The sequence below is a fragment of the Schistocerca piceifrons genome, chromosome 1 (assembly GCF_021461385.2).
Source record: "Schistocerca piceifrons isolate TAMUIC-IGC-003096 chromosome 1, iqSchPice1.1, whole genome shotgun sequence".
NCBI lineage: Eukaryota > Metazoa > Arthropoda > Insecta > Orthoptera > Acrididae > Schistocerca > Schistocerca piceifrons.
The window spans coordinates 313,378,268-313,450,356 of NC_060138.1; positions in this window are offsets into that span (position 1 = coordinate 313,378,268).

Genomic DNA, 72,089 nt, shown 5'->3' on the forward strand with positions numbered 1-72,089 from the left:
CCTTTTCAGCTAAACTTCACGGTGTCGCTCCAGCTACCGACACAACATTTATTGGCGACGAGGGAAAAGTGAACTTTTTCTGATTGCTTACATTTAATTGTGTCATGGCTTCGCCACATTCTCCAGATGTACTGTCCGAATTTTATCGCTTGCAGAATCAGCAGACGCAGGCGTTACTGGATGCCCTTGGACAGCTCGTCCAGGGTCAACGTGCGCTGCACACCGATGCGGCCGCAGCCGCTTCACCGCTACCGCAGCCACAACCTGCCGTTGCACCGCCTTTTAGGCACTACGACCCGAACCAAGAGACCTGGCAAGAGTGGTCCCGCCAGTTTGCCTTCCACCTCGCTGCCTACAGAATTCAAGGTAATGAGCGGCAGCCGTTTTTGCTTTCTTGTGTCGGTGTGTCCACATACCGTGTGATAGTGAAATTGTTTCCCCGACGCGACGTAGCAACTCTGTCCTACGAGGAAATTTTGTCTGCATTAGATGCCTATTTCAAAGAAACAGTTAATGTGGTTGCAAAACGGTATACGTTCTTTCGTACAAAACGTACGGCCGGTCAAACTAATAGGGAGTGGGTAGCAACATTGCAAGGACTTACTAGGGACTGTGCCTTTGAATGTGACTGTGGTCTTTCTTATTCAGATACAATGGTGCGTGATGCAATTGCACAGAACGCTTCTGATGTTCGCATACGGGAGCAAATTTTGAAACTAGTTAATCCCTCCCTTCAACAAGTGATAGACATATTGGATAGACAGGACACACTTGACTGTGCTCAGGAATCTTTTGAAACTTCGCCAGCTGTGTGTAACATTAACCGGCCCGCCGGGCGCGCTCGCGCAACGCGGCCCGGTCAACTGCCCTCGCGGCCGTCCGCACAGCTGACGCCGCGCGCTAAGCCAGGTGTGCCGCGCCAGCACACACATGTAGTGAAATCATGCCCGCGGTGTGCTACTAGACATTCGCGTGAACATTGCCCGTCACGCCAAGCTATTTGCTTTTTCTGCAATAAGAAAGGACATGTTCAAAGTGTTTGCCAGAAAAAGCTCAGATCAGACACTCACAATCATTCCAGGCCCTTTGCTTCGCGCCGGAATCGAACCAAGGACACTCAGGCTCGTGGCCCTTCGCCTATGGACATTCATGTCGTTAATTCCGCTTCGTCCAGTGACACTTTCTCAAACAGTAACTGTGATCGTCCCACAAAAACTGTGCGTCGACGTCGCCGGAAATCACGTCAATTAGCAAGTGATTCTGTACCAGTGTCTGTTCCAATTGCACAAAACAGTCGCTCTTGTCGTCAGCAGGACAATAAACTTTTTGTGGACTTAGACTTTGAAGGCAAAGTGATACCATTCCAGCTCGATACCGGAGCTGCAGTTTCATTGCTCAATCACGACACATACAAACAACTGGGCGCACCTCCGTTGCGTGCCGCAAATGTTAAGCTAACTACATATTCCGGACAGAAAATTCCTGTGTTAGGACAGTGCAGCCTTCTGGCAACATTCAAGGGACAAACAAAACTTGTGTCATTTTACGTTCTTCGTTCTTCTTCTGCAGTGAACTTATTTGGTCTCGATTTATTTAAGTTGTTTAACATGTCTATTGTAAATCAGGTCCTATCTGTGAATCAGACTGTGCCTCCAGACAGTGTTTCTCGGCTGTGTGACGAATTTGCAGACATTTTTGCACCGGGCTTAGGTTGCGCTAAAAACTATGAAGCACATTTAGAACTGAAGGTAAACGCGCAACCGAAATTTTTCAGGGCGCGCAATGTTCCCCACGCATTGCGTGATGAGGTCGCAAGAACGTTACACGATCTCGAATCACAGGGTGTAATTGAACGTGTGCAAGCTTCTCTCTGGGCCTCACCCTTAGTAATTTTGCCAAAACCTTCCGGAAAATTGAGACTTTGCGTGGACTTCAAGGCCACAGTGAATCCACAGCTAGTGACTGCTACTTTTCCTTTGCCCCGTCCGGAAGATCTTTTTGCTAAACTGTGCCCGGGAAAATATTTTTCAAAGTTGGACCTAGCCGATGCGTACTTGCAAATACCGGTGGACGACGAATCCCAGCGCGTATTGGTGGTTAACACGCATCTTGGATTGTACCGCTTCAAAAGACTGCCTTTCGGGTGTGCATCCGCCCCTGCCTTGTTTCAGCAATATTTACAAACTATTTGTGCGTCGGTCCCTACTGCAGCAAACTATCTGGACGATATAGTGATCTCCGGACAGACAGAAGAAGATCATCTTGCGAATTTACGAACATTATTTCAGGTCTTGCGGCAAAATGGTCTTCGCTTGAGGAAGGACAAATGTGTGTTTTTTGCTCGTGACTTACCATACCTGGGACATGTCATTAATGCCCAAGGCATACATCCAAGTCCAGAGCACCTCCGTGCCATACACGATTTGCCTTCCCCTCAAAATGTGAAACAGCTACAGAGTGTGTTGGGTAAAATTAATTATTACAATAAATATGTGCGCAATGCCTCTTCCATTTCAGCTCCGCTTCATCGCTTACGCCGTAAAGGTGTTCCGTTCGTCTGGACGCCGGAATGTGAACGCGCCTTTCGCCAGTTGAAATCGGCGTTGCTTTCTAATACTTGCCTTACGCCATTCGATCCCCAGAAACCCCTTTTGTTGATGGTAGATGCATCGGATTTCGGGATCGGTGCTGTGCTTGCGCACAAAGTTGGCTCCCATGATCGCCCTATTGCCTTTGCGTCCAAATTGCTCTCGTCTGCGCAAAGAAATTATTCACAGATAGAGAAAGAAGCTTTGGCTCTCGTGTTTGGTGTTACTAAGTTCCATGATTTCTTGTATGGTCGTCACTTCACCATCATCACAGACCACAAACCTTTGACGTCGCTTTTTCATCCGAACAAGCCTGTACCTCCACGTACAGCGCAGAAATTCATTCGCTGGTCTATTTTCCTCTCGCAGTACCGCTACGATATCTTGTATCGGTCCACTGCTACGCACGGAAACGCCGATGCGTTGTCCCGTTTGCCTGTTGCTGAGGATAAAGCATTCGATTCTTCCGAACTTGCTTGCATGTTCATTGATTCGGAAACCGATGAAGTGGTCGAATCGTTTCCGATTGATTTTCGTCGTGTCGCTACAGCCACAGCTGCTGACCCTGTCCTTGCTACTGTTTTACGTTTTGTTGCTACGCAATGGCCTTTGTCAAAGTCTCGGATCGAGGATCCGTTGGTTCGCCGATTTTTTGCTCACAAGGAGAGACTTTTTGTTCGACGTGGTGTTTTGTTGTTGCGTTCTGATAATGATCAGTCCAGAGTCGTGGTCCCACGTTCGTTACAGTCCTCTGTTTTACGGCTTCTTCACCAAGGACATTGGGGTATAGTGCGAACGAAACAACTTGCTCGTCAGCACTGTACTTGGTTCGGAATCGATGCTGCGATTACGAATATGTGTTCTTCGTGCCCGACGTGTGCCGAACAACAGTCCGCACCGCCGCGGAAAGTCTTTGCGTGGCCAAAAGCCACTTCCCCTTGGCAACGCTTGCACATTGATTTTGCTGGTCCATTCTGGAATGCTCGATGGTTGGTTCTGGTCGACGCCTTCAGTAATTTTCCTTTTGTTGTTCGGATGTCTTCCACGACGTCCTCCGCCACCATCCAAGCGTTGTCTGCTATCTTTTGCATTGAAGGTCTTCCGCAGACTATTGTTTCCGACAATGGCCCACAATTCATGTCCGCAGAATTTCAGTCATTCTGCCAGGCCAATGGTATTCAACATCTGACATCCGCGCCGTTTTCGCCTCAGTCCAACGGTGCCGCTGAACGATTGGTCCGGACTTTCAAGTCACAGATGTTGAAATTGAAAGAGTCGCATTATCGGGAGGACGCATTGTTGCTCTTTTTGTCTTCGTATCGCTCTCAGCCCCGAGATGGTCGCTCGCCGGCTGAGTTGCTCCACGGTCGTCCTTATCGCACCTTGATGTCTTTGCTGCATCCGCCGCATCAGGTTCCTGTGCAGCGGCAGACTCCTGCTTTTGCTCCAGGCGACGTTGTATTTTATCGCCACTATCGAGGTTCACGGCGTTGGCTCGCAGGGCGCATTCTTCGCTGCCTCGGCCGCGCGATGTATTTGGTTTTGGGGGCCTCTGGTGAGGTGCGTCGGCATCTCAATCAGCTGCGCCTCTGTCGTCGCTCGGGTTCTGCCGCTCCCCGTCTGCTTTCAGCGACGGTGCCGTCCGGTCAGCGCCCTGGGGACCCATCTACTGGCTCGCCTCATCCCCAGGTGTTACCGACGATGCCTTCCGTTTTGCCCCATGGCGACGCGCCGCCGCCGCTGCAGCAGCAGCAGCCGCCGCCGCCGCCGCCGCCGCCGCTTGTTCTCCCGCCGCCGGCGCCCGCATTCGACGCTTCGTTGCAGCCGCCAAGCGCCTCCCAGGGTCACGCGCCGCCGATCGCTTCCCGTGACCAGCTGTCCTCCGCCGTGGAACTCCCGACCGCTCCGGACCACATGACGTCATCGCGCGTCGGCTACCCCGACGCAATGGAGGTCGACACTTTGGCCCCTCCTGTTTCTTTACGGGCGCATACGCCGCATGTTGACGTGCACCCTGGACTAGTTTTGCAGGCGTTTCCTAGCTCCCCTCGGACCGGATGGCCGGGTGCGGGTGGCACAGCCTCGCCTGTTGTTAGGCTCCCCACCTCATCGCATACGTCAACATGTGGTCCTCCCCACGGCGGGCGGAAGCCTTATCTCACGACCGTTCGCCGATTTGCGGGGGAGGAATGTGGTGTCACCGCCAGACACCACACTTGCTAGGTGGTAGCTTAAATCGGCCGCGGTCCATGTAGTACATGTCGGACCCGCGTGTCGCCACTGTGATCGCAGACCTAGCGCCACCACCTAGGCAGGTCTCGTGATACGAGAGTGGACTCGCCCCAGTTGTACGCGAACCTAGCTATCGCCCAGTTGTACGAGAACCTAGCTACCGCCCAGTTGTACGCGAACCTAGCTACCGCCCAGTTGTACGAAGCCTTTCTCTCTCATTAGCCGAGAGACAGAATAGCCATCAGCTAAGTTAATGGCTACGAACTAGCAAGGCGCCATTTGTATCAGTGCCTATAGCTTACAAGTATTCAAGAGAGATGTATTCCAAGGCCTCAATAAAAGATAAGTACTAAGCATCTACATACTTTTCTTCTTATTCATTTATAAGTTCTCATGTTCCAGACTTCACGCCCGTCTGCTTTATGCCGTGCGTGCCCTATCGGCTACAGCGTTAGTCTAGCATTCCTTTTCAGCTAAACTTCACGGTGTCGGTCCAGCTACCGACACAACAGAAACCAAGAATCGTACTTTAAGAGTTATGAAATGTGTGTGTATATGCATGAATGTATCACAATGCCACTGAAAATTTTTTTGGACACTGTTATATTTATAGGGTTTTGTTTCTACAGATTTGCAACGCTAATTCTTGACCTGTGAAATATTTTTATATGAGACTACCACGGTAGCAGAATCTCCTGTCGTAAATATTTCCGTACGAAAGTTAAGTGACCACCTGCACGTAATGCGTCGCGGGCACCCAGCTGTGTCAGACGCCTGGAGAAAAAGCCATTATTGCGAGCCCTTTTCAGCGGCACAGGTAGCACAAAAAAAAAGGGGAGGCCATTATCCTTGGAAATATTCTTACATCTGCAAACCTGATAATGACAAGTGTCTTTCTACGAGAATTGAGAGCTACTGACTTACGAAATGCCACATAGCTATTGAATGATGTTTTTATGCTTTGGTTTGCGTAATTGCTTATTTCATTTGATATCTGGTTTCCAGCTGTGTTGCAGCATTGCTTTTATAAAATGAAATGCATTTGCTAATGTGAACACTTTCTGTCAACAGATCTATTAAATAATTATTTTATGATCCACATTCTTTAAAAAAGGAGCACTTGGACAGGAAAGAACAATAAGAAGGAACTAGTAACTGCATTCATAATTTTCTTTTCAGGTAATTGGTAACTTTTTGGTAGAATAACTTCTTGTGGTGCACCACTTTAATTACATAGACATTAAGATGTGAATATACATTTCCCTTATCTGCATTGTTGTTTAGTGTAATATTTTTTCTGCTTGCGCTATGTCATGTTTAGGTATAAGTTGCTGCTGTTTGCCAGGCATAGTGTTATTGAATTTGACTTTTGCTCATTTATGCTGCTAGCTTTGCCAATTTGCATTTTTTTGCATTGCTGTTTGTGTTGATTTGTTATGTGATGCTGCATTGCCTCGTCCCTTAGTTTAGCATCTGAGCTCAGTAGATTTAAGTTAGCTTAAGAGGGGGTAGACTATATAAGAGAATGAGTTGCGATGAATTGGAAGAAATGCATTGAGAATTAATACGAAAAAAGTACATAAAACAGGTTTAGGTAGGATTTTCTTGGAAATAAATGTTGAGGTAAGAAATGTGTGAACATATAAATACAGAAAGCATGCTTAGATAGAATTTTTTTGGTGGAAACAGAGGATGAAATAAGAGGAAAGATATATGAAGTTTTGGGTTGGACTGCAGTACCAAATGTTACACTGAAAACGAACCCTGTCCTTTCCTATTGGTGTTATCCCACTATGTGTTTGTGTACCCTTGAGTATTTGTTTTCTTCCTGTCTCTGTGTACTGTTTCATAGAATTTTTTTTCTCTTCTAATACTAAGCTATATTCACTATGAGGAGGAATACTGTTATCCTCAAATATAAGTTGCATTAATAATATGTTATTTTCTTTGTAAAGTTGTTTACAATTCTGTTCTGTTTCAATGTTCATGTGTGAAATTGATGTTTCGAAAACTATTCTCATTATTTTATGTATGTACTTATGTCACTATTTTTGTAACACTGATGTATATGTTTATTTCTATTCTTTTGTAAAGCCTGTACTACAAATGTTATCTGTATTGTTATGTTCTTTAATGATGTATTTTGTACCTTTGTTATTGTATTTTTATGTTATCAAATTATAATTGTTACCAGTTCTTCCAATTAAGTTACATTTCACTGCACACGTTTCTGTTGGTCATAGTATATGGACAATATGTGAGAAGTAGGGACTGTTAGTGTTTGCACGTGTGTTAATAATTCTGCAAGGGACTGGATAACAGCATTGCTGGTTCTAAGGACAATTTCAAAAACTTTGTGAGTGCACAAGTGGTGGTTTATGGACTTGCTATATTATCTGCAAGACTCTTCAATGGTGATTGTGCACCTGCACAGTCACAACAGATGGCTGCTGGCCATCTCTTCAAGGACTACAGTGGGTCTACATCTTTGATGATCCATCAATACCATTATTTCTACCAGGACTGCAGTGGGTCTGCACCTCTGGTGGCCCACCAATACCATACTCTCTACCAGGACTACAGTGGGTCCGCTCTGTGATGACTTACCTACCAATACTCTTCAAAACTTCGAATGACTCTGCTGTGGGTTTGCTCCATTGTGGCCCATTACCTGTCAGCATGTCAAGAGCCAGCATTGTCTTTCCGTTGGAAGGACAACACTACTTCTTCAAGACTGCATGGAAATCCACTACTTCTGTGTGCATTTTCTTTTACTGCTCAGACTTTGAGAAAAACACTGCTATTCTCCTGTTATGTACGATTAGGACTGTCTTTATGGACTGTGAGAAAATTTTAGCTTTTGACCAACATTGTATCAATAAGTGTGTGCATTTGACATGTTTGTTATTGTAATTATGAAAAATTTTATCAAATCATTATTGGCCACTGCCCATAAAATATTTTGTAAAATTTTTTGTGGGGAGCATGGGGGCTATGTAAGTAGGCTGTTTATGTTTTATTATTGGCAACGTTACGTAGCGCTCAATATGAAAATCACTGGCTGTGCTGTGTGCAGTCTGTGGCTAGTTTGCATTGTTGTCTGCCATTGTAGTGTTGGGCAGCGGCAGCTGGCTGTGAACAGCGCGTAGCGTTGCGCAGTTGGAGGTGAGCCGCCAGCAGTGGTGGATGTGGGGAGAGAGATGGCGGAGGTTTGCAATTTGTCATGAACTGATATATATATTATGACTTGTGATGATATTAAGGTAAATACATTGTTTGTTCTCTATTAATATCTTTCATTTGCTAACTATCCCTATCAGTAGTTAGTGCCTTTAGTAGTTTGAATCTTCTATTTAGCTGGCAGTAGTGGCGCTCGCTGTACTGCAGTAGCTTGAGCAGCGAAGATTTTTGTGAGGTAAGTGATTTGTGAAAGGTATAGTTTAATGTTTGTCAGGGCCATTCTTTAGTAGGGAATTTTGAAAGTCAGATTGCGTTGCGCTAACAAAATATTGTGTGTCAGTTTAAGCACAGTCGTGTATAAATTGTTCAAAGGGGACGTTTCAGTTGGCTTGTGGCTCATTTCAATAGTGTCATCTACCTCAAACGTACTTTAAAATCATGATCCCATACCAAATATCTCAAAGCTCTCATAGTATCACAATGAATCCAAAAAATATGAACATTTCACAAAGTACAGACAAAATACAGTTTCATAAGTGTGAAGTTATCCAACTGTAATTGCGTAAACATCTGTCACTGACGTAGTAAAAAGAATGTTTGTTTCTCTGTCAAATAATCAGATAGCTGTGTAATTCTGTGTTAGAGAAATATGATACCGACGTGTAAAGTTGTATAAGCAAATACCATATTAGCTAGGGTTCCTTGTGGTTGCCACACACATGGTACACAAAGTAAGCGTGTACCCCCCTGAGGATTAATGTAATTATACCCTCAGGTGTTACAGATTACAGCAATGGAATGAAATGTATCACGGAAAACTTTCTTTGTAATTCAAAAATCTTTAAAAATAAATGTGTTAAGTATAAAATTGATCACTCAAATACGTGTACTGTAGCGCTAAACTGTGCGTCTTGTAACATAATCTCTGTGGAAGTGTCGTAGTTATCGTCCTCCGAAAGCTAAGTTCTGCAGAAGTCAATGTACTTACCTCATGATAAACAAAAGTGAAATGCTTTGCGTATAGATATCGTAGTTATTACGCTTATTGTTGTGATGAAGAAAGTACTGTACTGTAACGTATTGTTGTGCTACAGAAAACCCTGTCTCATTGTAGCTATACCACTAAAGTTACTACTAAAACATGTTTTGCTTTCCAGAAGAAGTCAGAAAAACTGTGCGGATATAAAAAGTGACATTCAGAAAGTGCCTGTGGCCAGTCCAGGCAGCCATTCGTGTATGTGTGCAGTAGCGTTGGTGCCTTTCTTGTTTATGTTGACGGTAAGATATGGAAGCAGTAGAGAAAAAGTAAGCCACGTTCCTTCATAGACATTCACCAAGTAGCCTTGCCAGATAAGCCTGGATTCAGATGCGACGGTTCCATAGACTCTCTCTTGCTTGATAAATCACTGAAACTTTCAGTATCTTTCACGACCAACGTGCTTCGTTTGCATAAGTCGGCCCAATTAAATCTTTATAATGTGATCATTTTACCTGCCAGTTAGTTTTATGTTCTTCTCACTTGTCGTTTGTGGGTGACAGAGAAGTCGCGATAGCTCTGTAAATATTATTATATGTGAAAAACGGTACATGAACATTGCGATTCCTTTCTGCACTATCTGTACATTGACTTTCTGTGTACATTTGAAGGTCGCCATGTACACAATACACATTATTTCACTGCTTATTTCGTTTATGCTGTAGCCTCCGACGCAGATGCAAGACTATTTACTCTCTGCGACAGTCAGTGGGAACACACACGCGCAGTGGGCAGGGAGCTTACCGCAGTGGCCCAGAGGCCTACCCTCCTTCGCATGTCACGTTACTCTGCGTGATCACGTGGTCTCCGGAGCGGGATAATGCTTCCCACACAGCAACAGCAAACAAGTGTCGTATTCAGCCGACATACTTACAAAATACACTCCAGCTACTCTCTTGTTACGACTTAGGCTGTGAGCTTGGACTATGTTCTTATTTGCCTCTGACTGGATTTCTTATAGTAATATGGCGGACGTGGACTTTATTTACCGTCTAGGATTGAGGGTGCTACCGTGTGCTGGGTATAGGTTCGCTAATAATGGACCATCTGATAAGCTAGACTTGTCCTTTACTACGGGAAGACGGATCTTACGAGAGTAGTCATAGAGTTTTAATCGCCACCTCGAAAAAGGAGATAAGGAAATAATAGCACAAAATTGGAACCGTTCTAATAGTCACAGTTATTATTATTGCGGTATGAATGTACGATCATACCATTAGAATGTTCGAATCCACGGAGTTAGCTTTGATCAAGTTTAGATGTTACTATATCCTGTTCTGATCTATGCGAGCTGGGGAGCTGTGGTTATGCATGGAGGTAAACTGATTGTACTTTGGTGGAGTCTCTGAGATACGTACAGTGCGGAGTTAGCTTATGGGGTGACAGATAATATTTCATTAGTGTAGCTGGAGATGGACTGCAAGTTGGCGTATTTGTTTCCGGTCCCAGACAGCAATTGTTTTACTAATGTCTCCCTAGCTCAATGCAAAATGTTACTGACTAAATACTACGTATTATATATTTATACCAAGTGGATTTTTTTAATGATCGCAGCAATTTTACCAGTGTTCTGATTGTAGAAATCAACCCGTCTTGCCTTCAACGGACTATCATTGTTGTTCATATTCTTGCCCCTGTCTTCCAAGTCGCGCTTGGAAAGAATGAGACGAATCGGTGCTCGCCTTCTAGAGATGCGGCTAAGTCAGGTAAAGTTTCCACAAAGCTGAAGACTGTATGTATTCCTACGCTAAGACAGAATGGTTCTATGCACTCGTCAAGGCTGGGCGACAGGCACAAAAAATGGTTCAAATGGCTCTGAGCACTATGGGACTTAATTTCTAAGGTCATCAGTCCCCCAGAACTTACAACTACTTAAACCTAACTAACCTAAGGACATCACACACATCCGTGCCCGAGGCAGGATTCGAACCTGCGACCGTAGCAGTCACGCGATTCCAGACTGTATCGCTTAGAACAGCTCGGTCACCCCGGCCGGCCGACATGCACGATATTACCCTCAAAGTTCTCGCAACAATGTTAACTACAACGATTCGTGTCGTTTTTTCCGTTTTGGAGATCTATGAGGGACTCAGCACAAATATAGCTGAAACAGAGCCTAGTGAACTAAAAATGTACACAGAAAAATCTTTCACTGCATCACCACAGGACGTTAAGCACCCACCACGTGAAGCACTTGACGCCTCTCGAGAGAAGAAAACCTGAGTTATCCATTGGCAGTTGACTATTGTGTCGTGAGCTTCCATCAACTGTACCATGGTCTTGCCTTGCGCCAACACTGGTATTGACCAATGGGAGCGCTCGGTGCAATCCGTACTTGCTTCTTCGAGCCAATCAGGACTTTCCTAATAATCTTCCGCATTGTAATAACGTCGCCTTCTCCTTTCATGTTTTTCTTTCGTTCAATCAACAGCTGTGTCTTTGTTGTTGTTTTCCTCCAGGGTAGGTGTCTTTACATATGAAGCCCACCCACTGTTCACGACAGGACCACATGACCGGAGTTTTAACGAAAACTGCAGCGCAGAAGATTATTCCACTTGCCTTACAAATTCGCAGAGGTGAGGGATCAGACCACTGTCGTCTTAAATTGACTCCCTGTGGTGAGGGTTGGTTTGTTGTGCCTCGCTAATGTTTCTTTAAGTTGATTTCCATGTGGCGCTTCTTCGTCCGAATCTGAGCGACTGGTCCCGTTCACTTCAGTTCCACGTTGCTATAAAAATATACACATTTATCTGCATGCAAATTAGTAATGATATGTATGTGGTCATGGCCATTGCACTCCTCATTAAGAAAAGTAAGCTGTCAACTTAATAGTCCACAGTATGGCATGTGCTGTACTAATCGGCTTGTGGTGGAGAATCACACGTGAGGTGATAAAATACTGTGACACTTCACAGGCTTTAAGATATGCTTTGTCATTCGTGCACTGTCTTGTATAATGAAGCCATCTTCTACCATGAAACATGCCATATTTGAAAATGAACTGAGTTTCTTTAAGGTCTTAACAATTTTACCTGTCTTGAATATAGAAATTTGTGTTATTCTACAATAACTTCGGTTTCCAAAAAAATGGTTCAAATGGCTCTGAGCACTATGGGACTCAACTGCTGAGGTCATTAGTCCCCTAGAACTTAGAACTAGTTAAACCTAACTAACCTAAGGACATCACAAACATCCATGCCCGAGGCAGGATTCGAACCTGCGACCGTAGCGGTCTTGCGGTTCCAGACTGCAGCGCCTTTAACCGCACGGCCACTTCGGCCGGCTAACTTCTGTTTCCAAATGTATTTAAGCTATAACTGTTTTCGGATAATATTTCTGTGTAATCTGGTTTCACCTACTGATTGTTGGAATGTTGTAGAGTAATAGTGTAACACATAGCCTACTGAATAGTGTGTGGGCAATATTTCCTCGATTGCAACGCTTTTATGTTGTAATAGATTATTTGTTTGTAAATGAATGACCATGTTGTAGTGAAATACTTTTTCGCACTTGGGAAAGCCTTACTTTTTGGGAGTCATTTTTGTAATTTCATAAAAATACTGCAGCACATTAAAAGTGAATTCTGTCATTTAAAAATGGAATAAGAAAATTAATATTACAAATCTGACTGGAGGCGAAATTATGAACACCGTTCCAAGATACAGCACTATCCTCTATCCAAGCTCGGTCGGTGCCCTATGAGCGTATTTTTTCAAAGGAGGACAGGTAAGCACCGAGAAAAGAAACCAAACATTGGTAAAATTTCGTTTATATTCACAACTTCAATTAGTTTCTTCCTCTTGGACATGTGTATTGTTATGTCGATTGTAAACGATAAGTGCAGCTAATTTTAAATGGTAGGCTATTAATTTCAGTTGAATTGTTGGTTTTATGTTTTGTATACAATAAAATTATGAGGAAGTAAGAAGAATGAGTTTTACTTTGATTATTTCCTAGCTGATAAAACTATTCAGAATTTTGTTGCACTATTTCTACTTGTCACAAGCTCTATGTGCGAATTACTCGTAAAACAGTAACCCAGGGAGTATAGAATGAATTTCTTTTATTTTTGTTAATGATTACAAAACCTTTGGTCCTAAGACTACCTGTTCAGATGTGTTTTATAAAATGTCCTAATATAATAAAGCTATAGTGACGATGCCACTATGGCTTTATTCTATTAAGTCATGTGATGGAGCAGGTCTGAAGATGGTCATTCCTGACCGAAACTAAGGACCAAAAGTTTTGTGATTACTGATGGAAATAAAAGGAATTTATTTCTAATTTTTCCTGAAGACGAAATGGAGGACTTTTCCGAAATCTTGAGACTCCAAGGGACGTAACGGAAAATTATTAATCGACATTCTATGTTTTTTCAAAACAGGTTAAAACAGAATAAAAATACAGGTACAATGTTCTCGAGTTAAACAGTCGAGGGCCGCGTGGGGTAGCCGTGCGGTCAAAGGCGCCTTGTCACGGTCCGCGAGGCTCCTCCCGTCGGAAGTTCGAGTCCTCCCTCGACCATGGGTGTGTGTGTTGTCCTTAGTGTATGTTAGTTTAAGTAGTGCGTAAGTTTAAGGACCGATGACCTCGGCAGTTTGGTCCCATGAGACTTAACAAAAAATTTCTAAAATTTTCCATACAGTCATGGCGATGTACCTGCATTTGTTTTCGAAAGTGAACGCCGAATCATGAAAAAGAGTTGGTTTATTCCAGTGTGTGAACCGTTATGAACTTATCCCTGAAAAGAAGATTTTATCTGTTTACAACCGAAACTGGTAAACAGCAATATGACCGATTTGGACTAAAATGTTTCATTTATACTGAGTGAGAGCCAGACACTCCAGCATGATGGCACAAGTTCTAAGCTCCTATAAGTTGCACGGAAGGCACATCTGGAGCATTACTCGTGGTAAGTGGAGCAAGACCCGGCCCTCTGGGCCGGCCGCGGTGGCCGTGCGGTTCTGGCGGTGCAGTCCGGAACCGCAGGACTGCTACGGTCGCAGGTTCGAATCCTGCCTCGGGCATGGGTGTGTGTGATGTCCTTAGGTTAGTTAGGTTTAAGTAGTTCTAAGTTCTAGGGGACTTATGACCTAAGATGTTGAGTCCCATAGTGCTCAGAGCCATTTGAACCGGCCCTCTGGATGGGGCTTCCTTGCGCCCCATGGACTGGTCTCCGCGCAGCAATTAGCATCGTCAGCGTGGGCGGCTGTGGTCTGCAGCAGACGGCGGCTCTCCGCGGGGTTGGAGGCGACGGCCGCCTGCGCCTCGTGAAAGTTTAACGGCCGCCGGGGGAAGCAACTAGTGGCGGCGCGGCGAGGCACAAATCACATCTGGCGGCGGCAGCGCCGAGACAACAGCAACGCAGCGGCGCAGTGGCGCCTCTGCAGGGAGCGGCGGCAGCACCGGCAAGTTGCCACCTGCTGCTCACCCGCCGCTGTTCGCCCATCTTCTGGATCGCTGACAGCTCATAGTCCGAGATGGGCCACAGTTGCAGCATCTTTACCTGTGCTCCGGGGAAGAGGTGGTATTCTTACAGCGGAAAAGCTTAAAGCGTGAACGAAGCAACGAATTCAGGTTTCAGGCAACTTGTGGAACGCATCATATACATGGTGAATCAAGAAACGGTTAAGGGGACCACAGCATGGTTCAGGTCGAAAAAATCGAATTTCGGTTTTCATCATATTTCGATAGATTAAGGTTTCATTTAAGTACTTTGAAAAGGATTTTGCTGAAAAAAATTTTTTTCGAGCATTTAAAGAGCGTTATCCTACCACGTGTGATTATGTGCCACGCCCTCTTTCCTGTAACCCACTTTTCTGCATATACACTCCTGGAAATTGAAATAAGAACACCGTGAATTCATTGTCCCAGCAAGGGGAAACTTTATTGACACATTCCTGGGGTCAGATACATCACATGATCACACTGACAGAACCACAGGCACATAGACACAGGCAACAGAGCATGCACAATGTCGGCACTAGTACAGTGTATATCCACCTTTCGCAGCAATGCAGGCTGCTATTCTCCCATGGAGACGATCGTAGAGATGCTGGATGTAGTCCTGTGGAACGGCTTGCCATGCCATTTCCACCTGGCGCCTCAGTTGGACCAGCGTTCGTGCTGGACGTGCAGACCGCGTAAGACGACGCTTCATCCAGTCCCAAACATGCTCAATGGGGGACAGATCCGGAGATCTTGCTGGCCAGGGTAGTTGACTTACACCTTCTAGAGCACGTTTGGTGGCACGGGATACATGCGGACGTGCATTGTCCTGTTGGAACAGCAAGTTCCCTTGCCGGTCTAGGAATGGTAGAACGATGGGTTCGATGACGGTTTGGATGTACCGTGCACTATTCAGTGTCCCCTCGACGACCACCAGTGGTGTACGGCCAGTGTAGGAGATCGCTCCCCACACCATGATGCCGGGTGTTGGCCCTGTGTGCCTCGGTCGTATGCAGTCCTGATTGTGGCGCACACCTGCACGGCGCCAAACACGCATACGACCATCATAAGCACCAAGGCAGAAGCGACTCTCATCGCTGAAGACGACACGTCTCCATTCGTCCCTCCATTCACGCCTGTCGCGACACCACTGGAGGCGGGCTGCACGATGTTGGGGCGTGAGCGGAAGACGGCCTAACGGTGTGCGGGACCGTAGCCCAGCTTCATGGAGACGGTTGCGAATGGTCCTCGCCGATACCCCAGGAGCAACAGTGTCCCTAATTTGCTGGGAAGTGGCGGTGCGGTCCCCTACGGCACTGCGTAGGATCCTACGGTCTTGGCGTGCATCCGTGCATCGCTGCGGTCCGGTCCCAGGTCGACGGGCACGTGCACCTTCCGCCGACTACTGGCGACAACATCGATGTACTGTGGAGACCTCACGCCCCACGTGTTGAGCAATTCGGCGGTACGTCCACCCGGCCTCCCGCATGCCCACTATACGCCCTCGCTCAAAGTCCGTCAACTGCACATACGGTTCACGTCCACGCTGTCGCGGCATGCTACCAGTGTTAAAGACTGCGATGGAGCTCCGTATGCCACGGCAAACTGGCTGACACTGACGGCGGCGGTGCACAAATGCTGCGCAGCTATCGCCATTCGACGGCCAACACCGCGGTTCCTGGTGTGTCCGCTGTGCCGTGCGTGTGATCATTGCTTGTACAGCCCTCTCGCAGTGTCCGGAGCAAGTATGGTGGGTCTGACACACCGGTGTCAATGTGTTCTTTTTTCCATTTCCAGGAGTGTATTTTAGATCTTTATGTCCCCTATATTGCTCGTTATTGAATGTTTTTTTACTCCCGAGTGTGTTGGCTATCCTTGGAATGCAACTGACGGTATTCTTTTGTTTCTGCTGTTTGTAAACAACACACTTTCAAACACGCGGTTAGTTTTGTACAAGTGTAGCTGCGAGTAGTTGTTATAGAAAACTTGCAGGTATACTATGGGCAGGCAATTAGGAGAAATGAAGAAAATCTGGAGGCAATGAAGATAGATGTTTGTGCCATATTCTTCCATAAGTCCTCTACTGATGATAATCCATGTCATGGATTGTGTCCATCAGGATAAAATTCGTGGGGCAAATACAATAGGGCTCAGGTAACTGGAGAATCTTATTCTCACCAGCATTCTCTTCCTGCTGCTGTTAGTACAGCATTTAAACCTATTTTCAGAGACTTGGTTCGTTCTGACCTTCTAAGGAATTGTCTGCATGGGCAGACACAGAACACAAATGTATGTTTCAACAGCATAATTTGGAACCCCTTTCCTTAAACTGTACTTGTAGGCATGCATACAATGAAACTAGGAGTTCATAATGCTGTTATTACATTCAATTGTGGTAATGTTGGAATGTGTTGAGTACTGAAAAAGCTGGGAATTAATCCTGATGAAAATATGATCACTGGGCTGCAACATTGCGATAAAATGAGGATAGGCGATGCAGACAGGTCTGTATCTAATATGGCCAAGAAAGCAAGACAAACATACAGAAAGGTGAAAAAGAAGCTGAAAGACCTGCTAGAGGCCAAAGAAAGGCCATCATACGCAGCAGGACAGTTTTAATTAACTGTAAGTAACAAATTTCAAAAGTTTTTTCTTTAAAGTCAATTTCTCGCAAACTAAAATTTTCAGTACATACGCCCCATGTATAAGAAACTACCATAGATAAATGAATAAAATTTTCAGAGACTCTGCTTAACACAAAAAGCCACCTCTGGTACTACATTCATTAATATTCCCCCATTAGGAAGATCACAAAAAATATTTTTTGTAGAAAAAACTTAATATTTTTTGTTAATAAATTTAAAAAATGTATTTCTTAAAAACTATAAAATGGATAGACTAGGTTTTAGTACAGTTGACTCTCTTAGCATCATGTAACATACAGTAAAAGTATTACGGTCCTGCATCAAATAGTTTTTTCAGAAATGGGTCAAATACGTGCCTAAATTAACATGTGTTAGATACGCAGGGTGTGGTCCACTTAAAAATTGACATGACACATTGGACATACAACAAGGACCAGTAATCACACAGGAACCGAGGCTTGCAAAAGCCATCCAAGGCTACTAAATGATGTTGCAATCATTTAGTCACATGACATATGTGTATGCCCACTATAGGAGACGCTCACGGTAGACGCTCACGGTTTTGTCCAGATGCATCGAGAAACGCCCGACATCGACGCTGCATCGAACGACGCACCCTCTCAGAGATACCTGGTGCATGTTGAAGAAATCCTGCTGCGGCAGCAATCCTGCCCATTAGGTCCTCCTGCGATGTAACAAGTGTTTCATACACAAAACCCTTCAGATAGCCCACACGGAAAAATCGACTCGGGTGATCGTAGTGGCCACGCCACTGGCCCACTGCGACCAATCCAGTGGCTAGGAAAGGTTGCCTTGGAATGTGTCCTCACTTGTCTACTGAAATGTGTGTGTGGGTGTGTGTGTGTGTGTGTGGGGGGGGGGGGGGGGGAGGGTCCGTCGTTCTGAAATCGGATGCGGCAAGGGAACATCATTCTGCATGTCAAGCAGAACCTCTTGCTGACATATGAGATACGTGCGACCATTTAGTTGGCAAGGAAGAACGTACAGCCTAATTAAACAGTCTCTGACGATGCCAGCTCACACGTGACCGTAACGCCCTCTCGTAGCATTTGCGACCTCTGTTCCTATGTAGTTCCTGACCCTTGTTGTATGCCCAATATGCGACGTCAGTTTGTAAACGGTTTTTTGAATCACCCTGTCTAAAAAGGTTATGAAAAGAAATAAAGACAAAATTATAGAAATGGAAGACGAAGATGAGACTGGAGATGCGATACTGTATTGTGAGAAGAGAGTGACAGAGACGTGAGCCGAAACAAGGTTCCTCACAATACTGTAGAAAGGTAAGAAAAAGTGAATGAAGATGAAATGGGAGATATGACATTGCGAGAAGACACAGCACTGTGCAGCACTCTACACTTCGAAGCAAGTTCCTTCGAGTAGACGATATTCCCTCAGAATTATTATGATCCTTGGGTGAGTCGGCCACAGCAAAACTATTTCACATGTCGAGCAAGATATATGAATAGCCGAAATAAACTCAGACTTTAGCAAGAATGTAATAATTCCAGATACGAAGAAAAAGGGTACTGACAGATGTAAATACTACCAAGTTGTGAATCTGATAAGTCTGCTGACAGGAATTATTTACAGAAGAATGTAAAAACAGTTAGAAGGCGGTCTTGGGGAAGGTCAGTTTCCATTACAGAGAAATGAAGGTGAGACTGACCTTCGACATGTCCTACATGATATGTCACAGCTGTCAGTGGTTGTTTGAGGAGTGGAGGAACTGGGTAATGAGAACTTGAACATCAATCGTAGCAACACAGATTATTAGAATTCTCAGTGTTGCGTTAAATAGAAAACAAAGTAATAGCTTCACAGAATAATAACAAGTACACACTGCCTTGACAGAACACAATTTGACTTTCAGCCAGTGACGCGCAGGGAGAGAGGATTCAAACTCCGAGATCACCCACTAGTCTGGACGCTCCACAACACACACTGGGCGGGAACGCAAGAACTGGGCACCTCTAAAGCACATACGCAAGATACCTTAAAACACATATAACAAATGTGAACACACGGGCCAATTCACGCTGGTAACAAACCAAACAAGTAACAAACGTAAATGAGTTGCACTCAGACAAAATTGTAGCTCCTTTATATACCCAGTATTAAGGTGGTGACACAAAATAAAATCGAACTCTTCCCTGACATAACACTATTCAGTAGAATCCAAACAATAGGTGCCCTAGATTGCACGGTAGCGTTCCACTCCCATTGTTCAATGAGTGAACAATAACAGTTCTGTAATATTCGATAGAGTTCCAAATATACGATAATTTCTTGGCAGTATAATCTCTGGAACCAAGGAACAACGCGAGAGCTATCGATCCTCGCGGCACGGCTCACTACAAGATAGGCTGAAAAAAGACAAACCAATGCTTATAGCGTTTATAGATTATAGTTTAAAAGCTATTGACAATGTTGACTGGAATACAGGAATAGAAATTCTGAATATAACTCGGATAAAATGCAGGGAGTGAAAGGTTATTTATGACTTGTACCGAAAGCAGACTGTAATTATAAGGGTAGCAGAAACAGAGAGGGAAACAGTGCTTGATAAGGAAATGAGACAGGGTTGTAGCCTATCCCAGACGTTGTTAGATCTGTACATTGAGCTAGCAATAAAGGAAACCAAGGGGGACTTACATTTGTGGAGACGAAAAAAACTTCGACTTCTGTCAGTGACATGTTAATTCTATCAATGACAGGGAAAGACTTGGAGAATCAGTCGAACAGAATGGATGGTGCCTTGGAACAAGGTTAAAAAGGAACATAACGAAAGCATAGTCTGTTACAATCAGGAGATGCTGATAGAATAGGATTAGGAACTAAGGTACTAAAGGAGTAGATAGGCTTTGTTATTTGAACAACAGAATAACTGATGATAGCAGAAATAGAGAGAATATAAAATGCAGAATGCCAATACAAAGAAAAAAGAAAAAAACTGTTGTGTAAAAGCGAACTTGGTTAACATTTAATATAAATTTAAATGTTGGGAAGTCTATCCGCGACCGCTACGGTCGCAGGTTCGAATCCTGCCTCGGGCATGGATGTGTGCGATGTCCTTAGGTTAGTTAGGTTTAAGTAGTTCTAAGTTCTAGGGGACTGATGACCTCAGAAGTTAAGTCACATAGTGCTCAGTGCCATTTGAACCATTTTTGAAGTCTATCCTGATGGCATTTTTGTGTAGTGTAGCAGTGTATGGAACTGTATCGTGGACGATAAACATTTCAGACAACAAGAAAATAGAAGCTTTAGAAGTATGGTGCTACAGAAGAATGCTGAAGATTGGGTGGGTTAGATCGACCAGCTAACAGGAAAATTCTGAACTGAATTAGGGAGAAAAAAATTTATAGCGCAACTTTCATGAAAGAATGGATTGGTTGATGGGATGCATCCTGGGCATCAAGAAATCATCGATCTGGAAAGGTGGCGAAGTGTGAAGGGAAAACACTGTTGTGGGAGATCGAGGATTCGGTATCAAAACAATTTCAATGGATGTAGGTTGCAGCAGTTATGCAGCGATGCAGAGAGTTCCAAAGATTAGATTACCATGGAGAGCTGCATCAACGAAATTTTCGAAGTGAAGAACACAGTCATCAACATATCTGACCTTGAGAGTAGTGGTAGTAATTAGTTATCTATTCGACTTCATCGTTTATAGCTGCGAAGCTGCACTTGATGTTGTTGTTGTGGTCGTCAGTCCTGAGACTGGTTTGATGCAGCTCTCCAAGCTACTCTATCTTGTGCAAGCGTCTTCATCTCCCAGTACCTAATGCAACCTACATCCTTCTGAATCTGCTTAGTGTATTCATCTCTTGGTCTCCTTCCACGATTTTTTCGCTCCACGCTGCCCTCCAATTCTAAATTGGTGATCCCTTGGTGCCTCAGAACATGTCCTAACAACCGATCCCTTCTTCTAGTCAAGTTGTGCCATAATCTCCTCTTCTCCCCAATTCTGCTCAATACCTCCTCATTAGTTACGTGATCTACCCATCTAATCTTCAGCCTTCTTCTGTAGCACCACATTTAGAAAGCTCCTATTCTCTTATTGTCCAAACTATTTATCGTCCATGTTTCACTTCCATACATGGCTACACTCCACACAAATACTTTCAGAAACGATTTCCTTGCACTTAAATCTATACTCGATGTTAACAAATTTCTCTTCTTCAGAAACCCTTTCCTTGCCATTGCCAAGCTAAATTTTATATCCTCTCTACTTCGACCATCATCAGTTATTTTGCTCCCCAAATAGCAAAACTAATTTACTAATTTAAACGTCTCATTTCCTAATCTAATTCCATCAACATCACCCGACTTAATTCGACTACATTCCATTATCCTCGTTTTGCTTTCGTTGATGTTCATCTTATATCCTCCTTTCAAGACACTGTCCATTCTGTTCAGCTGTTCTTCCAAGTCCTTTGCTGTGTCTGACAGAATTACAATGTCATCAGGAACCTCAAAGTTTTTATTTCTTCTCCATGGATTTTAATTTCTACTCCGAATTTTTCTTTTGTTTCCTTTACTGCTTGCTCAATTTACAGATTGAATAACACTGGAGAGAGGCTACAGCCCTGTCTCACTTCCTTCCCAACCATTGCTTCTCTTTCATGTCCCACGACTCTTATAACTGCCACCTGGTTTCTGTAGAAATTGTAAATAGCCTTTCGCTCCCTGTATTTTACCCCTGCCACCTTCAGAATTTGAAAGAGAGTATTCCAGTCCACATTGTCAAAAGCTTTCTCTAAGTCTACAAATGCTAGGAACGTAGGTTTGCCTTTCCTTAATCTTTCTTCTAAGATAAGTCGTAAGGTCAGTATTTCTTCACGTGTTCCATTTCTACGGAATCCAAACTGATCTTCCCCGAGGTCGGCTTCTACCAGTTTTTCCATTCGTCTGTAAAGAATTCGCGTTAGTATTTTGCAAGTGTGACTCATTAAATTGATAGACTGATAGTTCGGTAATTTTCACATCTGTGAACACCCACTTTCTTTTGGATTGGAATTGTTATATTCTTCTTGAAGTCTGAGAGTATTTCGCCTGTCTCATACATCTTGCTCACCAGATCGTAGAGTTTTGTCAGGACTGGCTCTCCCAAGGCTTCCAGTAGTTCTAATGGAATGTTCTCTACTACCGGGGCCCTTTTCGACTTAGGTCTTTCAGTGCTCTGTCAAACTCTTCACGCAGTATCATAGCTCCCATTTCATCTTCATCTACATCCTCTTCCATTTCCATAATATTGTCCTCAAGTTCATCGCCCTTATATAGAGCCTCTATATACTCCTTCCACCTATCTGCTTTCCCTTCTTTGCTTAGAACTGGGTTTCCATCTGCGCTCTTGATATTCATACAAGTGGTTTTCTTTTCTGCAAAGGTCTGTTTAATTTTGCTGTAGGCAGTATCTATTTTACCCCTAATGAGATAAGCCTCAACATCCTTACATTTCTCCTCTAGCCATTCCTGCTTAGCCATTTTGCACTTCCTGTCGATCTCATTTTTGAGACGTTTGTATTCTTTTTTGCCTGATTCATTTACTGCATTTTTATATTTTCTCTTTTCATCAATTAAATTCAATATTTCTTCTGTTACCCAAGAATTTCTACTAGCCCTCGTCTTTTTACCTACTTGATCCTCTCCTGCCTTCACTATTTCATCCCTCAAAGCTACTCATTCATCTCCTGCTGTATTTCTATCCCCCATTCCTGTCAGTTGCTCCTTTATGCTCTCCCTGAAACTCTGTACAACCTCCTGTTTAGTCACTTTATACAGGTCCCATCTCCTTAAATTTCCACCTTTTTGCAGTTTCTTCAGTTTTAATCTACAGTTCATAAACAATAGATTGTGGTCAGAGTCCACATCTGCCCCTGGAAATGTCTTACAATTTAAAACCTGGTATCTAAACCTGTCTTACCATTATAGAATCTATCTGATACCTTCTAGGATCTCTAGGCTTCTTCCATGTATACAACTTTCTTTCATCATTCTTGAACCAAGTGTTAGCTATGATTAAGTTATGCTCTGTGCTAAATTCTTACCCCCTATCCGTATTCACCTACTACGTTTCCTTCTCTTCCTTTCCCTACTATCTAATTCCAGTCACCTATGACTATTAAATTTTCGTCTCCCTTCACTATCTGAATAATTTCTTTTATCTCATCATATAGTTCATCAATTTCTTCGTCATCTGCAGGGCTAGTTGGCATATAAACTTGTACTACTGTAGTAGGCGTGGGCTTCGTGTCTATCTTGGCCACAATAATGCGTTAACAATGCTGTTGTTAGTAGCATACCTGCATTCCTATTCTTTTTATTCACTATTAAACGCACTCCTGCATTACCCCTATTTGATTTTGTATTTATAGCCCCATATTCATCAGACCAAAAGTCTTGTTCCTTCTGCCACCGAACATCACTAATTCTCACTACATTTAACTTTAACCTATCCATTTCCATTTTTAAATTTCTAACCTACCTGCCCGATTAAGGGATCTCACATTCCACGCTCCGATCCGTAGAACGCCAGTTTTCTTTCTCCTGATAACGACGTCCCCTTGAGTAGTCCCCGCCAGGAGGGACTATTTTACCTCCGGAATATTTTACCCAAGAGGACGCCATCATTATTTAACCATACAGTAAAGCTGTATGCCCTCGGGAAATATTACGGCTGTAGTTTCCCCTTGCTTTCAGCCGTTCGCATACCATCACAGCAAGGCAGTTTTGATTAGTGTTACAAGGCCAGATCAGTCAATCATAGAGACTATTGCCCCTGCAACTACTGAAAAGGCTGCTGCCTCTCTTTAGGAACCATACGTTTGGCTGGCCTCTCTACAGACACCCCTCCATTGTGGTTGCACCTACGGTACGGCTATCTGTATCGCTGAGGCACGCAAGCCTCCCCACCAGCGGCAAGGTCCATGGGTCAAGGGGGGTTGCACTTGATAAGACTGTCATATCTACCTAAAATTATGCAGCCTTTTCCTCCCACCGTTATTCTTGTGTGTGATTTTGGGCCTGGTGGTCTAGTGGGAGGAATTACCAATGTTAACAGAACAAATGCACTACAGAAGATCCGGCGAGGAACCTTTCGTTTCATTATGTAAATAATAGAGTCAATTTGTGTTCAAAAGGAAGTGTAAATGTTGTAGGATACTTTTAATTTTTTCCGTTATATGCATTTTTGGGGTGCTGAATCAGAATTCTAAACACATTGAAAATATGCTAATAGGGTAAAAAACTTTATTTTTTTGATGGTTTTCTGGATCATAACTCGAAAATTATGAAGTTTCGCTATGTAGGATTTTTCTGTGACGAGCTGTAGCTGAAAATTGGGGTATTTCGGCAGTCTCCAGTACTAGTTTTAAACTAAATAAAATGTAGATTGTATTTCATCCGCTATACCATTTTCAGTACTTAAACAAACACAGCAGAATCTTGTTGCAAATGTACTTCCACATTCTATGTCTTTATATTTTACTTATTTTCGGGCTTCACAGGCAATCCGAGGCCAACATGCATTCCCAGTCTCGAGGTCCTTTGTATTGTACACGTAGCGTCCTGCTCTCCACCCACTAATAAAAAAAAATCAGAAATTGCTTCAAAAGTGTGTTTTATTTGTGATGAATTCTAGGTAATGTTGGAGAGAAGTTGACAACAAATTGTCAAGCAAGAAGCAGGTGGATGACGAGCATGTCCAGGTATGAAAAACAACAGAAGTTGAGTTTCATGAGCCTTGTTGTAAAAGCTACAGTAGTGAAAGAGTGTTTGCCCCTCATATGATGAAGATGGAGCAGAATAGGGAGTAAGCCAAAGGACGATCTACTGAAGCACCTTTTAGTTTCAAAGTTCATTACTTTATGTTTGGCCTTGTCATAACACTTGAGTTTACAGAACAACATAGGAAAAAAGAAACAAATCGCACTGCTGTGTATACTTTCGAGTTTTGAAACACTTCAACTTTTTGATGATTTTGAATGGCCTGTGCATCCGTGAGCAAAAGAATGTCTTCTTATTGAAAGCAGGAACAGGAAAGGTGACTCAAATTCTCTACAATCATCTTTTTGATGACAAAACTATTTCAGACCATAAATTGTTCCTCATGCGGTGAAGGTTGTAACACCACTTCCAATTTGCTTCATCAGGGGAAAGTGAAATTTCTCGAAGTAAAGGGAAATCATTGATGTTTTCAAAGACCTTCGTGTACACCAGGCAGGCATTTCCAAAGCAGTAAAGGTGTCTGTCATGGCGTGGTATCGGAAAGGACGTGAGATTACCGTGAACGATATGCGATACAGGCAATAGTTACCTTCATTGTACAAAAGTAAAGCCAAAATTACCTCACTACCCGCACCGTTTCTGTGTACGAGAACAAAGACTGAGAGTTATTTTCAGTTGCAGCTGTGTTTATCTGGCCAAATCGCACTCGACGAACCTCACAGAGAGACACAAACGAGTGGGGGTGGTCTCGTGCCAAGTGCAAACCACATTGCGCCCTGCACCAGACTCGATATTCCAGCACATTTCTTGTAAAAGTAAAAGAAGGTTGCCAGTGCAAGTGTGGACGCTGGAAGAGAAGACACCATTGGTCCCCGATCTGTACATTGTGCGAAGAGGTGTGTGGAAACGTAGGGCCCTGGAATACATTGACGCAGACGAAGAAAACACCGGAGAAAGAGGCAGAGGACAGTTTGAAGAAAGCATGGAAGTGTAATCTTACAATCTATTCCATAACCGTTCATCTCTCTTGAGATATGATCACAGACGAACAGGCCCCGATGTTGATGACAGATCAACCCGAACCTGTGCCAGGATCTTCGGAAAACCTCATCCAGGACCCTCTAAATGACAATGGCTCACAGTTTTTGCTTATACAGGGTGTCCGGAAATCCCCGTTACAAACTTCTAGGACTTGTAGAGGGGAGTGAGTACATAATGTTTTGAAGAAAAACCCACGTACTGTTTCCATTCTAGTACAGTTTCAATTCAGTTGTTTAATTCATCCACTTCTGACTGAGGAATTCAGTTAGGCGTGATGGAGTTCAATTTGTATCTTTGCGCGTATGTAGACCAGCTAAAAGGTGGCCCAGTGTTTGTGGAAGTGTGTGTCCCATGGAAAGGGAGTGTGTAAGACAGTCTTAAAGATGGCTAAGCTAAAGCTCCTAGTTCCGACAGTAATTCACATCAATTGTTAATGCAAATCTGAATACATTTGCAATCTCAAAAAATGAGGCACTTCCAATTACACAATAATATTTCAGTATCTTTAAAACCACAGAAGTTAATATCCCACAGCGAATAAACATTTTCACAATAAACCTCTTAATTAGCAACTATTAATCTCTTAATGGCCTTCAGTCAATGAGAGCTGGACAGTGACGGAACGTTCCTGGAGTCAAGTGGAGACTGGAACTTCGAATAAACAGCTTAAGTTAGTGATTTGGGACTTTATGTCGAGTTCTTGAAGAAGGCAGACCAGTCTCAGTTAACGTGCGTGATTTGGTCGTATGGGTGTTTGATTCTGGTCGGTGAATGGCAACTAACATACTTTTTATCAAGAGACATATATATATCGGGAGGTCCGAATGTGCTCCAGTGTAGGACTCCTAACTTTTGCCATTTGATTTACGGATCTGAGAATAGATTCTTTGCATCATGTGTGTTAATTTGTGAATCATCATGTTGAACTCTGAACTATTTTAAGCTGGAGAATCTTCGTGTATTGTGATCACGAAATTGACTCAGTTACCGTGAATTTTGGTGACTATATGGTTTGGAGATTTTGCCGCCATTCTCGTAACGCACCAAACGTAACTTCACTTCATTTGGTAGGGGTATTTGCTGTTTGTATTTTAACTGAATATCGTATGACCACTTTCCATTTATTTGGAATGTCCGTCCTTGAATAAGCAGTATTCAACGTAACTCTCTGCCATCTTCACCTTACTAAATTATTCCTATACCTTTTATTTTACATTTCTGTGGGTTTCGTTTACTTGCTCTTCCAGCCTCGCACTTCATAGACTATTTGGCTGCACATCGTAGCTACGGGTTATTATTTGCAGCGAATTAGCTGCGGGGGATGAAAGTAGATGTGTGTGGCTCGAACCTGTGACTGCGCCGAGCTATTCTCTTTAGAAAGAGCCGTGCATAGCCCCATTATCTAAAGTGCGAGTAACCACAACTAAATATGAGCCTGTTTGCTCGTTCAACCTGCTGTTTGGAAGAGCAGCTACTCAGCAGCAACCGTTAGATACTGGCGCAGTTGGGAGCTCGTCCAGAATATGAATCTAATTTCTTTACAACTACAACTGTAATTCTAACATTTTACCGAATTCTGTGATCCAGGACCCGAAGCTATTGCATGGGGGCTCCGAGTATAAGATTTTGTAGCAGTTACATGCCTGAGAATTGGCAGGAAAAGTTAGTTGTGAAGAAGTAGCAAAAAGTACGTGTGGAGAAGTTACGTGCAGAACTTCAAGAGAGAAGGAGTAGGCTATGGAGAGGCGTGATGAGTTCGAGTCTTCAGAGGTCAGCAGCATCGAAGACCTCGACGGCGGCATAATGGCAGTGGCGGCCACGGCAAATCGGGCCACTGGCGGTGACTTCGGTTTCATCAGTATCGACTCTTCAGGCAGCAGCAGCAAAGCAGAAGCAGACAGCATGAACGATAAGATACGTACTGCTGTCTGTAGCCTTAATATATGTTATACCGCCGGGTTACAGTCAGCAATGAGGCTTCAAATGGCTCTGAGCACTATGGGACTCAACTGCTGTGGTCATAAGTCCCCTAGAACTTAGAACTACTTAAACCTAACTAACCTAAGGACAGCACACAACACCCAGCCATCACGAGGCAGAGAAAATCCCTGACCCCGCCGGGAATCGAACCCGGGAACCCGGGCGTGGGAAGCGAGAACGCTACCGCACGACCACGAGATGCGGGCAATGAGGCTTCCTACAATTAAGCTATCACGTGTGGCTCAGAGAATGTTAGTGGACCAGTTAGCCCAAAATCTGAACATGGTAGTGTCGATAGGGACGATAGTAGTGAGACAGATAGCCCGACATCAAAGAGTGGGGATGTAATTTCGGATGATTCAATGGCATGGTTAAGGGAAATTCTAACAAATTTGAACTCTGAAATGGCTGTATTGTACGGAGGTAGGTTCACTAAAAACAGAGATGGGTTCAGCAGAGACAACTGTAGCACAAACAGTAAAAGCTGGAGAAAAGAAAATGAAATCCTGTATAGAAGGGATGATAGATTCAAGATTAGAAGCTATAAGTGCAGATGTAGGCAAAATATCTGAAGAGGTTGGTCTGGCTGACACCAGAGTCGATACAGGGGAAAATATTTCGGGGACAAGTTGAATAAGATACGTTACGAGCTGGATGGCGATTTTAAGAATTGTGAGCAGAGAAATGCACTTGAGGAGGTGAGTACTTAAGTCTATTAACAATTTATCTGGCAGAGTGTGAGAAAGATGTAAAAAACAGGGAACAGTTGGAAACAGAGATTAATAACGAAGTTTCGCAGTGAGAACAACTCGTTAAAGAGGCACGGGCAGAATTAAATGTTTTAGTTAGTGACGGGTGTTCCGTGGGTTAATTCAGGAACGACAAACTGTTTTGAAAATTGTGGAATACACAGTCCAGTTGATTTTATTGCTGGGTGTAAAGATGATTTTGTCAGAGGAATATCGGAAGAGCAAAGAGTAAGTTCGCCGAAGAACATCTTGAGGGCAATGCACAATCATGGGCAAATTTTGTTATATCCTAGCCAGTAATGCCACCCGAGCCCGCTGCCAAAAGGTTGGCAGCATCAAAGTCCGGACGCCGTCCGCATAAGCAGCGCCAGCGAGACAGCAAATCGCCGCAAGTCTGCGCGCGCCACCGCTGGCTTCTGGCTTCTTAAGCGCTGGAGTCGCGAGCGCTAGGACACAGTTCTGTATTCGCCGCTCAGTTGTATACTCGCCACCGAATTGTGTACTTGCTAGTCAGTTGTGTGTTTATCGCAGCAGAGTTGTTGTTTGTCGTCAGCCGACGCTGACCTAGCCGCTCCGACTCGAACTAGACAGATCTCTGTAGACACGGAGTTCACTATCGTGTTTCTGTATCTTCATCAATAAAGATAAGTACCGACTTTTATTTAATCAGAGTGTTTGGGTTTTCATCTTTCTGTTCTCTGTTCCAGCGGACCGGTCGGCCCGCTATTACAAGTGTGGCGGTGACTTCGTAAGCCGTTTCTACAGCGAATTGTTTGTCGCTACGAACACCGCCACAAAACTGGCGACGAGGTCTTCCGAACTCGTGTGCAGGGCTGGTTCAACTTGTTTCTGGTTATACTAATTATAGCGATAAAATTTTGGGGGCTGGTTTAATTTGTGTTCACTATGTCTGCCGAATTACAACAGTTGATCTTGTTACAGAGTCAGCAAATACAGAGTCTGGTGGAAGCAATCGCCAAACAAGCGGCTAATCCTCCAACACAAAAGGAACAAGCACAGGCAGCACCACATTTCCGTGCTTTTGATGCATCACGAGAAGAATGGCGAGAGTATTTCGCTCAGTTGCAGGCGCACATGACAGTCTACAAAATCACAGGTACTGAGCGGCAGCTTTATTTAATTTCCACTGCAGGCGTGGAAGTCAATCGACTACTTTGTAAGTTGTTCCCGGAATCCCAGCCAGAAGCTTTAGACTATGACGTTGTTGTTAACAAGCTTGCTGAGTATTTCGAGTCGCGAGTTCATGTGGTAGCAGCCAGATTCAAGTTCTTCAGATTAAAGAAACTGCCACATCAATCTAATAAACAGTGGTTACCAGATTTACGGGGCCTCACCCGCCAGTGCCGATTTAATTGTGTGTGTGGAGCTTCCTACAGTGATGTCATGTTACGAGACGCTATTACTCAAAACATTGCAGATTCTCGTATTCGTGCTGCTATCTTAAAGTTGCCTGACCCGTCATTAGAGACTGTGATGAACATCATTGAAGCCCAAGATACTTTTGACTATGCTGAGTGTTAGATCAGCCGTGTATTTCTCAAATTGCCTGTGCTAAGCAAGTTTGGTCACGCCCGCGGCCCCACCGGCAGAGTCAGACTGTAAACACTAGCCGGCCGCGTCATGTTAAACGCATTCGTCAGCCGCGTGTGCAAAATGCAAGAGTTAAGTCTTGCCCTAAGTGTGTTCTTGCTCATCCTCGTAAACGTTGCCCGTTGAGAAACGCGGTTTGTCACTTCTGTCAAAGGAAAGGACACATCCAGACTGTTTGTTTGCGTAAACGCAAGAACACTTCTAGTGCTGCCCAGCCCATGGATATTCATGTTCTTCAAAGCCAGCCCGCCCAGAAGGTCGCGTTTAAAGACTCTTCCACGGTTCGTGTGGGTAATAAACTTGTTCGCAATAAGCCACCCACCCAGCCCTCTTCTATGCGACCCAAGCGTAATTCAAACGCTGTGAAAAGTGATGTATCGACTGCAAGTGACGCGGGAGTTGTTGTTCCACCCGCCCAACCCACGAGTTGTCGTAAGCAGCGAACACGCGCTAAACGCGCTGATTTTGTGTCTTCCGCCTCCACTGCACCGATCCAGAGACAGTGTAATAAACTATTTGTGAAGCTACGCATCCAGGATAAGACCTTCAATTTTCAATTAGACACTGGTGCGTCTGTGACTCTCATAAATAGTGCTACGTTTGCGTCTATCGGCCGCCCTAAACTTTCAGCGGCAAAACATTATTTGGCTACTTATAGTGGAGAACAAATTACTGTGTTAGGTGTATGTAGCGTGCCAGCCACATTCCGTGGCAATACAAAAACAGTTTCATTCACAGTGCTCCGCGCTACAGACAGTGTAAACATTTTCGGATTAGACTGTTTTGACTTGTTTGGCCTGTCTATCCAAGACAATGTGTTGCAAATTAATTCTGTTGTTGTTCCTCAAGACAGCATAACCGATTTGTGTAAACGATACAGTGACATATTTAAAGACGAACTAGGTTGTGCTGCGAACTTTGCCGCTCATATTACGTTAAAAGATAATGCTCAGCCTCGATTTTGTCGTGCTCGTCCAGTGCCTCACGCCCTCCGGGCACCTGTAGAAGATGAACTTCGTCGTTGGCAAAACAACGGTGTTATTCAACCCGTTTCAGCGAGCCAGTGGGCTTCTCCCTTAGTTATTATAAAGAAACCCTCTGGCAAGTTACGTTTGTGTGCTGATTTTAAGTCGACAGTTAATCCTCAGACTGTCATTGATTCTTTTCCTTTGCCTAGACCGGACGAGCTGATGGATAAGTTAGGGGAAGCTCGTTTCTTTTCCAAAATTGATCTCCGTGATGCATATTTGCAATTGCCCCTCGACGAGCAATCACAACAGTATTTTGACATAAACACGTCGTTGGGGTTGTTCCGTTTTCTGCGTTTGCCTTTTGGTTGTGCGTCAGCTCCAGCTGTTTTTCAGCGTTTTTTGTCACAACTTCTGGCTAATGTGCCATCGTGTTGCAACTATTTAGACGATATTGTTGTGTCCGGTCGGACGCCTGCTGAACATTTCCGTAATTCGGAGTGTTTGTTTAAAGTGTTGTCTCAGGCAGGCCTACGTTGCAACATCGATAAATGTTCATTTTTCCTTACGGAGATGGAGTATCTGGGACATGTTATTACTGCTCAAGGCATTCATCCCTCCCAGTCACATTTAGCAGCTATTCGTGATTTGCCCGCCCCTCGCAATCTGCAGGAATTGCAAGCAGTTCTTGGCAAATTGACGTATTATATTAGGTTTATACCTAATGCATCACAGATTGCTGCACCGTTGCATCGTCTCCGCCGTAAGAATGTTCCGTTTGTGTGGTCAGCTGATTGCCAATCAGCCTTTCAGCAGCTTAAAGAGGCTTTATTGAATGATCGTTGTCTGGTCCATTACGACCCTAACAAGCCTCTGGTGTTAGCTTGTGATGCCTCTTCTTTCGGCCTCGGTGCTGTGTTGTCTCACCGAGTCGGTAACACCGAACGTCCTATTGCGTTCGCATCTAAATTGCTAAACAAAGCTCAGTGTAATTATAGCCATTTGGACAAGGAAGCGTTGGCTATTGTGTTCGGTGTCACAAAATTCCATCACTACCTCTATGGTAGACCATTCTATTTAGTAACGGATCACAAGCCCCTGACGTCACTGTTTCATCCGTCTAAACCAGTTCCTCAGCGGACAGCTCAGAGACTACAACGTTGGGCTCTTTTGTTATCACAATACCAGTATGAGATACTGTATCGCCCTACAGGTCAGCATGCAAACGCTGACGCGCTTTCTAGATTGCCGATTGCTGCGGATGATGTCTTCGATTCCTCCGAAGACTCTTGCCATCACATTGACGCCGATGAGCATCAATCCCTCCGGGATTTTCCGATTGATTATCGTCAGGTGGCACGTGAGACAGCTACGGATCCTCATCTGAGTTTACTATTACGTTTTGTTCAACGTGGTTGGCCGTCCAAGGCAAAAGACATATCGGATCCTGTGGTTCGTCGCTATTATCCGCAACGTCATCTGTTGTCTGTTTCGCACGGAGTTTTGCTGTTACGCACCGAGAATGACCAGCTTCGTGTAGTGGTTCCCCAAGTGCTCCAATCCAAGGTCCTCGACTTGTTGCATCAAGGTCATTGGGGAGTGGTCCGCACCAAGCAGCTTGCCCGCCGTCATTGTACATGGATCGGCATTGATAAGCAGATTACGCAGATGTCTACAGATTGTTCGACGTGTGCCGAACACCAAGCTGCTCCGCCTCAACGCTATTTTGAGTGGGCACGCCCTGCCGGTCCCTGGCAGCGAGTACATATTGATTTCGCTGGTCCATATTGGAATTCTCGTTGCTCATCGTGATAGATGCATTTAGTAATTTTCCGTTTGTTGTGCCCATGCAGTCTACAACGTCTGCACAAACTATACAGGCGTTGACTTCAATTTTTTGTATTGAGGGTCTTCCTGAAGTTTTAGTGTCTGACATTGGTCCACAATTTACCTCTGCTGAATTTGAAAGTTTTTGTTCTGCCAATGGCATTCGCCATGTTCTTACTCCGCCGTTCCACCCTCAATCGAATGGTGCAGCGGAACGTTTTGTACGCACATTCAAGGATCATAAGGACCGCCTTCGTGCTACGCACTCTCGTCAGCAGGCCCTCATCACGTTCCTGTCGTATTACCGGACCACGCCACGCGACGGCCCTTCGCCTGCGGAGCTTCTCCACGGCCGTCGTCATCGCACCCTACTACGGTTGTTGCACCCCCCGGATCGACCCGCCGCTTCTGAGCATCGCACGCGTTTTCAGCGCGACGACGCCGTTTTTTTCAGAGTTTATCACGGTCGCCGTCGTTGGGAACGTGGTACCGTGATAAGTGTCCAGGGTTGCGGTTTTTATACTGTTCAAGGTGCTACTGGGGTGCACAGGAGGCATCAGAACCAGTTGCGCCGCGCTGGCCGCCCGGATTCTGCCGCTCGTTCTTTGTCCACAGATTTGGTCCGCGGCGGGTTCCAGCCGCGCCTTCCGACTTCGCTGCCGCCCCCGGGGCAGCAGCAGCAGCCGTCGCCGCTACCACGCCGACAGCCCGTCCCGTTGATGCCTCCCGCGCAGCTTCCTCCGGGAGCGCCCCAGGTGGTCGCTCCGGCGCCTGCGGTCCCTCTTCAGTCGCCACCGCCTTCGGAGCTGATGGACGTCGACCCCTCAGCCGGGCCGCCTTCCCAAGCGGTGGCTGTGCAGCCTGTCCTGCAGCCGCTTTCCTTGGGCACCCCCCCCAAGGAGTCTGACACCGCAGCGCCTTGTCCGGCGCCCACTCAGCAGCCGTCGACGCAGCGTCAGGAGCCGCTGCCTCTCTTCGTGGGTCCCGACGCCCCGTTGCGTCCAGTACCAGAAGCTGCGCCCGTGGTCAAAGGCGTGCACCCTGACCTCGGTTTTCAGTCGGTGTTTCCCGAGGCCCCCCGCAGCCAATGCTGGGGTGCGGACCGGGGACTGCCACCGACAACAGTCTCCGCCCCGGTCTCTTCTGCTACGCCTGCGGCCAGACCCCTCCCCCGCCGTCGACGCTCGCCACGTCATTATTCAACGACGGTGCGGCGATTTGGGGGGGAGGAGTGTTATATCCTAGCCAGTAATGCCACCCGAGCCCGCTGCCAAAAGGTTGGCAGCATCAAAGTCCGGACGCCGTCCGCATAAGCAGCGCCAGCGAGACAGCAAATCGCCGCAAGTCTGCGCGCGCCACCGCTGGCTTCTGGCTTCTTAAGCGCTGGAGTCGCGAGCGCTAGGACACAGTTCTGTATTCGCCGCTCAGTTGTATACTCGCCACCGAATTGTGTACTTGCTAGTCAGTTGTGTGTTTATCGCAGCAGAGTTGTTGTTTGTCGTCAGCCGACGCTGACCTAGCCGCTCCGACTCGAACTAGACAGATCTCTGTAGACACGGAGTTCACTATCGTGTTTCTGTATCTTCATCAATAAAGATAAGTACCGACTTTTATTTAATCAGAGTGTTTGGGTTTTCATCTTTCTGTTCTCTGTTCCAGCGGACCGGTCGGCCCGCTATTACAAGTGTGGCGGTGACTTCGTAAGCCGTTTCTACAGCGAATTGTTTGTCGCTACGGACACCGCCACAAAAAATTTAATGTGTGCTTCATTTACTACTCATGAAGTGTTTGAGTTTCCAGAACAAATTCTGTAATAAAGCGAAATAAATGCGACTTCAGAATCTGTTCCTAATCGGAACATATTTCGAACACGGAAGGTGGTCGATGCGGGATTTTTGAGTGAACTAGCTAAGTTGATGCTTATAAATCGTCCGCTAGGAGTGTCGACGGAGATACGGTGCTCAAGAGACCATTACCGGAATTTTTACATTGGGATCTTGGCCACCGCTCGACAAATTCCATTGATGGTTTTTTAGATTTTACTGAGAGACTTAACGGGCGTTGAAATTCAAGCTACATAATTGGAGCAATAAAGAGGGAAATGGATATCGGAACGGGAATTATAATAATCATCAAACAGCTATCACCGCAAAAATAATTTTCACAGGGGAAATGGAAGTAAAGATCGGGAACGACGACTAGAGGAGCAGAAGCCTCCCGAAACGCAACGACAGAATACGGGGTCGGAAAATTAGAGATCGTCGCATCTCAGGTACGGAGATGGCGAGATAAACCGGCGTTGACAAGGACACGTAATTTTAAAAATTCTATGGGTGTCGAAAATTCGGCAAAAAAATCACAAATGATGCCATAAATCGGAAATAATTGCAAGCAGTGGAACCGTAAAAATGTCGCAAGAAAGGTTGTAAGAAGTGTAAAGAAATTTTATAATAAGGATACGGGGCTGAAAAACTTGCTTTGTTAAAGGGAAGAGAATGATGGAACGAACAAAAGTTTGCTGAAAGATTCTGTGAGAAGAAGAGAAGCTGGGATGGATCTGAATTTAGTCGAGGCAGAATGTATGATGAATTCTAATGGACCACTAGTCAGTAGCAACAATTACAGTAATGTAGGTGAAGTAACGTAGATGATTTTCTATTGGAGGAAGTAGATGAAACTGTCTGTGAAGGCGGTGAAGCTGTAGTGTCTTCAGCTGGAGACGAATTTTATGACGTACCGACGAAAGTATATGAAGGTATTTGTGAAGGTGGCGTAGCAATAGTCTCGTCGGATAGTATAAATTTTATTATGTATCGGTGGATATGGGTGCTTTATTGTTGACGGGAAGCAAAGGACATGTTTTAGAGGCTGGTTCCATAGGTCCGCAGCTCGTGGTCTTGGGGTCTTGTTCTAGCTTCTCGCGCACTGGGTCATGGGTTCGATTCCAGGCGGGGTCAGGGATTTTCCCTTCCTCGAGGTGACTGGATGTTGTTGTGTCGTCTTCATCATCATCATTCATACTCGTTACGGTCGGAGGAAGGCAATGGCCAACCACCTCATCTAGGACCTTTCCTAGTACGGTGTTGCGGGTCTCCCGCATCTTCCCCTACGCTCCTCGGAGTATGGGACCTCATCATCATCATCATCAGTTCCATAGGTTGTGGCTACTGATTCAGATATTTCGGAGGAATGAAGTTGTACTTTTATTTCTATTGATGGAAGTGAACCGATGGCTCTTGATGGAAACATGTGGATGTCGAAGAATGAATGTGAAAGTAAAGTGTTAAATGGTAGATCGGCATCAAAAGTATTCCAGGAATCTGATAGAGAAGAAAATGTAAAGGAGAAATGGTTACATCCATGAATGGCGGAAATGATGTGTACTTTGGCGGAATTAATGTGTACTGCGAATTCTAATATCAAACAAAGTGGTGTGGTAATTTATATGGTGTATCGGCTGACTTGACGTAGTTATTAGTGGTGAATTCTGTAATATATCGACATCTGTGAAGTGTTAATTATAATAAAGTTTGTAGTGATTCGGCGGAAATAAGTGACGTTTTGTGTAGGTGAAACGAAGTTTTAAGTTGTGTGGTTAATTGCCATCTACTTATATCGTTAATTTTGGCGAAGGAGACAGTGTATTAGATTCTTAAGAGGACGATGAAACGACGAATTCAGCGAAAGATGTAGATGCTAAAATCTTTGGAGGTAGACCAGGTGAATCTCGGATTGGATAATGAGATTCAGGATTATTCTGAAATTGTAGTGTTTACCATAAATATGGAGGACGTTGAAACTGATCATTTACGGTTGCAGCGCGTAGAGGGCGCTAAAATTAAAAATTTGCAGCCTGTAAGTGAAATAAACGATGTTGATGAAGAAAGAAAATGTGCGTTTCTCGTATCTAAAAATTGTGCTCCAGCTACGGTCACGAATTTTGTCTGTAAATATACGAGTCTGTTGATGAGCCAGGATAGAAGCTTCGGGTAAGAGCAGTTGAAAAAATGAAAAAAGTTGAGATTTAGAAGATATTGACAGGTGGGATAAGTGTAAGCGGCAACGGTAGCTGTGTTGCACCCAATGAGAAGTGCTTGGTGTGAAAAAAAATTGGTGTAAATGAGTAATTCTTGTGTACAGGTTATAAGTATTTTGGAGGGCTACATTGCTTGAGTAAAGAGTAAAAATGGCGAATATAAGAGCCAGTTAGTCAATGGAGGTATAACTTAGTGCAAGGAGAATACCGACGTTGGCCACACAAATCTTGGTGCTAGGTAGTCGGCAGAAAGTAAATAAGTTTAATATTTTATGAATAGGAATTGTTTGCACATGAGATTTGGGGGGGAAATTTCAAGTGTTCTTCGTAGAACAACATTACAATAACTGAAAAGCGACAGTTTGCTTTTGTTCTATCTATTACTTTTATTGTGTTACGCAGTTTTTGGCTTACAAAGTCGCCTGCAGACATTTACTGACTGTTAGCGAAAATAGTCAGTAAATGTCTGAACATGGCGTTGTAAGCCAAAATCGATTAACACAATAAAAGTAATACAGTAGAACAAAAGCAAACTAGCGCTTTTCAATTACTATATATTTCAAGTGGGTATTTAAATTTGTTACTTGTAGAATTTGGTTGGATTTCTCACGTAGTATGTGCAGTTTATCTGTAGTATTTGTACTCTTAAAACCTGGTGCGTGGCAATTATCAGATCTCATTAAAATTTCAGTAACTTGTGGGAGTAAACATGTATTACGGGCAAACTATGAGCTACGTTTTTGGGCGTATATTAGTGGATTAGTTCTATGATGTGTGTTATTTTGGAAGAGTTTCGAATAGATCTGTGTGTAAAATTCTGGGGATGAATGGAATTCAAACGCAAATATGAGTGAACTATTGCTGAATGTGTGATGCACTTATTTGCAGAGTTGAAAGAAAGTTACTTGAGCGATTTCTGAATAGTATTACTTTCAGATTTTCTGATTAGACGTGGTAAAAATATAGAGAAATGGTAAAACGTTAGTTGATTTGTGGTGTTGAACATACAGATATCTTTCCTAAATTGTTTTGCAATTTGTTTTGATATTGCGATAATTTTACTAGACGATAAACGTCAGCATCATCTGCAAACAGCCTAAGACGGCTGCTCAGATTGTATCCTAAATCGTTTATACAGATAAGGAACAGCAGTGGTCCTATAACACTACCTTGGGGAACGCCAGAAGTCACTTCTGTCTTACTCGATGACTTTCCGTCAGCGACAACGAATTGCGACCGCTCTGACAGGAAGTCACGAATCCTGTCACATAGCTAAGACGATATTCTAAAAGCACACAATTTCAATACAGGCCGCTTGCGTGGTACAATGTCAAAGGCCTTCCGAAAATCTAGAAATACGGAATCAATTTGAAATCCTCTGCCAACATTACTTAACACTGTGTTGGTAAAGAGCTAGTTGTGTTTCACAAGAATAAATGTTTTCTAAATCTGTGTTGACTGTGTCAAAAAAAGAAAAAAAGTTCAAATGGCTCTGAGCACTATGGGACTTAACATCTCAGGTCATCAGTCCCCTAGAACTTAGAACTACTTAAACCTAACTAACCTAAGGACATCACACACATCCATGCCCGAGGCAGTCGCGCGGTTCCAGACTGAAGCGCCTAGAACCGCTCGGCCAGCAACGGCCGGCTTGACTGTCAATAGACCGTTCTCTTTGAGGTAATTCATTATGTTCGAACACAATGTTCCAAAATCCTGTTGCAAATAGATGTTTATGATATGGGACTGTAATTTAGTAGATTACTCCTACTACCTTTCTTGAATACTGGTGTGACCTGTGTAACTTTCCAGTCTTTGTGTACGGATCTTTCGTCGAGCGAGCGGTTGTGTATGATTGTTAAGTATGGAGCTATTGGAACAGTATACTCTCAACGGAACCTAATTGGTATAGAGTATGTGGGGTCTTGCTCACTTGTCCCGTGAAGGGTGCCTAAGACATGCTGCGTTTTCGGAATGATATACAATTCAAGCAAATAACATTAGTAATTTATTTCAATAAAGCAGATTGACAATAATGGTTCAAATGGCTCTAAGCACTATGGGACTTAACATCTGTGGTCATCAGTCCCCTAGAACTTAGAACTACTTAAACCTAACTAACCTAAGGACATCACACACATATCCATGCCCGAGGCAGAATTCGAACCTGCGACCGTAGCTGTCACGCGGTTCCAGACGGAAGCGCCTAGAACCGCACAGCCACACTGGCCGGCCAGATTGGCAATACGTAACTCTGAAATAACAATGGTGTCGCAAGCGATGGGCGACATGCAACATAAATCCGAGTCCTTTCCTACATATAATGTTCATGGAGCATTGGCGTCCGAAGACTTCCGGCATAAGAAGTCAGCCTCATTCCGCCAACGTACTTGTCAAAGAGGGCGGAGGAGCGGATAGAGGTTCAGGGCACTCTCTTGTCCTAGGGGTGGGAAATTGCCCCTAAAGGCGTAAGAATCAGCAATGATCAACGACATGAGGATGCAGAAGGCAATGGAAACCACTGCATTCAAGACACGTAACGTGTATCCACAGGACATGTGGCCTGTAATTGAAGAAGTGTCATGATGATCTCTCCATTGGCAAAAGATTCCGGAATAGTCCCCCATTCGTATCTCCGGGAGGGGACTGCCAAGGGGGAGGTTACCATGAGAAAAAGATTGAATAATCAACGAAAGGATAACGTTATACGAGTCGGGGCGTGGAATGTCAGAAGCTTGAACGTGGTAGGGAAACAAGAAAATCTGAAAAGGGAAATGCAAAGGCTCAATCTAGATATAGTAGGGGTCAGTGAAGTGAAGTGGAAGGAAGACAAGGATTTCTGGTCAGATGAGTATCGGGTAATATCAACAGCAGCAGAAAATGGTATAACAGGTGTAGGATTCGTTATGAATAGGAAGGTAGGGCAGAGGGTGTGTTACTGTGAACAGTTCAGTGACCGGGTTGTTCTAATCAGACTCGACAGCAGACCAACACCGACAACGATAGTTCAGGTATACACGCCGACGTCGCAAGCTGAAGATGAACAGATAGAGAAAGTGTATGAGGATATTGAAAGGGTAATGCAGTATGTAAAGGGGGACGAAAATCTAATAGTCATGGGCGACTGGAATGCAGTTGTAGGGGAAGGAGTAGAAGAAAAGGTTACAGGAGAATATGGGCTTGGGACAAGAAATGAAAGAGGAGAAAGACTAATTGAGTTCTGTAACAAGTTTCAGCTAGTAATAGCGAATACCTTGTTCAAGAATCACAAGAGGGGGAGGTATACTTGGAAAAGGCCGGGAAATACGGGAAGATTTCAATTAGATTACATCATGGTCAGACAGAGATTCCGAAATCAGATACTGGATTGTAAGGCGTACCCAGGAGCAGATAGAGACTCAGATTACAATACAGTAGTGATGAAGAGTAGGCTGAAGTTCAAGACATTAGTCAGGAAGAATCAATACGCGAAGAAGTGGGATACGGAAGTACTAAGGAATGATGAGATACGTTTGAAGTTCTCTAACGCTATAGATACAGCAATAAGGAATAGCGTAGTAGGCAGTACAGTTCAAGAGGAATGGACATCTCTAAAAAGGGCCATCACTGAAGTTGGGAAGGAAAACATAGGTACAAAGAAAGTAGCTGCGAAGAAACCATGGGTAACAGAAGAAGTACTTCAGTTGATTGATGAAAGGAGGAAGTTCAAACATGTTTCGGGTGAATCAGGAATACAGAAATACAAGTCGCTGACGAATGAAATAAATAGGAAGTGCAGGGAAGTTAAGACGAAATGGCTGCAGGAAAAATGTGAAGACATCGAAAAAGATATGATTGTCGGAAGGACAGACTCAGCATACAGGAAAGTCAAAACAATCTTTGTTGACATTAAAAGCAACGGTGGTAACATTAAGAGCGCAACGGGAATTCCACTGTTAAATGCAGAGGAGAGAGCAGATAGGTGGAAAGAATACATTGAAAGCCTCTATGAGGGTGAAGGTCTGTCTGATGTGAAAGAAGAAGAAACAGCAGTCGATTTAGAAGAGATAGGGGATCCAGAATTAGAATCGAAATTTAAAAGAGCTTTGGAGAACTTACGGTCAAATAAGGCAGAAGGGATAGATAAAATTCCATCATAATTTCTAAAATCATTGGGGGAAGTGGCAACAAAACGACTGTTCACGTTGTTGTGTAGAATATATGAGTCTGGCGACATACCATCTGACTTTCGGAAAAGCATCATCCACACAGTTCCGAAGACGGCAAGAACTGACAAGTGCGAGAATTATCGCACAATCAGCTTAACAGCTCATGCATCGAAGCTGATTACAAGAATAATATACAGAAGAATGGGAAAGAAAATTGAGAATGCGCTAGGTGACGATCAGTTTGGCTGTAGGAAAAGTAAAGGGACGAGAGAGGCAATTCTGACGTTACGGCTAATAATGGAAGCAAGGCTAAAGAAAAATCAAGACACTTTCATAGGATTTTTCGACCTGGAAAAAGCGTTCGACAATATAAAATGGTGCAAGCTGTTCGAGATTCTGAAAAAAGTAGGGGTAAGCTATAGGGAGAGACGGGTCATATACAATATGTACAACAACCAAGAGGGAATAATAAGAGTGGACGATCAAGAACGAAGTGCTCGTATTAAGAAGGGTGTTAGAGAAGGCTGTAGCCTTTCGCCCCAACTCTTCAATCTGTACATCGAGGAAGCAATGATGGAAATAAAAGAAAGGTCCAGGAGTGGAATTAAAATAGAAGGTGAAAGGATATCAATGATGCGATTCGCTGATGACATTGCTGTCCTGAGTGAAAGTGAAGAAGAATTAAATGATCTGCTGAACGGAATGAACAGTCTAATGAGTACACAGTATGGTTTGAGAGTAAATCGGAGCAAGACGAAGGTAATGAGAAGTAGTAGAAATGAGAACAGCGAGGAACTTAACATCAGGATTGATGGTTACGAAGTCAATGAAGTTAAGGAATTCTGCTACCTAGGCAGTAAAATAACCAATGACGGACGGAGCAAGGAGGACATCAAAAGCAGACTCGCTATGGCAAAAAAGGCATTTCTGGCGAAGAGAAGTCTACTAATATCAAATACCGGCCTTAATTTGAGGAAGAAATGTCTGAGGATGTACGTCTGGAGTACAGCATTGTATGGTAGTGAACCATGGACTGTGGGAAAACCGGAACAGAAGAGAATCGAAGCATTTGAGATGTGGTGCTATAGACGAATGCTGAAAATTAGGTTGGCTGATAAGGTAAGGAATGAGGAGGTTCTATGCAGAATCGGAGAGGAAAGGAATATGTGGAAAACACTGATAAGGAGAAGGGACAGGATGATAGGACATCTGCTAAGACATGAGTGAATGACTTCCATGGTACTAGAGGGAGCTGTAGAGGGCAAAAACTGTAGAGGAAGACAGAGATTGGAATACGTCAAGCAAATAATTGAGGACGTAGGTTGCAAGTGCTACTCTGAGATGAAGAGGTTAGCACAGGAACGGAATTCGTGGCGGGCCGCATCAAACCAGTGAGTAGATTGATGACGAAAAAAAAAAAAAATTCATGGAAGTTTCACACACATTTGGTGGAACACTAATAACTGCTGTCGTAGCGTTCTCTGCCAGCCCTGTCCGTATACTAATACTCTGCCGATACTGACCGGCCGAGGACCCGCCAGGATAGCCGAGAGCGCTAACACGCTGCTTCCTGGACTCGGGTAGGCGAGCTGGCCTCGGATCGAATCAGCCCGGCGGATTACCGATGACGGCCGGTGTGCCGGCCAGCCTGGATGTGGTTTTTAGGCGGTTTTCCACACCCTACTAGGAGAATACCGGGCTGGTCCCCACGTTCCGCCTCCGTTCCATGACTCACAGACATTTGACTCACATTCACACTATTTCACGATTTACACTAGACGCAGCCAGCTGGGGTACACTGATTCCGTCCTGGGGGGTACGGAGTGGTGGCATGAAGGGCATATGGCCACCCCTTACAATTAACATGCGAAATCCGGTTAACCATGGCCGACCCTGCGTAACCGCGGGACAAGGCGCAAGCGATAGATAGAATAGACTGAGCGGCCGAGGCTGGCAGGAGAGCCCTTCTATTCTCATCTTGTAGAGGCCGCTGCTGTCGTGCGGCGAATGAGCGCACCATTGGCCGACGTCTTTTCTCCGCCTTCTCTGGCCCTGCGTTCTTCGTCTTCATTCCTCCACTTGTGGTTACGCCAGAACAGAGTCTGGGCTGGAAGACTTGCTTTTATTAAGTGATTTAAGTTGCTTCACTGCTCGATGGATATCCACTTCAAAGTTACTCATGTTGGCAGCTGTTTTTGATTCGAATGCTGATATATTTACTTCGACTTCTTTGGTGAAGAAATTTCGGAAGGCTGTGCTTGGTAACTCTCGTTCGGCAATACTGTCATAGATAATATTTCCATTGCTCTCGCGCAGAGAAAGCATTGGTTATGTCTGGCCGCTAGCATACTTTATACAGGGTGTTACAAAAAGGTACGGCCAAACTTTCAGGAAACATCCCCCACACACAAATAAAGAAAAGATGTTAAGTGGACATGTGTCCGGAAACGCTTAATTTCCATGTTAGAGCTCATTTTAGTTTCGTCAGTATGTACTGTACTTCCTCGATTCACCGCCAGTTGGCCCAATTGAAGGAAGGTAATGTTATGTTGACTTCGGTGCTTGTGTTGACATGCGACTTATTGCCCTACAGTACTAGCATCAAGCACATCAGTACGTAGCAGCAACAGGTTAGTGTTCACCACGAGCACGCTATCATGATTTCATACGGGATACTCTACCTGTGCTGCTAGAGCATGTGTCTTTACAAGTACGACACAACATGTGGTTCATGCACGATGGAGTTCCCGCACATTTCAGTCGAAGTGTTCGTACGCTTCTCAACAGCAGATTCGGTGACCGATGGATTGGTAGAGGCGGACCAATTCCATGGCCTCCACGCTCTCCTGACCTCAACCCTCTTGACTTTCACTTATGGGGGCATTTGAAAGCTTTTGTCTACGCAACCCCGGTACCAAATGTAAAGACTCTTCGTGCTCATATTGTGGACGGCTGTGATGCAATACGCCATTCTCCAGGACCGTATCAGCGCATCAGGGATTCCATGCGACGGATGGTGAATGCATGTATCCTCGCTAACGGAGGACGTTTTGAACATTTCCTGTAACAAAGTGTTTGAAGTCACACTGGTACTTTCTGTTGCTGTGTGTTTCCATTCCATGATTAATGTGATTTGAAGAGAAGTAATGAAATGGGCTCTAACATGGAAAGTAAGCGTTTCCGGACACATGTCCACATAACAAATTTTCTTTCTTTGTGTGTGAAGAACGTTACCTGAAAGTTTGGCCGTACCTTTTTGTAACACCAGTATACGACCGGAATATCTTTGGATTCTCATCCAGGTTTCGAAACAAAGTTTCGTTGTGGGAAGTTTTATGAGCGTCTCACATTTAAGTTCGTGCTAAATTTCGAGCTTATGTAAAAGATCGCCCGTGTGGTAGATGTTGCGTAAGTTTATATTTGGAATGCTATTTTCGTTGTTTCTGAAACAATGTTGTGACCTGTGACTTAGTTTTCGCAAGTCTTTGAACACTATTTATTCTGGAGATTTTAGTAATATTCTCGTAACGTTCTCAGCGAAACTTTATTGTATTTGATAAGGGTATTTTCTGTCTGTATTTTAACCGAATGTCGTAGGACAACTTCCGTTTATTTGGGATGTCCTTCTTGGAATAAAAGTTATTCAACATACTCCTGTCGTTTGCAAAGACTATCTGACTGTAGATCACAGATGCGGGATCGTCTGCAAAGACTATTTGACTGTACATCACAGATGCGGGATATGAAAGCAGATGTCCGCGGCTCGACCCTATGAGTACATGGAATTATACGTTTTAAACAGTACCGTGCATAGTCCTACTACCTGAAATACGAGTAACTGCAGTTAAATGAGCTACTGGTTTGCTTGTATGAACTGCTGCCTGGAGGAGCAACTATTCAGCAATAACCGTTAGGTACCGTCGAAGAGTGTTAGGAAGCAGTTGGAAAGGAAACATAATGAGACATCTATTTATCACTTAACACAACTCTTTGTATTAATACTTGAACACTGCGCGTTTTCATCATTCCAAAACAAAAAGAACCCAGCATACTGTTCCTACAGAACAGTATTGGTACATTACAACAGCGGCCCGATGTGCTTGAGTGATAAATGGATGTTTCTTCGCTATTTCTTTCGAATTGCTGCCTAATAGCTGTGCTGTGTCACACCTAATTCTGTTCCTTAACCGGAACTGGATAAGTTAAACATATGAATTGCAACCCTAGTGAAACGGAAATAGTACTTTCGGACATGGGTTTTTGTTCAAAATATTACGTACTCACTCCGCTCTACAAGCTCTAGAAGTCTGTAAGGGAAATTTCCGAACATCCTACCTAATCATAAATGTAATAATTTTTCAGATATTTTCTTTGGAGTTTCAACTTATTTGTAAGTGAACTTGTAAAATAACAGACTTGATTACATTAACTGGAAATTACGTAGTTATCGAATAAGTGACATATACCTTTATGTATACGACGTAAATAATGTATATGCAGAGAGCTGGGAGTAATTCCTTAATCGATAGCCCTTAATAATATATTAGAGGTTTGGAGAGAAAAAGTAGGTTTCCGCGAAGACAGACAAATTACGCGATTTTCATCTAGCACATCACCTAGAAGGGTTCATCGGAGAAAAAAAAAATACAAAAATTTGTAGGAAATTTGATGTACTTTCATTCTGAATGAGGAGTTTATTTACTAAAAGATTAGTGTTTTCGTGGTATAAGCGAAAACCCGCAAAAAATGAGATTTTCATCTTTTTGCATTTTGTCGATGTTGCGTCACGAAATTTTGTTAGCATATCCCAGATTCGGAATCAGCACACTAAGAAACCTTTAGAATTGAAAAAATCGAAACTACTCCATAACTTTCCTGGTAAAAGCGCGATTTAACTGGAGTGAAAGAGAGCTCCCTGTTGGACAGGCAAAAGAACCAAACATGATTCGGGAAAGACTTCCTAGAGAAATACACGAAACTAAGATATAGACCAATCAATAGGTCAACTGGCGAGCGCAGAAGAGGATGTCAGGGAGGATGAAGGCCCAAAAGGAACTGGTAAAGTGCGTTTCTGCAAATCGAACAACCGCACGATGGACTCTGGTCGAACCACGGAATACTTCATAATGTCTTTAACCTAGCGTTCCTCTCATATCATCATTCAGCAGTACCGAAGCGTGTTTCAAATTCCACGTTCAACGGAAGGTCCCATTTCCCCACCAGGATTAATGGGGTGGGTTACGGATATGTCAAAGTGGCACCTAATTGAAAGATTTGCCCCAAGGCGTTGACTTCACGGTATTATTATAATATGTTTATTATAATACTGTCTTCAAAGATTATGACTGTATTAGAAAATGATACTTATTACACAAGTGAGCTATCATATGCGCCACAATTTAGCTCTATCGATCATACGAGCGAAATTACTGCCTGTTACTTCATAATACAATCACAGTGCTCAGTAATTTCAGTCATAGGTTCCACTTGATAATAGCATTTCATTACAGGGCAGCAATAATGTGGTGGATTTTTATCAAATTTTAGCAAACGTAGTCATTAATTAGTAACTCGATTTCGAGTCGGGAACGTGACCGCAAATCAGAGATCGTATCAATTCATGAGTGAGTTGTTCCCTGATTCTGTGGTCTCCCCAAAAGAATTCTTTACCGAGAGTGCTGCTAAAACAGTCATTATGGCATCAGCGCTTTGAGTCCAACAGATTTTATGAATTTCCATTCGTTCACGAACTACCTACATTTTTAATGCACTGAAAGAAAACCGAGCGAGGTGGCGCAGTGGTTAGCACACTGGACTCGCATTCGGGAGGACGACGGTTCAATCCCGTCTCCAGCCATTCTGATTTAGGTTTTCCGTGATTTCCCTAAATCGTTTCAGGCAAATGCCGGGATGGTTCCTTTGAAAGGGCACGGCCGATTTCCTTCCCAATCCTTCCCTAACCCGAGCTTGCGCTCCGTCTCTAATGACCTCGTTGTCGACGGGACGTTACACACTAACCACCACCACCACCACTGAAAGAAAAATAGCTAGATTATTATAGTTCTTTTAGGTCTTAATTTCGTCATTATTTTTTAAATTTGTTGAATATGGAGTTTTGGTTGACAATATGGTTGTTTTATAGGAATCAAGAGCCCCTTGCGGTAAGTACCACCATCGTCTGCTGGACCACACTACAATGACATAGCCTTATTGTTCTGTAAACATATTAATTTACGATCGCACCACTCTACTAGTTTCAGTGTATTTCTGATGATACGGTCTATAAAATATATTTTGGTCAACCCTAGGGACGGGTCCATCACATCAAAGCAAGTGAAATGTAGAAACTAACACACTCCTGCAAATTCTTCTTTTGAAGGGTTCCGTACCACAATCGGTAAAAACCAAGCCACTTGTTGTCCGTCTGACCGTCTGTCTGTTAAGATCTTTTTTTCTTTTCCTTAGAAGTGGGTGGAGGTATAAAATTCATATTTACACAAATCAAAAAAAGTTTTGCATCACCTCGATTCCGAGAGTTTCGAAACCTGTACAGAAAATTGGAATAGAGATCAACATAAACATCATTTCCGCCTTTTTATTGCCCATGAAGACCACACATTGTATATTGTACCACAATATTTCAAAACCTTCAGAGGTGGTGGTGCAGATTACTGTACACGCCGGTACCTCTAATACCCAGTAGTACGTCCCCTTGCATTGATGCATGGCTGTATTCGTCGTGGCATACTGTACACGAGTTCATCAAGGAGCTGTTGGTCCAGATTGTCCCACTCCTCAACGGTGATTCGGCATAGGTTCCTCACAGTGGTTGTTGGGTCACGTCGTCCATGAACAGTCCTTTTCAATCCATCCCAGTCATGTTCGATGGGGTTCATGTCTGGAGAACGTGCTGGCCACTCTAATCGAGAGCTGTCGTTCTCATGAAGGAAGACGTTCACAAGACGTGCACGATGGGGGCGCGAATCGTCATCCAAGAAGACGAATGGGTCGCCAACATGCTGCCGACATGGTTGCACTATCAATCATAGGATGGGGTTCGCATATCGTACAGTCATTACGGCGCTTTCCATGACCACCAGCGGCGTACGTTGGCCCCACATAATGGCACCCCAAAACAGCAAGGAACATCCACCTTGCTGCTCTCGCTGGACAGTGTATCTAAGGCGTTCAGCCTGACCGGGTTGCCTCCAAACACGTCTCCGACGATTGTCTGGTTGAAGGCATATGCAACACTCATCGGTGAAGAGAACGTGATGCCAATCCTGAGCGGTCCCTTTGGCATGATCCTGGGCCAATCTGTACTGCGTTGCATGATGCCGTGGTAGGAAAGATGGACTTCGCCATGGACGTCGGGAGTGAAGTTGAGCATCATGCAACATATTGCGCACAGTTTGTGTCATCACGACGTTGTGTTGCTGCACGAAAAGCATTATTCAACATTGTGGCGTTGCTGTAAGTGTTCTTCCGAGCCATAATCCGAATGTTGCGGTCATCCATTGCAGTTTGGGCGGGCTGAGTGAGGCATGTCATCGACAGTTCCCGTCTCTCAGTATCTCCTCCATGTCCGAACAACATCGGTCTAGTTCACTCCGCGACTCCTGGAGACTTCGCTTGTTGAGAGCCCTTCCTGGCACTAACAATGCTGACGCAGTTGAACCACGGTATTGTCCGTCTAGGCATGGTTGAACTGCAGACAACACGAGCCGTGTACCTCATTCCTGGCGGAATGACTGGAATTGATTGCCTGTCGGACCCCCTCCGTCTAATAGGCGCTGCTCACGCATGGTTGTTTACATCTTTGGGCGGGTTTAGTGAAATCTCTGAACAGTCAAAGGGACTGTGTGTGACACAATATCCAAAGTCGACGTCTATCTTCCGGAGCTCTGAGAACAGGGGTGATGTAGAACTTTTTTTGATGTGTGTATATCAAGTACTAAGGCCCATGGTCCCGTAGCGCTGAAAATCGTTTAAACTTCTAAGTCAATGGAATCAAAAGATACAGTCGTTTATGTTACATATTTGGATACTTGCAAACTCACTCTCCAAAACCTTTAGATGAGCTGCCTGTAGACATAATTAAGTTTATACCGAACGCTAAGAGCACGAGTATTATTCGCACTTTTCCGGTTTTCTGTTTATATCAATTAGGAAAAATTTCAGAAATTTCTGAAGTGAAGTTCTTATTGGCCATAGGAAACTATATAGAATTACGAGTCATCACTGACAGCAGACGAATGTTGAAGAGGAACATCGTAATCGTTCGTAGCTTCTACGCACGGCAGACAGTAAATAACATACTAGGTACAGTACACAGGTTACAGCACAGTACACGTTTCACCAACCAACTGAAAGATTGAGTCTTGCAGAAATTCTCATTCGTACCTATCGAGACTGCAGCTCTCCTGATTACCGGATCGGAGTAAAGGATATAGCTTAGCCACAGCCTGTGCTGTATTTCCACGCTGATCTTTTTACACAACCACTAGATGCGTGATATAACGCTAACGAAGTTAGCGAGCAGGAAGTCTTCTATTCTAATCATACAGTGAGACGTGTTCAAATAATTCAGCTGAATGTAAATTTTAGTTTCCATCCAGTCCATTACCGATTAGAATCTGGTCTTTTGTCTATTCTTTGTCCGAACATAAGACATTGTTTCAATGAATCAACATATTTCTAGGTCTACTTATTATTTCACGTTTACGCGTGTAAATTGGTTATGGGGCGACAAGTATGTGTGTTTACGTGCGGGTAAGTGGCGGGATGTGAAAAAAAATGATGGTATGGTATTACTGGCGGAGAGACACCATCTGTGGTTGTTCGGCCGCCTGGTGTAAGTCTTTCTGTAGGACGCCACTTGGGCGACTTAAACGTCTTTGAGATGTAGATGAGATGGAATGTTGAGAACAAGACGAACACCCAGTCCCCGAGAGAACTATATCAGACGCGGGGGGTGGGTGGGGGGGGAGGTGGGGGGGGGGGGGAGGGAATCGAACTCGAGACTCCGTGATTTAGAGGCAGTGACGCGCCACGAGCTATGAACCGAGCGGGGTATGGAGGGAGGAGAAAGGGTGGGGGGAGGGTGGAAGGTAAAAATAACAGAACGGAACCAATGCTTGATCACAGCAAGGAGTTTGAAAAGAATGTAGGCTGCAGTGGTAGTTACGAAGAAGCTTGCACAAGACAGTCTGATGTGGACAACATCAAACGTATCTTTCGACTGAAGATAAAGATCCTATTCTCATTAATTAGAGGTAAATACAGAAGGTATTTCTTTTTTTCTAAAAGAAAGAGACATTAAAACTCTGGCAAGCTTCGAAGAATTTAGTTGCATTCTATCACGGATAATTCGGTAAAACAGCCGTTCGCCGTGCTATACTTCTCATGTCTTAGTCTCGTAGCGATTCAGCAAGTTCTTTTCTTTGGGGTGCTTATTGTCGCTGATCTGTCTAGTGAAGATTTCCACTTTTGCTATATTGCCACAGCGTAGCACTTGTCGAGCTCCTTGATACTTTGCTTTTGCTTTTGTGCCTGTTAGTCCGAATAATTTTCGTCTCCGGTTGCGACGTAATTTGACTACAATAAATTTCGTAATGTGGTTTCGTTATGAAAGTCCGGTAAACAGTAGTCTGCACTATAATAGACCATTAAACTACAAATTTGCCTTACAGAACCTACCATAGTGAGAAATTCCTAAGTAATGAGAACGTCAACGATGGCCAGCTCCGTATATCACAATGTAATGTGGGCTGTGAACAGCCCTGTGCGGACCCACTTCTCGAAAAGTATTTAAGGCAGAATAACGGCTGGTTCTGAGTAACGGACGTTTCCGAGCATAAAAAAATGGAATGTATAAGAGCTACTACGGGCGAGAGAGACTACGAAGCGCCAGGAAGCTAGTCGTTGATTTCTTAACCTGCTATCTATACGCGAACGTTTTAATTAATTTATTTATTTGCTGATGCATGAGAGCACTGAGTGCTGTCGTCGTTGTTTGCCTCCGACCTCCATCCGAAACAACTTTCTACTTTTTTCCAGGAGAATACTAGCTTGTTTCAGTTTTATACTAATCCGAAATCTTCACCGAGAGAGTCGGGCAGTGCTAAAACGTGAACTCGCATTTGAGAGGATGGCAGTTAAAATTACCGTCCAGCTAATTATAATTAGGTTGTTGTGGTTTCCCTAAATCTCCGATGACAAAGTCGGGGATGGTTCACTTGAAAAAGACACGGTCCTATATTCCTTCCCATCGTTCATCAGTTCGAGTTTCTATTCTGTTTCTGATGACCTTTCCTTGACTGGTACGTTAAAGCCTAATTTTACTGCCTCCCTTTTTTCCTATGCTTCATAGCACTTGCCTCTGTACCCATTATTCGGAGTACAAGACACCGTATTGTATACATTCGACTGGCTGCAGCACAATAACGTTTTGGTGATACAGGTGCTTTTCGGTGCGTTTATTTACCTGCTTACGTATTTACGCATCTTTTACGCACACTTACATTTAGAGTACTGTTGAAATGAGTTATTAATAGTGTGGAGAGAGTTGAGGATAAAGTTGTTGACACTGTTCTCCGAGTTTACCGCACACATGCCAGTCGTGCCCGACTCAAGGTGTTTCAGTTCACAGACTGCTAGAAAACAGGGAATACTGCACCAACCGAGAGGGGAAGCTGGCCCGTCGTTGGCTTTACCAGAGCAACAGTCTCATCCCTCTTCCTGCTAGCTAAATATGAAAACAGTGCAGACTGTTCTAATAGGGCCCCTCCCCCACCCCTCACGTCTATTGTGTTTAGTATCTGGTATCGTTTGACAGAAAACAGAAGAGTTTCGGACAAATGTGATAATTTGCTTTAGTATCAAACACTTGCGATTCTACAATTCTGTAGAGTGGCAAGAGCCACAGGTCCACTCTTCAAACTGGATAAGTCGTGAACAGTACAGCCTTGGCATACAGACCATGTCAGCGATAGTTCAAACCTTCCATTCCGTCTCTCATGGCTCCATGTGTTGTCGAAATTTAAAAAAAGGAGGCACAAAGCAAAAGTATTGAATTTCTTACTTAGTAATGTATTTATGCGTAAGGGTACTACCGTACCATTGATTCGTTACCGGAAAGGCTCACGAATATTAACAACCGGGATAGTGAAACAGTTAAGACTAATTGAAACGAACGAGACACCTGGTTGTAATGAAATTTTCCATTTACATTTAACATGGAGTATGCTGCAGCTTTGCTCCTTTGCTAGCTCATATTCATCGAGGATCTCTCACACAGCTGAAAGCTACGAGTGACCGAAAAAGAGCGCAGGTCATTCTTGTTTCCAAACACTATTAAATATACGGAGCACTGACACCGGATCACCTGACCATGTTCGAAGCCCGTGAGTTCCGCGGAGTGCCCCATTTTGCTCTCTCACGATGTCTAATGATTACTGAGGTCGCTGATATGGAACACACGGCAGTAGGTGGGAGCACACTGTATTTAATAAAAAAAAGGCATGTTTTTGGGGTGTCCGGATGCTCTTGATCACATAGTGTATCACTCAAACAATATATGTGTCCTTTCGATATCCGTGTTAATATGTTATGTTTCACATCTTTGCAGTTTGGACTGTAACTGAGGAAACAACAACCAATTACTTCACCTGAGCTACTCCATAAAGTACAAGATATGAAGTGTAACATATTTCCACGGACATTTAGAGAAGTCTGCTCCTGTTTGAGAGATATTACACTCAAGGTACCCCAGATCAATGTACTGAAACCTAAACAAGCATTCAAAATTCATCTCGTAGAGAACTTGTAGTAATAATTAATCATAAATAAATATAATTTCTAAAATCGCTTTGCTTGATGTTATGTAGTGTTGTCTTGCAACAGCAACGTCCAGAATACTGAATTTTCAAAGAATGGGGTGAAAATGCCATCTCCTCACGTCTAAGTCCGCTTCGTTATGCGTTGTTTCTATTGTGACCACCTTGCAACTAACATCGTTACTGAATAATTATTTCAACCGATATTCCATAATTAAAATGACAAATTCATGCAGATATAACAGTATGTAGAAGGTATTTTTTACTTTCATGACATTAGGTTGGCATCACTGGTATGAACTGAGAATAGCTGAGAGATAAAAGACGTTTTTTTCTGTAATCTAAATATTGCATTTAACGTCGCTTGTCCGCCTGAAGACGACATTAATTGAAGAATGTTCACTGATCTATTTTTTACCTGTCTGCAGGTGAAAAAGCGGCTAAAATCTTTTCTCGAATCGTTTTACAGCACGGGGAAAGTTGTACGAATCGCAAAATTTTTATAAGTAGATAGAAGAGTTCAAAAACGGTCCAACCTCATTGACTGACGAGCGAGGTCCTGAAGCGCCGGCTGAAGTACCTCCTTCACTTCAATTCATAACGTAATCAGTAATAAGCTCAATTACAGTAAAACATTTCCAACGTTTGTTCCGAAAGACATAACGCAATAAAGCAGGAAACAAAACTCAGAATGTGTACAGACTTGAAAAAACGATATTAAAGGAACGTTGACCCTTTTCTAACCAAGATTTTAGCGTGTGATTAATCTCAAGGAGAAATAACGTGGAAAAATGTATAGCAGCAACGAGAAGCTCAAAAAATTTCTGGACAAGTGGCTCAAACAAAAAGACAAAGGTAAGTTAAGAAAAAAAAAAGTTCATCATTCGAACAAGTGTACTAATATTGCTGGGGAATGTGCCGAGAAATAGTGAAAGTCTAATTTTGTAAAAATATACCGTTTTCTTTCTACGTCATTTTGTTTCTTTAATTATTGAATGTCCCTCATACAACACATTTATTTACCTCTTTACATATTTCCATAAGATGCAGACAGCTCGGAAAAGAAGGTACTTCGCAGCAATATTATTTTCTATCCTACTTCATTCGAAAGGGAAATTATTACCTACACTGTCCATCCAAAAGTTCAGAGACAGGTTTTATTCCTGGCATGTAATCGACGTCAGCGCAGTAACTACTGTGCCGGCCTGAACTAACGTCTGCAAACAACGGACGTGCAATAGGGCACTGTCTTGCGAGAAGAGATGTAAAATTTCCGTAGGCTACCGTAGATTATCGTAAGCAAGCCTATCGTTGTTATCCTGGTAGCTTTCCTCAGTTAAGATCGCACCCGCTTTACCTGTATGTTAGTTGTGCTGCGTACCTATCGGGCGTTACCTGTTAACGATCGCTTTCTTTTCGTATGCGACCAGTGGCTTACTCGATTCCTCTAAAAACCGGAAGCGGTGAGTCGTCTAGAAACTGAGAGAGGATATATATATATATATATATATATATATATATATATATATATATATATATATAGAGGGCTGGATAACCTATGGGACATTTTTGTCCTACAAAGTTATCCTCCTGTCATGTCCTACAAAGTTATCCTCCTATCTGATACTCAGAAATAAAAATATAGAGGGCTGGATAATCTATGGGACATTTGTGTCCTACAAAGTTATCCTCCTGTCATGTCCTACAAAGTTATCCTCCTATCTGATACTCAGAAATTAAAATTATTTATAGAAAAACTGAAATTGCAGACGTTTAATTCAGGTTTTATTGGAAAAATTTTTATATTTGGCGTGAAACAGAAATTTTGTAGTAAAAATAAAGAAAACATCACAGATTTATTACATAGCGGTATAAAATGCAATTTCGTCAACAAAAAGGTAAAACAGGAAAAGAACCGCAAAACAAAAATGTATGAAACTTCACTTCGATACTTCGTCGAATTTACATTAAACATGTTTCTGTTATTCATAAAGGACTTTCGCGTTCATCAATAACAGGAAACTCTCGCCTTTGATCGTGATGAAGAACGGTCTATGGAGTACAAAATGACAACAATAATTATATATTTCCAGAATGAGATTTTCACTCTGCAGCGGAGTGTGCGCTGATATGAAACTTCCTGGCAGATTAAAACTGTGTGCCCGACCGAGACTCGAACTCGGGACCTTTGCCTTTCGCGGGCAAGTGCTCTACCGACTGAGCTACCGAACCACGAGTCAGGCCCGGTACCCACAGCTTTACTTCTGCCAGTACCTCGTCTCATACCTTCCAAACTGGCAGAAGTAAAGCTGTGGGTACCGGGCCTGACTCGTGTTTCGGTAGCTCAGTCGGTAGAGCACTTGCCCGCGAAAGGCAAAGGTCCCGAGTTCGAGTCTAGGTCGGGCACACAGTTTTAATCTGCCAGGAAGTTTCAATTATATATTTATTTTAGGTTTGTGCACATAAGCTATACTTGCATTAAAACTAATTCCTTTGATTACCTAAAACTGCGGAAGATACATGACCACACACACACACACACACACACACACATTAAAAAAGCAAAGAGAAGTCATTGGTGCCCAATTTCTCCTTACGCATTTATTTAATTTATTTACGTTTCTTTCCCTACTAACGATACCAGTACTACTAGTAATCCTAACATTTACTAAGTCATTTATGTACGTGGGTTATTCGGAAAGTAAGGAACGATCGGCCGGGAAATGAAAGCCACAGTGAAAATCCGATGAATTTTGGAGAGGTGTGTTGGGCAGTGTCTCTAGTATGCCCGTCTATCGTGTTGCGTCGTTCTTATTAGTTCTTAGTACACATGGAGCACATAAAGATACCTAGAACAATAGTGTCTCCCGCCAAGTACATGGACCTAGTGAGAAATTTCGCCTGAAGCTATGCAGCCACCATTCCATAACTGCTGTGCGGTTTATTCTTCAAGACAATTCTCAGCAGCGTTCTGCAGGGGCACTGAAGATGCTCCTGCATCGTTTTCAGTTGGAAATGTTTGATTACCCACAATACAGCCCGTAATTGTCTCCCTCTGAGTTTCATCTCTGCTCACATGAACCGCTGGCTATGAAGACAACAATTTGGCACAGACAACGAGCTGTAGGCCAGCGTAGGGAATTGGCGGATAGCACTGGCGGCTGCCTTCTATAACGAGGGTATTGAAAAGTTGGTAGAACGGTACGACGAACGTCTAAGTCGGATCGGCGACTACGGAGATAAGTAGCTGGAAGCTGTGGCTAACTGTTGCAAATAAAACAGTTTTGATTTTCACAGTGGTTTCCATTTCGCAACCTATCGTTCCTTACTTTCCGAATAGCTCTCGTAGCGCCAAAACTAGCGAATCGTATTTTTGGCATAGCACAACTCATCTACATTTATACTACGCAAGCCACCCAAAGGTGTGTGGCGGAGGGCACTTTACGTGCCACTGTCATTACCTCCCTATTCTGTTCCAGTAGCGTATGGTTCGCGGGAAGGACGACTGCCGGAAAGCCTCTGTGCGCGCTCGAATCTCTCTAATTTTACATTCTTGATCTCCTCGGGTGGTATAAGTAGGGGGAAGCAATATATCCGATACCTCATCCAGAAACGCACCCTCTCGAAACCTGGACAGCAAGCTTCGCCGCGATGCAGAGCGCCTGTCTTGCAGAGTCTACCACTTGAGTTTGCTAAACATCTCCGTAACGCTATCACGCTTACCAAATAGCCCTGTGACGAAACGTGCCGCTTTCCTTTGAATCTTCTCTATCTCCTCCGTCAACCCGATCTGGCACGGATCCCACACTGATGAGCAATACTCAAGTGTAGGTCGAACGAGTGTTTTGAAAGCCATCTCCTTTGTTGATGGACTACATTTTCTAGGGACTCTCCCAATGAATCTCAACCTGGTACCCGCCTTACCAACAATTAATTTTATATGACCATTCCACTTCAAATCGTTCCACACGCATACTCCATGATATTTTATAGAAGTAACTGCTACCAGTGTTCGTTCCGCTATCATATTATCATACAATAAAGGATCCTTCTTTCTATGTATTCGCAATACATTACATTTGTCTATGTGAAGGGTCAGTTGCCACTCCCCGCATCAATTGCCTATCCGCTGCAGATCTTCCTCCATTTCGCTACAACTTCTTTGTATACTACAGCATCATCCGCGAAAAGCTGTGGTTGTGAGCATGCAGTGTTAGGCAGTGGACGTGCGGTAGCGACGTGTAAATGATGTTGTGTCACAAATCGCAACGAAGGAACATGTCAAGATTAAGTGCTCAAGTCATTATCCAGAATTTTTTGAGGAAGGCGAAAATGTGTATTTTCAATGTATGGGCGGAAAATATCGCCTTTTCACGTCCGAGTCCCATTAACAGTGAGTTTGAAACGTCCCCTTAGAAAAATTATTGAATTACTGTGCTGATAAATCTCTTACATTATTTGATTTTCAAACAGCTGAGCAAATCTAAACGTACTCAGACATTTCGCTCTTTGCCTATCCTGATCAACACTAAACTGACACACAATATTTTTTAGCGCAACGCAATCTGACTTTCAATAATCACTACAAAGGAATGGCCCTGACTAACATTAACCTATACCTTTCACAAATCACTTAGCTCACAAAAATCTTCGTTACTCGAACTACTGCAATACAGCGAGCGTCACTACTGCCAGCTAAATAAAAGATTCAAACTACTGAAGGTACTAACTACTGATAGGCATAGTTAGCAAATGAAAGATTTTGATAGAGAACAAAAATTGTATTTACCTTAATGGTGTTCAAAAGTCATAATATATATAGCAGTTCATGACATCCATTCTTACAAATGTACTGTTTCTGATGGACACACGTTCAGATCATCCACACTCAAAAATCCGCCATCTCACTTCCCCACATCCACCACTGCTGGCGGCTCCCCTCCAACTACGCAACGCTACGCGCTGTTAACATCCAGCTGGCCAACACTACAATAGCAAATTCCAAAAATGCCACCCAGCCACAGACTGCACACAGCACAGCCAGTGATTTTCATACAGAGCGCTAAGTGGCGTTACCAATAAAAAAACCTAAACAGCCTACTTACAAGTTGTTTTTGGTGGATTGCCTAACGAAAGGCTTCCCCCTGGTGGTTACACAGGAAAAGGAGGATCAAGGTCGAGAGAACTATCGTTACCGCTGTTGTTGGTCTGCTCGGCTGTACAGAGTATCAGTCGGTACAGCAATATGAGCTCGTAACGTCGAGAGTAGAGGAGAAAACTGATGGCAGCATCACTTGTTTTACTGTAGGTGGATTCTTGACGCGCTCTTTATAACGCTTAATTAAATAGAGGTAGGTTGGTTTCGTGATATCTACGGCAGGTGGTTACTCAAGAGCGCGCCTGGCTGGCGGCGTTCGGAGGCTGGCTCCTGCGACGGCTAGCGGTAATTCCCGCCGAGCGCGACTGATTAGCCGGAATCTGGCTGCGGCAGAAGCGACGAGCGCGGACAAAGGCCGGCCAGCGGCTGCGCTTGTTGCAGGAGCGGCGCGCGGTGTCCGGCGGGCGGTGCCGGCGTAATCCGCAGCGGCCGCGGATCATCCCACCTGCACGTCAAAGCTAATTAACGACCCGCGGCGCAACCGCTGCCGGCAAGAAGGGCCGACCTCACAGTCACGTGCGCGCTGCGCACCGCTAATTGCCCAATTACGGCGGATGAATTCGCGGTGCGTTATTGATTTCGGTAATCGCTTCGGTCGAACGGTGTCCATCCTCCAACCGATCCCCTCCCCCGAATCCCACTCCATTCCTCCCATATCCTCTCCTCCCCTAGTAGCTCTCTCTCTGGCGTCGGCCTATGCCGCGGGAATTTTGTTTCCGTCGAAAGCCGGTGTAATACCGACTGACGAGCGGTAGACTGGAAATAATTGCACGTGTGTCCATTCTTTAATCAACAACGCACGACTAACGCTGTTACAGCAATCGGCTTTGCTGAATGCACTCTGCGCCTCTTGTTCAAATGTTAATGGTGACATCATTTACGAACCTATGGTATGTTTTAAACAACAAACTCTATGGAAGATCCAATTCAATATTTAGACTGCATTAAAAAAATCTGGATGCACTTTCGAGACGAAAAAGTGACGGCAAACAATAAAAAAGTATCGCGTTAAAATATAGGGTGATTCAAAAGTAACTGTACACACTTTATGAGTGCAATGTGCGCATCAAAATAAGCTTAAAATGTTAAATAAGGTTTTGTCTGTTATTGCTTTAGTTCAGAGCTATGCATAAGAGCAGGTATCACAAGTATAACAGAAACAACAACAAAATTACCAGAACGCGATTTTCACTCTGCAGGGGAGTGAGCGCTGATATGAAACTTCCTGGCAGATTAAAACTGTGTGCTGGACCGAGATTCGAACTCGGGACCTTTGCTTTTCGCGGGGAAGCGCTCTACCACCGAGATAGCCAAGCACGACTCACTAACCGTCATCACTGCTTTATTTCTGCCAGTACCTCGTCTCCTACCTTCCAAACTTTACAGAAGCTCTCCTGCGAACCTTGCAGAACTAGCACTCCTGAAAGAAAGGATATTGCGGAGACATGGCTTAGCCACAGCCTGGGGGATGTTTCCAGAACGTTCTGAAACGTTTCAGGTACTGGCAGAAATAAAGCTGTGTGGACGGTTCGTGAGTCGTGCTTGGGTAGCTCAGTGGTAGAGCACTTGCCCACGAAATGCAAAGGTCCCGAGTTCGAAGCTCGGTCGGGCACACAGTTTTAATCTGCCAGGAAGTTTCTTAACAAAAAATTAATTCTTTTCAGAAAGCAACGACGCAAATGGACCGAAATTTAACTCAACTAAATGCTGTTCATGTACAAAATTGCGTCCATGAAGATGTCGTTGCAGGCTCCATTCCTCTAATTCTGCACAGCCACGCATTCATTTTCAGGACGGTGATGTACTTGTGCTACATTCTCATTTCCAACGCCATGCCCGAGATCCTTCAAACGGTTCCAAGGTAGAAGTCCAGGATGTTAAGATCCGGAGACCTGGCGGGCGAAGCAACTGGTCCTGCGCGTCCTATCAAAAATGGTTCAAATGGCTCTGAGCACTATGGGACATAACATCTGAGGTCATCAGTCCCCTAGAACTACTTAAACCTAACTAACCTAAGGACATCACACACAGCCGCGCGTGATTAGCCGACCGGTCTAAGGCGCTGCAGTCATGGACTGTGCGGCTGGTCCCGGCGGAGGTTCGAGTCCTCCCTCGGGCACGCGTGTGTGTGTTTGTCCTTAGGATAATTTAGGCTAAGTAGTGTGTACGCTTAGGGACTGATGACCTCAGTAGTTAAGTCTCATAAGATTTCACACACATTTGAAGTCTTTTTTTTTTTTTTGACATTACACACATCTATGCTCGAGGCAGGATTTGAACCTGCGACCGTAGCGGTCGCGCGGTTCCAGACTGAAGTGCTTAGAACCACTCGGTCACACCGGCCGGCCGCGTCCTATTCACTAATCGGGATAGCTAACACTGAGATACTCTCTTTCGAGGGCACCGTTGTGCATAAACCGTAAGTTGGCTCGTGTAGCTAGTGGCATATCATGAAGCAGACCATCAAATTAACGTTCCAAAAACACTTGATACACGCTTCCAGTAAAAGGCTGTGGAGTGACATGCGGTCCGAGTAACTGATTCTCCTATATACCACACCAAATGTTCACTGACTAACAATATTGATATACTCTTACTGCACAAGCAATCCTGTTGGCGGAATATCCGTAACTGAGCATTATAGCAAAGGTTGAAAATACCGCTTCAGTTGTAAATTACTTTATTTTCACACTATCGGTTTCGGACTGTTATAAGCCCATCCTCAGGTGTCGTAGCTGTGCTGTGGTCCCCGAGTGCCTATAGGCAGCACACGGCACCTGGTGCACACAACGCTCGGGGACCACAGCACAGCTACGACACCGGGCGGTGGGCTTATAACAGTCCGAAACCGGTAGTGTGAAAATAAAGTAATTTACAACTGAAGCGGTATGTTCAATCTCTACTCTTACTGTAGTTATGCGAGGACTCTCATGGACTCACAAGTGCATGTTATGAGCGTTCATGATTCCCGTAAAAGTAAAGAGGCTATCATCAGTAAACATTACCCGATGACCGGACAGTGAAATAGCAGCATGGCGCTCAAGTAACTACAGACAGAAATTCTGATGTCTAGGCTAGTCTACAGGTGTCAGCTCCTGCACCTTCTGCAGGTGAAATAGGTGAAGTTGCTGTCTCCGAAGCAGGTTCCACATATATTTGACTGAGGAACCCCCCAACAGTGGCAGCTATACGGCGGATATTCATAGTCAGATCTTCATTTACCATTTCCAGGATCTTCTCAACATCCACTCCTTCCGGTTAAGGCTGACCAGTACGAGTGCCATTTTCCCTTAAACACCTGTCCACAACTGTGGAAGTCTGCTAGTTTGATACTCTGCTGTGAGGAAACATCTCCATATACCATCGTCTTGCTGCTCGTACATTGTCTTCTGCTGTGGCGTAAAGAAGGTGTATAACGGAATATTCACTGTTTGAGTTCGCTATCGTACCGTACACAACGACTGCAGTCTGTGAACTACCAACAGAATGAATGGACGTAGAAGTTTTGGTGCAGCTACACTACAAGAGCGCAATAGAGTACAACGGACCACACCGAAATCAAATAAACGAAAGCGGTTCGTGTCAGAATTAACCGAGCAATGTAGAGGGGCGTATAAAAGTAATATCAGTCGATACGCAAGCGAACACGACACGCCAAAAAAGCCTGTATTGGCCCATGAATCATTCATCGTAACTCGGAAACGGAGATATTTCAGACAAACCTTTTTTTAAACATTTTCCTCTTATTCTGATGCATACGTTACACCCACGGAGTCTGTACAGTTATTTTTGAGTCAACCTGTATATCGGAGTATATTTTACACTTGAATTTTTACTGTAACCTTGAAGCTACCATGCTCGGGACGAAGCTGACACGGTCATTATAACTAATCTGAAATGATCTGAAGATGGCCGATAACGACTGGAACCGGTGACAGCCTATACCAAATCACAACTGTCATAAATAATCAGCTACAGCTTTCCAACGGTTGTTGTAGCTCTCCGTAAATGTTATGTCTGCTCTCTGCAGCTCTTCAAGAGAATGCTTCCCTCGTTATTAGGGCAACGATGTAGCACATGCAAATCGCCTCAAGCACAACATAATCAAGTTCTTCAAAATGATGCACATCTTTTAGAGTATTAAACAGCAGACTACGATCCTTGATCCTAGGAGCTGATGCAGCTGCGGTACACTTACTCTTCCCGCCACCACTCGATCCTGTTGACGCCAGTGACTCAAGCAGTGAATGCTAATTCCAAGTACCTGAGGAAATAAGAAAGGTCCTATCACAACAGTAATATTGGGAAGAATCTTAATTTCATACAATCATTGAAATAAACTGTACACCAAAGACTTACGTATATTTTAACAAGTAAATACTTCGAACCGATATTAAAGGAAAATAATGCTAAAGTATTAATCATCATCTGATTTGATCCATTATAATGGTTTTTGAAAGCCTGCGACTGTAGATACAATAGGTTTGTTTATAAATAAATAAATCTTCTGCTACCAGTCACGATTTTCTTTATTTTACTATTTGCACGACGCGTTTCGAGAAATAATTCCCATTTTCAAGTGCGTTTTTATGATGTGTGTTAAGCCATTTCTTTTGATGTTGTCAGTGTGTGTGAGTCTGCTTCGTTTTGTTGACTTTTACTGTAATACATAAGAAACACGATTTTTTAGTTGGGTATCAATATTTTCTGTGAGGTTAGTTTCTAAGGTTTGAGAACAATTTGTACTTACAATTTTCTAATGGTCCATTTGTGTAGAGAGTCACACACACTTAACATCACACACAACTTGTACATTTTACACATCGAAAATATCTTATATAAACAAAACAGTTACAAAGATCTTCTTATAGGTAGTTCACAGAGATAACATTATAGGTCTTCCACAGATTATGATATGCTTTTGTACAGAGGTTAATTTATCTTTACAATTTGGCTCATGAATTACTTATACTGATTTTACAATTGTGCTTATTTCTATGTTTTACTATTTTTATTTAAGTATATTATCGAAACATCTGAAGAAATTCACTGATTCACTTTCAAGTTTTTCATTTAATATTTTATCTTCATATTTTCTGTAATGTGAATATATCTCCAGTTCTTCAAGCAAATCCATTTTATGTCCTTTATCTAGTCGGTGGAGTACTTTGACATTTTGCTCTATTTTTCCAAATGGGTGTCCTGTATTATGTATGTGTGTTGCTATTGCTGATGTAGCGTGTTTGTTGTGGGTGTATGCTCTAATGTGCTCTGTGTACCTGGTGTTGATATTTCGGCCTGTTTGTCCTATGTAGAACTTGGAGCATTCCTGGCATGTTACCTTGTATATTCCAGAGTCTGAATATGGATCATGATTACACTTTATATTATGTATTAGTTTTTGGTGTAGTTTATTGGATGTAGAAAACCCAATTTTTACGCTGTGAGTTTTGAAAATATTTGCAATCTTCTGTGATACATTGCCTATGTATGGAATGCTAGATATATATTTGTTTTTCTCTTTTTCTTCTGTGGTGCAGTTTGTACCTGGGTTTCTCTTCATTTTGTCTAAGATTGTGTCAACCATGGAAGCATTGTAACCATTGGCAACTGCAATCTTCTTCACTGTGTTTATTTCTTGTTGTATATTTTCTTGGTTCAATGGTATTTTTGTTGCCCTATGCAGCATTGACCTGTAAGCTGCCTGTTTATGAATATTTGGGTGACATGAGGTTGCAGGGATTGTGGTGTCAGTCATTATTTTAAATGAATAAAGATAAGTTTAGATCTAAATATACAATAAATGATACAAAATCTTTAAAATCTATAAATAATAAACTGAAAAACAACCAATCCATAGTTGTAAAGTCAGACAAAAGTAATACATTAGTTGTGATGAAAGAAAAAGAATACATAGACAAAACAAATGAATTTTTTGCTGCTAATAACATTCAGCACATTGAAAAAGACCCAACCAAACAATTCCAAAGTAAAATTAAGGAACAATTGAAGAACACCCATTTCCTGTTGACAGAAACTGAAAAAGAAATACCTTACATGTATGAATCCAAAAGCACCACGCCTAAGAGCACAGCCAAAAATACACAAAAATGGATACCCGATACGTCCTGTGGTCAACTCTATAAACAGCCCAGCATACAAACTGTCTCAAAAACTGAATAACATACTGGTGAAAAATTATACATATGAAACAACATATGCCATAAAAAACAGCATGATTCTAGCCAAAGAACTAAGAACCAGAAAGCTCCCCCAAGATGCACAGTTTATATCACTTGACATCACCAATCTTTATTCAAACATACCCATACAAGAAGCTCTAACAGTAATACAAAAGAACCTTATGCAACACAAGAAACTTTCATACACTGAGATTGTCGAATTTATGGAACTCCTTCAGCTAACCCTAAGTTACAACTACTTTACCTTTAATGACAACATTTATAAGCAACCAGATGGCCTAGCAATGGGATCGTGTATATCCGGTACCATAGCTGACATATACATAAATCACTTAGAACAAAAATTATTTGACAGGCAGGAACCCTGCCTAAGGAAAATAGAATTTTATAGGAGATATGTAGATGACACACTACTGTTAGTGAAAGGAGATACCAAAGACATCACAGACATTCATAATCATTTCAATAATCTAAATGAGAAAATCAAATTTACAGTGGAACATGAACAAAATAAAAGTACCAACTTTCTGGACCTAAATATTACAAGACACAACAACACATGCACATTCAAAATTTATAGGAAAAACACAATGACTGACACCACAATCCCTGCAACCTCATGTCACCCAAATATTCATAAACAGGCAGCTTACAGGTCAATGCTGCATAGGGCAACAAAAATACCATTGAACCAAGAAAATATACAACAAGAAATAAACACAGTGAAGAAGATTGCAGTTGCCAATGGTTACAATGCTTCCATGGTTGACACAATCTTAGACAAAATGAAGAGAAACCCAGGTACAAACTGCACCACAGAAGAAAAAGAGAAAAACAAATATATATCTAGCATTCCATACATAGGCAATGTATCACAGAAGATTGCAAATATTTTCAAAACTCACAGCGTAAAAATTGGGTTTTCTACATCCAATAAACTACACCAAAAACTAATACATAATATAAAGTGTAATCATGATCCATATTCAGACTCTGGAATATACAAGGTAACATGCCAGGAATGCTCCAAGTTCTACATAGGACAAACAGGCCGAAATATCAACACCAGGTACACAGAGCACATTAGAGCATACACCCACAACAAACACGCTACATCAGCAATAGCAACACACATACATAATACAGGACACCCATTTGGAAAAATAGAGCAAAATGTCAAAGTACTCCACCGACTAGATAAAGGACATAAAATGGATTTGCTTGAAGAACTGGAGATATATTCACATTACAGAAAATATGAAGATAAAATATTAAATGAAAAACTTGAAAGTGAATCAGTGAATTTCTCCAGATGTTTCGATAATATACTTAAATAAAAATAGTAAAACATAGAAATAAGCACAATTGTAAAATCAGTATAAGTAATTCATGAGCCAAATTGTAAAGATAAATTAACCTCTGTACAAAAGCATATCATAATCTGTGGAAGACCTATAATGTTATCTCTGTGAACTACCTATAAGAAGATCTTTGTAACTGTTTTGTTTATATAAGATATTTTCGATGTGTAAAATGTACAAGTTGTGTGTGATGTTAAGTGTGTGTGACTCTCTACACAAATGGACCACTAGAAAATTGTAAGTACAAATTGTTCTCAAACCTTAGCCACTAACCTCACAGAAAATATTGATACCCAACTAAAAAATCGCGTTTCTTATGTATTACAGTAAAAGTCAACAAAACGAAGCAGACTCACACACACTGACAACATCAAAAGAAATGGCTTAACACACATCATAAAAACGCACTTGAAAATGGGAATTATTTCTCGAAACGCGTCGTGCAAATAGTAAAATAAAGAAAATCGTGACTCGTAGCAGAAGATTTATTTATTTATAAATAAACATATTATTAATCATCAGGTTCCGTACGTTAACAGAAATCACTCTAGAAATGGTTATGACATGATTGTCTCCCGATATTTTGAAGCTAGCTATGGGGTTGGCGAACGACAGGGACAACTTTTTTTCCATTTCCTTTACCCCATAGTTAAGGACCTGGTAACAGGTCCCCACTATTTTTCAGAGAAGTTATCCATTTTTATCGTACAATATATTAATTGGGTGTTACATATATTGCTTTTAGCAACTATTTTTAAACAAATAAAAATAGTACTTATGAATGAAGAATTCGGAAAATTACGCAATCTACAACATACAATAAAATTTAGATACACTATATCCAATATATTCGTATAAGGTTGTAGCCTATCCCCGACGTTATTTAATCTGTACACAGAGCAAACAGCAAAGGAAATCAAAGTAAAATTTGAATAGGAATCAAAGTTCATTGAGAAGAAATAAAAGCCTTGAGGTTTCCCGATGACATTGTAGCTCCATCAGAAACAGCACAGGATTTGGAAGAGTAGTTAAATGAAATGGACACTGAAAGGGCTATGCAAGATGAACATCAACAAAAGCGAGACAGGATAATGGCCGAAGTGGAAAGGATATGAAACGTAGACTGGCAATGACAAGGAAAGCGTTTCTGAAGAGGAAAAATTTATTATCATCGGATATAGATTTAAGTGTTAGGAAATCTTTTCTGAAGTTATTTGTGTATACTGTTGGCCTATACGGAAGTGAAGCACGGACGATAAACAGTTTAGACAATAAGAAAATAGAAGCTTTTGAAATGTGGTCCTACAGAAGAATGCTGAAGATTAGGTGGGTAGATCACGTCAATAATGAGGATGTACTGGACAGAATGGATGGGAGAAGAAATCTGAGGCACAACCTGCAGGATCCCCGCCGGACAATTCAACGCTTCTCTGAGGACATCATGGGGCTGCAGCTTAGTACGGCGTGATCTGTTCCTTTTGGAGGGTAGCGCGATCTCGTCTTGCTCTGGTACACAGGCTGGAACTATTAGGAACCGTTCAAAGCCATTCGACGAGCTTTGAACGTTATCCGAACCAATAAAGGGTATTAATTCATTTTGAGCCCATTTGTTTCACGCTCTGCTGTGGTATGATTGTGGAAGGTGGAGGGGGAGGAGGGGGATGCCACGTTGACGTATGATTGAACGAAACGGCAAAGTGGATCTCTGAGATCCGAACCCCTCCCCCCTTTAGGTAACACCCTGGTGCCACCCACACACCTTCGTTGACCAATTTAAAAACTTACCTTTACAGAGGTTCCGAAACCCTTGCATGTGACTGGCGCTCCAGCAGTGCTCCAGCGTTTGTTGGTCGGCATGCAGAACCTAAAGGGTGTCAAAGAGGTTGCCTGTCCTCAGGTGCTAGAGCAGCAGTGGAGCGCCACTCATCTGAATAGGTGTCGGAGTGTTTGTACTGACAAATTTTTGAATAGGTCCATAAAGGTGCGTGGCTGGAACCAAGGGTGTTGCTTTGCTGGGGGATGTCTTAGAGGGAACCTTGGCCGCGTTACTCACACAACTGTTAATGTTGCATCCTCCTTTGGTCACGCCACAGAAAGAAACTAAAAGCTCTAGAAAAGCATAAATGCCATTTTTAGGTTTCAGATCACATTCATATTTAGTCGAATGGTTTTGAACGGTCTCTTGCGGCGCCAACTTGGTGGAGCAAACACTGCGGTCGCACTGCACTCGAGAAATTTCAGATCACATTCAGTGGGGTTGATGGCCCAAGACGTCACTAGAGACGGACTGAACAGTCTAGGGGTATCAGCAGTGTCGAACATTGTCAAAAACGTCATTCCGTTGATAATCACAATGAAAATTCATCTTTTCGACTGAGAAATGGGTGAGAATCAACGTCGCAAGGTAAGAAGTGATTTCATTAACTCTATTTATGCCACCTCCTGAGACCTTTGGTGTCGATGATGAGCGACGGTATGTTTGAAATGTTTTCGTCGGTCATTCGTAAGGAAACCGCGTGATTTTAACACTCGGCATGGCGGTTCTGACTTCCAACGCAGAGGTGCCGAAAGAAGGCGTAGTAAGAGGGAGTGAGACGGCCTTTCTATCGTGTGCTACGTCCATGGTGGCCTTGGGCAGAGTTGTGGTGAAATGTGGTACTAATGGATGTGTGTGATGTCCTTAGGTTAGTTACGTTTAAGTAGTTCTAAGTCTAGGGGAATGATGACCTCAGATGTTAAGTCCCATAGTGCATAGAGCCATTTGAACCATTTGAACCTTCTTTTTTATTTTTCTTGTTTGCTGATGTAACTCAGACCCTGTTTTGTGTTTATTGGGCTACATTTCCATGAAACGTATTATAGTTGCTATTATCTATTCAGTCACTGACAGTTTAACGCATAGAAAACATCCCTACTTGTAGGGGATCTTTCATTAGTTCGAAGGCTTAGGGAGATTGAGGGAAAAGTCACAATTCAAATGGCTCTGAGCACTATGGGACTTAACTGCTGTGGTCATCAGTCCCCTAGAACTGAGAACTACTTAAACCTAACTAACCTAAGGAAATCACACACATCCATGCCCGAGGCAGGATTCGAACCTGCGACCTTAGCGGTCACGCGGTTCCAGACTGAAGCGCCTTTAACCGCACGGCCACACCGGCCGGCAGGCACAATTCAAAAGAAAAACAAAAACTGAAAAAAGTCAAATGTTTTGTGAAATGATTGTGTAAAATTAGATATGAAACAGATTAGAGAAACATTTAATGGGCTTCCGAATGAAGCTTGAAATCATGTAAAGAAAATGTGGTGCCGATTAAGAATTTAAAGCTCAGTGTTTAACCTCGAATCCCAGAATTTTACGCAGTAGTAGAGGCTATTTTCTGCGCGTGATTACGAGAATCATTCAGAGGCGCGTCAAATGTTCTTTAATCTACCACGAAAGGCTGCTGAAAAGTAGCGCCTACGAATTTTTTATGTCGAAAATCCTAAAGGTGTTTAAATAAAACAAATGCTGTTAACATTCTACATCTTTTTTCTTCATATCTGTCTCCCTCTGCCGCTAGGAGACACGTAATTGCAGTGTGTAACATGCTTGTGCAACGTAACTATGACGGTACGTGAGGAACAACGTGCTGTAAGCGAGTTTCGAATTCGAAGCACGACAATGCCAGATCCCAAACGAGCGCTGTGACACCTGCGACAATCCGATGCCTGGCGCAGTATAAAAGCGGCCAACGCAGACCAGCCGAATCATTCGGCTGTGAGCTATATCTGCAACAGCATTGAAGCACTATGCCCCGTCGACGTGTGTGTCGTCAACGTCGCCATCGCATGCCAGTCTACAAACATATAATAAGCCTGGAGAATAAACTTGGCACAAATGGAACTGCACAAACTGTCATATTGAATGGACCGATTTCTTCCCGTGAATGTCGAGTTAAATTTAGTCTTGACGTTGCCACAGGGAGTACTGGAAGTGGATGGTTTACTCTCGCTATCGTTCGATGTGAAAACGCCTCTCTACCTGGATTGGAATCGTTCGCCGACCGAGATGTCATCGCTTATAAGACGTGGCATCGATCATCCTCCATACAGTTCCGACTTGGCGCCATCTGATTTTCATCTGTTACCAAAACTTAAGGAAAACGTTCGAGGACTTCACCTTTATAGTGATGAATTGGTGCAAACACAGGTATCGTTGTGGCCCAACCAATAACGTGAACACTTTACAGTGACGGTATCAACAAACTGGTCTCTACCTGGGAGAAATGTGTTCGTAGCCAGCGTGACTATGTAAAGAAATAAACATGTAGACATGAACAATATAGCTGTATTAATAACGTTTGTTTTATTTAAAAAGCTTCAAGCGTATACACATAAAAAATTTGGAGGTATTACGTATCAGCACGCCATTATATTTTATTTTTTTCTTTTAAAAAATCATTTCACACGATATCTGTTTTTCTATCAATATTTTTCAAATTTTGTTCAGAAAGCATGAAATTAAATAAGAATATATTTAAACATTGCCGACTATTCTATTGTCCTCTTAATTACCACGATTACTTTCAAGCAAGTAAATCTCATTTGCAAAGATAGACTTCATGCTGGTGAATGTGGTATCCCATTTGTCCATTTCTCATTCTTCGTTTGGCTATGAAAATTCGGGCAAGAATCCATTGCGCAATTTATAGGGAGTCCTCTTCGCTCGAACATTTGACCAACAACAGGTTCAACAGACAGAAATGCAAGTACACAGAGATTGTTGTTTGTCGTTGCGGTCTTCAGTCCAAAGACTGGTTTGATGCAGCTCTCCATGCTACTCTCTCTTGTGCAAGCCTCTTCATCTCCGAGTAACTACTGCAACGTACATCCTTCAGAATCTGCTTAGAGTATTCATCTCTTTGTCTCCCTCTGTTCCCACTGTTCCCTCCAGTACTAAACTGGTGATCCCTTGATGTGTCATAATGTGTCCTACCGACCGATCTCTTCTTCTACTCAACTTGTGTCACATATTCCTCTTCTTCTCACTTTTATTCAGTACCTCCGAATTAGCTACGTGATCTACCTACCCAATTTTCAGCATTATTCTGTATCACCACATTTCAGAAGCTTCTATTCTCTTCTTGTCTAAACTGTTTTTCGTCATGTTTCACATCCGTGCATGGCTACACTCTATACAAATACGAATGTTAGAATATTAATAGTGGCAACTATTTATTTAAAGCTAGTACAAAATACATAAGTGTATCAAAGTTTTACTGACCTTCAAAGTGGTCACCAGCATTGTGTATGACCCGTTGCCAGCGATGTGGAAGTCGTAGGTTACTCTTAGCAGTGCCAATTGCGTTGACAGTTCGAGCGGCGCAGTCTATTGCCCGACGAATTTGTAGCAGTTCTGAAGCGAATGCCGTGAAGTGTTTCCTTCAGTTTAGAAATCGAATTTAACTCACGACGGCTTAACTCAGGTGAGTGCAGAAGGTGGTATAGCACTTAACAGCCCCATCAGTCAAACAAATCAGTAACAGCTTGCACTGTACGTGCTTGAGATCTGTCCTGCAAAAAGATGGTCAGGTCCTGCAGAAAGTGTCATCACTTATGCCTCTAAGCTGTGTTCCAAAAATGGACAACATAATATTAGAAGTGGTCACACTTTCTGCAGGATCTGAACATCATTTTACAGGACAGTGTATGGATGCAAGTGACTTCCACGTTGTTGGCAACAGGTTATACACAATGCTAGTGACTACTTTGAAGGTCAGTAAAACTTTGAAACGCGTATCAATTTTGTGCGAGCTGTAAATAAAAAGTTGCCACTATTGAAGTTCCAACCCTCGTACTTAAAGAAAAGACTTCCTCACACTGAAATCTATACTCGATGTCAACAAATTTTTCAGCAACACTTTCCTTGTCATCGCTATTCTGCATTTTATATCCTGTCTACTTCGACGATACTCAGATATTTTGCTGCCCAAATAGCAAAACTCATCTACAACTTTAAGTGTCTCATTTCTTAATCTAATTCCCTCACCATCACTTAATTTCACTACATTCTGTTATCCTCATTTTGCTTTTGTTGATGTTCATCTTATATCTTCCTTTCAAGACCCTGTCCATTTCGTTCAGCTGTTCTTCCAAATCCTTTTCTGTCTCTGACAGAATTACAATGCCATTGGTAAACCTCAAGGTTTTTTTTCTACCTGGATTTTAATTACTACTCCAAATTTTTCTTGTTTATAATACGTCCGTTGATTTTTAATTAAAGTTTTCACCCATTTCAATCGTACCTATTTAG